This window comes from Hypomesus transpacificus, unplaced genomic scaffold (assembly GCF_021917145.1).
Source record: "Hypomesus transpacificus isolate Combined female unplaced genomic scaffold, fHypTra1 scaffold_143, whole genome shotgun sequence".
In the NCBI taxonomy this organism is placed as follows: domain Eukaryota; kingdom Metazoa; phylum Chordata; class Actinopteri; order Osmeriformes; family Osmeridae; genus Hypomesus; species Hypomesus transpacificus.
Window position 1 is genome coordinate 321,695 of NW_025813715.1, and position 72,089 is coordinate 393,783.

The 72,089-nt window shown below is 42.8% G+C and overlaps 1 pseudogene; it reads left to right on the forward strand.

Annotated features, from left to right (window-relative positions):
• The first annotated feature begins 27,418 nt into the window (after window positions 1-27,418).
• On the forward strand, window positions 27,419-58,962 carry LOC124488564 (annotated as a pseudogene).
• Window positions 58,963-72,089: the final 13,127 nt, after the last annotated feature.

A 72,089-nucleotide genomic window follows, 5' to 3' on the forward strand; every position in this document is an offset into this window, starting at 1 on the left:
TATGTGTAATGCTATGGTCTGTAGTTGAGATAATTGGAGTGTTCACCCTAATTGGGAATGTTGTCTAGTTAGATGGCTATACAAGCTGTCCAATTAGAAAGTGTCTGGGTAAATAAACAGTCCTGAGCATTGTTCCGCTGAACGCTAGCCGGCGCTATGGTATCGTTGTTCCCGTTAGAAGTGCGGCCTATATTCCAGTGCGGCCTGTACTCCAATATACAAACACAAAGCTCCCATTTTTGTGGGGTGCGGCTTATAGAAAATGCGGCTTATTTTCTGAAAAATACGGTACCCCGCCTTCCACAGAGCATGATAACTAGGGATGGGCAAACCGAGGTTTTCCGAAACACAAAGACAATTGAAACATTTGAGTCGGGGCCATTGAAACGCTTGAAACTTTTACTCAACAGTAACATCTGCTGGCAGATATGACTATGGCATACACAACAGTCTTATAGCTAATTAGGGTTCCTCCGTCAGGAGGACTCTATTGTATTTGTTGGTATTGTGGGGGATTTTTTGTGTGTGACCTCAAGAGAGGAGTCAGCTAGGACGGGGGAAGATGAGGACAGGAAGATTGTTTATCCCCATGTAAGGAATTAGGTGAAAGAGGAGGCTGGTTGGGTCCCATACTCAGTAATGGGGAGAAGAGTGAGCTGGGAGAGTCACTCTCCCCCTCCCGTTAGAATGTTCTTTTCAGAGAGGAAGTCAGGTCAGGATGACCTGATAGGGTAATGTTGCTCGTTAGAACCACGGGTTGTGCAAGAATGACCACGGGTTGTGTAAGAATAGCCAAGTGAGGGAGGACATCTGTTTATCTTGAACAAACTGTGTGTTGTCTGACAATTGCCAAACATATTTGTGTGACGTAGAAAGACTGTATAAAAATTCTTGTCTATTGAATGCATGTCGGACTTCCCTGGCTAGGGAGGCTCGGCGTATGAGAGACTTCTCTGGCTAGAGAAGCTCTGCGTATGATTCCAACCTACCTGGCAAATAAAAGACGAAAGCCTTTGCAATCAATCTCCTAACTCCAAGCCTGTTAATTCTTGCTACACTAAGAACCACTTTCGAGGCTCCAACAATTGATGACGCCGACGTGATTCGCTACATCTACATTTAAGAAGGTAGGCAATGAAAAAAACGGTAAAACCTAAATGAATGCCTAGATACGAATCTTGAACTAAGAGAAAGTGAAAAGGCTTTGGAGAAGGGGAGTGGTTGCAAATGTTTTAATTGCTAGGATGTATGTTTCCCTGAATGTAAGAAAAGATTGAATGTTAAATGTTTCTTGCTAAAAGCTTGTCTACTGTCGTACTATTAAGCTCAGGCAAGGGGGTCTCCGGCGGCCTCTATTCATAACCTGTTAGCTTAGGTACAAACTTGCTATGGACCTCTTTAAAACGAAATTTGAGTAAACTGAGGACATAACTTTGTAGGGCTTTTTGAATCTAGCAAAAGGTAAAATTCAAAAAGTCTGGACAAATCGTCAGTTAACCAACAAATGGTTAAAGCGTGTGTAATCACAGTAATATGGTTACGCTTCAAAACAAGGCTGTTGAAAAAGATCAGGTTAGCCAAAGGTGTTAACAATTCGGGGAGGGCATCTGCGTGACTAGCGTTTTCAACAGATCTCAAACTAATTATTATTGTAATATCCGTCCTGGCTAAAAAGTTGCACTATTAACAACAAGTGACAGCAAAGTATAGAGGCCTCTATTACTTCAGTCGAAAGTGAGTCAGGACTAGCTATCCGAAAAGATTCATCTTAAAACGTGCTGAAAAAACTTGGGTTAGACGGATATCCGTAGATAATGTATATAATGTATGAAAAGATGTATGTTTTTATGACATTCCGAGAGATGGCAGTCTTGGGAAGTTCTGAAAGTTCCTAAAACAGCTGTGGTCAAAAAGGCTGTTGAAGGAGCAAGAGGAACGAAAAAGACAAAAATCTCCGTTAAAATGCTAAAAAACATATGGAAGATGGAGTCAGGTAAAAACGAAGTGATAAATCTATTGACTGTTTTTGATATTGACATGTAGAACCCTCAAAAATCAGTGAGACGAGTCTGAAAAAATGAGAGATTACGGCTGTTGCGCAATCGTTTCAGACTCGCTTCAGGAAGGCGAGTTGTAAGGGAGGGGGTGAGCAGGGCTGTTAAAAAAAAAAGGGCGTCGCCCTGAGCAATGTGTGAATATCGTAAATCAGCAATAGAAGGAGAAATAAGAACTGGTGACATGAATAAAGATGAAAGGAAGCCAGTGAACTGACTTAAGTTATTTGGAGATAACTAACAAGTACTGGACCTGGTAGAATTGTGGACTATGAATGTGCGTGTGCGGCTGAGAATATGTGGGCACACTGATTTTCAGTCTGGTTAAGAAAAAACGGCCTAATTACCCGTATAAAATTAACAGACAAGCCTAAACTAAGAACATGGCTGATCACGCACAAGAAATGGTAAAGAACGATAACATTAAGGTAATGAAAAATACAACAGGCAAGATCAAGTGTGGTGAAAGTGTCTTACATGCTGTTCTCTGAACATTACAGACGCTGATCCGGGTAGTTGGACCCCGGTTGTGTGAAAAAACCCTCCTCAGGGAGGAGTAGCCAAAATAAAAACTGTTGCCATGTGTAAAAATAAAGAGGAGAAACAATGAGTGTGTCTCCATTACTGTCAGCTGTGTGTTTGCCTCGTTCAACAAACAACTCATTTACATTTACATTAACATTTACATAATGAAAAGATAGATACAGGAATGAATGTATGCAAATGGCATATGTATAAAAACTGGCCAGTAACACTCATATTCTTAAGTTTAGATCTGCCTGTTCCATCCCAAACGCATCATGAGTGTGCCAAAAAGACCGGTAGAGGGAGGAGCCAGAGCTATCCTGTCGCCTGACCAGACCGTGCCAGCTGCTACTCTGCGCGTGACCGCCCAGGAGGTGCTCAGCCTCAAATTCCCTCTTCTCCGAGAACGCCTCGTCGAGATGAACAGGAAATGGGCCAAGCGCACTGCCAAGATGACAACAGTCTGGCCAGAGCACGGGACTTTCGATCTTAGCCTCTGCGACGACATGAGGGTCCTGATCGCCAACCACAGCCATTCTGGTTCGGTCAAGAAAAAACTCAAAAAACGCAATGAGGAAGCTGAGGTTCTGAAGCTGTACGAAGAACAAGGACAGAACTATTGTGATACGGCTAAGGCTTGCTTGCTCGCAGCCAAAACCGATCATGAGACTCTAGAGAGGGCCTCCCCTCCCCCATACGCTAAAGAGAAGAGCGGCTCTGCCCCACCCAGAAAGACTGTGTATAGGGGTGAGGCAGAGAACCCAAGATATTCATCATCCATCATGGCCCAGAACCCTGTTGGACCCCTCCCAAGCCCTGTAATGAGTCAGGGAAGGCTAGTCCGTATCAAGGAGCCTCCTTTATACTATCAAGCACCCATCCTGGTCAGGGGAACTCAGATGTATTATGTGCCCTGGACAACAATGGACATGACTGGTTTAATTGCTCGGCTCCCCAATCCATATGAGGGAGCGAGTAGGTGGATTAAGGCGTTCGAGCAAGAGATACTAGGCCACAACATAGCTATCGGAGACATCAAAATGATCCTGGGGCGCACCCTGGGGGCTGGAGGCTTGAGTGACGTCATGCATTCTCAGCATCTGGCCGACATCCTAGAAACTCATGCGGGAGACGGAGACCTTTTCAATGCAATCCGCACAGAAGTCTGGGAAAGCCTGAGAACCCTCTTTCCGGATCGGGTGAGGCTGGACATGCTCACTGGGGAGACAATTGAGTCATCTGAGCCACCAATGGCGTTCATCCACAAAACCTTGGGAAAATGGAGAGCTGAACTGGGAAGAAATCCAGAAGACGAGGTCCTGCAACAAGCAATGTTTCGACAAGGGGTCGTCCGAGGCCTGACAGAGACTGTTCAGGGGCGGTTGGCAGATGTAGTGGGTCTCTATTCCATGCCTTTTGCCCAGTTTTGCGAACACATCACCCATGCCGTGTTAAAAGAAAGGAACAATGAAAACAAAAGGCTGCAGAGTGACCGAGAGGATGCGCGGAAGCTGAACAAACTCCAACTCAGGTCCGGCCTACAAGCAGTACTCGTCGCTCCCCCTGCTGCCTACAGTCAAAACAGACAGTGGGGGAGCGAGCCAGAAGGGCTGGCGCCGGGCCTAGTTTTCCAGTAGCCGTGGCCCTTCGAGAGATGACGTAAGAAGCAGGAGTCACCTCTCTACAGGCCAAACTGAAATGGACTGAGGGGGGGGAGAAAGCATTCACGGATATCAAACTGAGTCTACAACAGGCACCAGCTCTGGCCCTCCCGAACTACGAGAAACCCATCTTCCTGTATGTATCCAATCATAATTTACACACACCACATAATTGCGAATCTTGTTGAACAGGGTAAATTTCGGTTGACAGAGGCACGGGGTTAGGAGATTTAAAGAAGAGGTAAAAATATTATGAAATATGTGAAGGAATATGAAGAATTTGGGTTGTCACTGACTAACATATTTTTTCTATCCCTTAGGAATCGCATAGATATGAACTATGCGATGGGGGGAAGGGGGGATAGGAAAAATTTGGACTATGGTCTCAGAGACAGAGGCAATTTTAAATTGATAATTTAGTTGATAAACAAGTAAAGCACACCCTAAGTAGTAACATTTATAATTTTGATAGTCTAACCTTAGACTATGGTGAAGTTTTTGTTAAAGATGTTTTGTAGGAAGTTAGGGGAGGAGAAGGAGGAGAGAACGAGCCTCGGAGAAACCAATCAGTATCCAGCCTGGTGGTCGAGTCTCCAGTAAAGGCGACCGGGGGAAAAGTCAACACCCCCGTGTAGAGACACTGCCTGAACACAGGGTCACGAGCAACGATGACCACAACACAGTTTGAAGGGTCAACCATGTGGTCCATCTGGAAGCACCGTTATAAATCCCACATCAAACTTGGTCACACCTATAACAACTATTGACTCTGATTTCCCTGATACAGTACAGGACAGTGCTGTCCTAAAGGCAAAGCACACGAATGACGTTGGTTAACTCTCAGCCGTCCAACTGGGTCTGAGACTGAGGATTGAGAGCTTCCTGCTCGTGCCTCAGAAGTCAAGGTTGTGCTTAAGACCAAGGACCAAATCCAGGGCTCGAAGTTACCAAGCCACCCTGGACAACGGCGAACAGTCACTCAACCACTGCTCCCTGTTGAGGGATCAGAAAATGAAACTCAGCCGCCGAATAACAACAATCCCTTCCTGGTTGCGTTCCAACTGGGAAGAAGGGGGGTGAGTGAAACGGGGACACATGAGGTGGATGCAACAGCAGTATTGTCAGTTGAAATGTGAAACTAAAGTAGTTGTTGATAAATGCCTAGGTGGTTTAGGTTGATAGAACCAGGGTTTATTGATGACATTAACGATGTTTGTTGGCTCTGAGTTAACACCTCCCAGAGTCCACTGCCCGTGCATGGAGAACAACTGGCGAGTAGCAGAGGAAAATAGGGTTTGGTGATGTATGCCTACATCCACATTGTTTCTGATGGAGTTTCACAAAAGCTATGACTAAACTAAACATCCTAAGCTTGAAGCTGTTATGACTGTATATCCATCTCTCTGTCCCGGTTTCTATAAAACTCAGCTCCATTATGATGACAGAGTCAAAAAGACTCTCCCCTGAACACAGAAGTATCCTGTTCCTGGACTGTATCTAATTCCAGGAGAAGGTAAAACCAGATCCAGATCCAGGGTTCGAGCCAGGGAAGGTTCACCAAAGAGGGCCAGCACCAGAGACCATCGACCTCCAACAGCCCCACTCGTGCAGCCGCTAAAAGACGTGCAGCTGAGCGAGCAGGGGACGATCCTGGCAGACCCCATAGACCCCACACCCACACTGCAGAATCCCCTTCCCGAGCAAACTGCTCGGTGAGGGAGAGGTAAGTGGGCTGACACGAGATGTTTTAGGACAAGGGGGGAGCAAAGCAGAGTTCATTGCAATATGAATAGCACATGCCGTCACCCAGGTGATCCACTTCAAACTAAACCAAACCACAGAAAACCTCTAGGAGGCTCCTCGCAAGAGGCGGGCTTTCAAGTCTGATGTAACAATCGATGCCATAGGTCAGCCAAGGGGGGTGCCCAAATGATTTTAAAGCAAGAAATGAGGTGGCGTCAGGGTTTGAGTCCATCTTACCCTGGATAACGGTAAATAAGAACACTGAATGGATTAATTACCTGTACTATAACCAGCAGCGCTTCATTAACTATACAGACGAGGCTCTCACCGCCCTGGGCCAGCAGCTGTCGGCAACATCAGCAATGACCTGGCAGAATCGACAGGTATTGGACTGGCTGCTGGCGGAGCGTGGGGGGGTTTGCACTCTGATTGGTCAGGTATGTTGCACATTCATACCGAACAACACTGCCCCTGCAGGAAGATTTGCACAAGCTATGACTGACTTAAAGGCACTGAGACAGGAGGTGAAGGATAATGCTGGACACAAAACTGAATGGTTTGAAATGATGAGAGAGAGCTTGGGAGATTGGGGGTTTAGCTGGGTAAGAATAGGGATAGCAGTGCTGCTGACCTTATTGGCCATTGTATTGATTCTCTGCTGTTGCATACCCATCTTCCGGTCTCGTGTCAAAACCCACTATGCCTGCCCCATTGTAGCTAAGATGCAGGAGTCGGATGACTCACATGCTTTTTCTCTGTTTAAGAACAAGCCTTCTGCCCCAGACTTGTACCCTGTCCCGGCGGGGAGCAAGGGAGGTCAGGTGGCGGAGGGTCAAAGTGGCTGAATGATGTCCCGAACCAGGCCACACCGGGCGATGCCAAATCAATCGAGCCGCTTCGGGGCCGTGGAACATCGCTCAATGAGTATACCAAGCACATAATTTTTTTTGTTTTATGAGTTTAATTTTTGTTTTATTATGTATAATTGAGTGATGTATATGTGACTCAGTGATTTGTGCATTAATCAGTGTAGGTTTGTGGAGGACTGCCCTCCCAAACCCATTTCTGTTGAATCATCCATGGTTTCTCCCCCCTTAAAAGAACGAGGCCTATCAAGCCAGGGGGAGTTTTACTCCAGGATCTGATGATACAGAGGAACAAAGGCAATTCTGAACAGAAATTTGAGTACTGCATATGTTGTTGTAAACTTTATGTGTGGACTTGATGTTTGATCATATACCATCGTGTTTTTGTGAAACTATGTTTGAGGTTCAGGGGGTACTTACCTAGCCAAAGGAAGGTTATATACTCACACATATTGCAGGCTTACAACCATATGAGTAGACTGAGCCAAGGTTTCCTTCAGACTGGGGACTTTGTTTACACAACATGAATCTGGACAGCTTCATTACAGACAAACACTAGCTTACTATTCTACCATATACTCGCCTATTAGTCAAAAAAATTAAGGAAAATTGGTTCTGAGAGGTTTGTTTTTTTCAATGTTTAAATGTTTTACAGGCTACACAAAAAGATAGATTATTGGCGGAGTAGTGTGGGCAAAGAAGCCCACAAAGGGGGGTATGTGGGGGATTTTTTGTGTGTGACCTCAAGAGAGGAGTCAGCTAGGACGGGGGCAGATGAGGACAGGAAGATTGTTTATCCCCATGTAAGGAATTAGGTGAAAGAGGAGGCTGGTTGGGTCCCATACTCAGTAATGGGGAGAAGAGTGAGCTGGGAGAGTCACTCTCCCCCTCCCGTTAGAATGTTCTTTTCAGAGAGGAAGTCAGGTCAGGATGACCTGATAGGGTAATGTTGCTCGTTAGAACCACGGGTTGTGCAAGAATGACCAAGAATGTTGTGTAAGAATAGCCAAGTGAGGGAGGACATCTGTTTATCTTGAACAAACTGTGTGTTGTCTGACAATTGCCAAACATATTTGTGTGACGTAGAAAGACTGTATAAAAGTTATTGTCTATTGAATGCATGTCGGACTTCCCTGGCTAGGGAGGCTCGGCGTATGAGAGACTTCTCTGGCTAGAGAAGCTCTGCGTATGATTCCAACCTACCTGGCAAATAAAAGACGAAAGCCTTTGCAATCAATCTCCTGACTCCAAGCCTGTTAATTCTTGCTACACTAAGAACCACTTTCGAGGCTCCAACAGTATCATTATTAGGGGCCAAGCAGCAGCGAAGCTGCTGTGGCACCTATTGTTTTTGTTAGTTTTATTATTAGGGGCCATGTGGCACCTATTGTTTTTGTTAGTTTTATTAGGGTACCTCCGGTAGGAGGAAACCTATTGTTTTTGTTAGTATTCTTATTATTAGGATTCCTCCGTCAGGAGCATTGTTCCTATTCATTGACCTATTGTTATCGTTAGTTTTATTATTCTTGTATCATGGAAGTCAATGGCAGCCCCTAGACCCCTTCGATAACTTTTTGTGAAATTTGGCACACTCATTAAGGACAGCTCATTCTATACCTAAACCAAGTTTCAGGTCTCCCATTAGACCACTCTAGCGCCACCAACGGGTCAAAGTTGGACTTGTGTTTACACACGCAACTTTTGAACTGTATGAGGATGAAAAAATGAGGTACTATTGGATTCCCTGGATCGAGCCGAGTTCAACGCACCCCATGGCGTCAATTTCCGGTTATATAGATTTTCCGCTATTTCCGGTTTTATCAAAAACCTTTGAAAGCCTACTCCTCCTACAATTTTTTTCCAATCTTCCCCAGAATTGGCACACATCATTGTCAGAGCAAGCCTCACTCAGGCATTATAAAGATATTTGATATTCAAAACCGTTTGTCCGGTACAGCCAATCAAATTCGGCAACAAAGCAACCAAACAGGAAATTGGATCAAATCTTGGCAAATCTTTGAGATGTCAACAACAAACTTGGTAAAATGACTCGGAACCCTCTTCTGAGGATGTCCACATAATTTGGTGTCATGTGATCACTGGGCTTGGCCGCAGGAAGCAAAAATGTGTTTTGGCCAATGACTTTTGATTTATTTGCCTTTATTAAGTGATTCCTTTGTCTCATGATATATTGGGACATCCTGTGTGTGACTCATAATCATTTGTGATAATAGCCGAATTGATGCGGCCGCCATTTTGAATTCATTGAAAAAACGTTTTTTCTCTACTCCTCCTACACATGTTGTCCAATCTTCGCCAAATTTGGCAGAGATTATCTTCAGACCAAGCCTCACAAAAGCTACCACATGGTGTTTTGATTTTCGAAACTGTTTGCTCGCTAAAGGCAATCAAAATGTGCCGTTAAGCCAGCAAACAGGAAGTTGGGTCGTATGTGTTTACACACGCAACTTTTGAACCTTATGACTGATTTTCCAAAATGAGGTAACCTTGGATTCCCTGGATCAAGACGACTTCAGCACACCCTATCGCATCAATTGCCAGTTATATAGATTTTCCGCAATTTCCGGTTTTATCAAAAACCTTTGAAAGCTTACTCCACCTACAATTATTTTCCAATCTTCCCCAAAAATTGCAAACATCATCTTCAAAGCAACCCTCATTCAGGCATTACTTTTCTCTTTGAATGTCAAAACCGTTTGTCCGGTACAGCCAATCAAATTCTGCAACAAAGCAACCAAACAGGAATATGAATCAAATCTCAGCAAATCTCTGAGATATCAACACTAAACCTGGTATATCAGTGGAAGACACTACAACATGTTACCATGTGCAAAGGCAACTTCATATCTCCAAAAATGATTGATATACATTAAATTAAATGTATTGCTAGCGCTAAAATAATGCTTTACACATCAACCAGTCAAAAACGGATATTCAATCACAAGTTCATATGAAGACGCTTGAGAATGTTTAGTACACAAATATGTGAAAAAGTTCACTGTAACAAAAGGTTGATTTCTGGTGAATATTTGAAACATGCATGCTTGGCTAATTTCTAGGGAAATTTCCAATGAATGTCTCCCATGCTCCTCCCCGCGCGTGCTCCAAATCTCACACACTCAGCGTTCCCTTAACACACGCGCGGGCTTGGCAAGACGCACACGCAACATTTCAGGAGAGTGGGCTGACCAAGCCCCCACTCATTTCTTGAATGTCAGCATAGGCCCTTTAGGACCTTGGTTTCATTGCATTTCCGATTTTGTATGCAATGGTAAAACATTCTCAAAATCCTGAAACATTGATAGTAAAGGCCAAGCGTAACAACCACACTTTAACCAAAGCCTGTGTGGATCTTGTTGGTATTGCATTTCCGATTTTGTATGCAATGGTAAAAAGTTCAAAAAATCCTGAAACATTGATAGTATAGGCCAAGAGTAACTACCACACCACAAATGGCCCACCATTACCCATAGGTGGCGCTACAGGGCACGCCCTAAAGCACAAAGATATAAGGCTTTCTGGAATGGATAGGCTCACCAAGCCCCCTCCCTTCACTTCTTGGCTTGAAATGAAGGCCCTTGTGGATCTTGATGGTATTGCATTTCAGATTTGGTATCCCATTGGTAATTCTGCAGCATTGATTTTTCTATACAGTTACAATTTGTCAAGAATAAACATTTTTCAATGGTTCGCAATGTTTGGAGGAATCCGCCATTACTGCTTGCAGTTATATTTATTATTATTATTATATTTCTCCTAGTGCTGTCAAACGATTAAAATATTTAATCGTGATTAATCACATTAATGTCATAGTTAACTCGCGATTAATCAATGAATCGTACATTTTTATCTATTCTAAATGTCTCTTGATTTCTTTTTGTCCCATTCTTTTTTCAAATTTTAAAACTCTTATCAACATGGAAAAGTGGTTCGGATTGCTTCGTGCAAATATTTTTTTTATTGAAAACAACATTGCAATCGCCTGGCTTTGACAAGGGGGCGGAGAATTCGCATGAATCGCATCAGCTGTGTGCTTGGCCATCAAGTGGTATTTCAGACTGGACGTGCTGCGATGATAGCTCAGTTAACAACGACAAAACACACAGATCACTTTGGTCTTGTCAATGGAACCATTTGGCAACTTTTTTAAAGTAAACTTTCCATTCAGAATCTTATTGGCATCCATTTCGGCGTCTCGCGCTCGCCATCCACTCAAAACGTAACGTTAGCTTACTACCAGAGAATGTCTAATATCCGTAAACGGGCTTTGCTACTACTCTCTAGCCGGCTCGCAAGCCAAACAAGTATGTGTGGCGTGCCTGTTGTTTTATTTCCGGTCTAGCTAGATCCGGTGTGGTGTTGTAGTCTTTCTAACGTCGGTAATTGTTGCAACATCATGTGAAAAAAACTAAAAAGTTTGCTAGGCCAAAAAGAGCGTTAATTGCGCAATAAAAAAATTGACGCCGTTAATTTGGGTTTGCGTTAACACCGTTAATAACGCGTTAAACTGACAGCACTAATTTCTCCGCTAAATGGCCCAATAGCTCAAAAAGTCCTGGACCCGATTTTTTCCAATTTGGCCCAATGATACAACAGGTCAGTCATTACTCCCAGACGGCTAGTGGCCCATGTGCGCCCATAGGTGGCGCTATAAAACACGCCCAAAGTATATGTGATTTCCCCAGCGCCCCATTACTCCAAAATGCCTGAAAATTGGTATACATGCCTAATTTCTCATGGGGAACAAAAAAGCCTCAAGAACCCATAAGGTCCGCCAAATTTGGTACAACCTTCAAAACCCTTTTACTCATAAACCATAGGCCCAATCGACTTGAAATTAGTTACAGATGTGTAGAATACATGTCTTTACATAGGTTGACATGGAATAAGAAATGCAATACAAAATGGCTGAAAGAAGTGTATTTATGTAAATGTACAAATTGCCTCAATATTTTTTTTGTTAATAAATCAAATATTATTTTGACTGATTGTTTTTCAAACCTAATAGGGTTCAAGACGACACCAATCTCTAGTACCATAAACAATTTCACCTTGGTATGTCAATATATGATTGAATTCAATTGAATTGCTCCACAGTGCGGGCGCTCCAAATTCTCAGACTCATCCTGCCCCTTGAGACTAGGGTGACCACATGTCCCGCTTTGCGTTGTGTTGCACAGCATTTTCACCCCTTGTTCCGCACGTCGCATATTGAAAATGCTGTGCTATACAGCGCAAAGAGGAACAGGTAGTCAACCTACTGACACGCGCGAGGGCTGTAGATAATCAGCGTCAGCACCCTTGGGTTCCCAGCATGCAGTGCGACATGTCCAAAAACGCAAAGACTTGTGGAAAATAGTTTGGTTACAAAAGCCGTGCCAGGGAAATCAGTTGTTGTGTTCGTTCAGTTAGATGTTTGTAAAGTTATAGTTGTTTAGTCAATATAATCTTGTTGGTCACCCTGATTGTGCATGTTGTGTAGTTTAATCTGAATAGAGTCGGCTGCTGACCAGTCCCAGGCTATTTTCGCAAGGAGTTGAATATGAGCTCTGATCTAGCCCAGTTACCACATGACTGTTGTTAGTTGTACATTGACTGAAAGTCTGGAGAGAGATAAACTCAAGAAGAGTTTCAATATCCTATGGAAAGTTAATAATCAGCCCGTACTAATCATAAAATCTCAGCGGTTGGTGTGTAGCAGAAAGGCAAGAGACTCTGATTTGTAACCTTATGCACATGAGTTCAAATCCCCGTTCAGCCTATTGTTGATGGCCAAACATGAAGTTGTTTTGCTCTTTTGTTGTCCAAGTCTCGATCTTTTACAGTGTACATGTTTACAATATTTTGCGGAGGAACCCGCATTGCTGCTTGCAGCTATATTTCCACAATGTAATTGTAATGGTCCTTGTGGTTGAACAGAATTATTGCCGTCCTGCAAAGCAGATGGCATGGTATCAATACGAGAGCCCTGTTTGAGACGATAAACTCATTGTAAAGTTGTTACATATTCATATATATATTTATACATCTTGAAGTGGCAGACAAATGATCAAACAGGATTTTTTTAATGGTACACAAGCAACTAACTTTCTCTAATGTTCTCTAACCGTCTCTAACTTTCTCAATCTCTCTCAAACTCTCACAATTCTCTCAACCAAGGTCTTGCGCATTCAAAACTTTTGGTTTTGCCGCCTCGTTTTATACCCCAACACGTCAGAGGCTTTTGGCAAGTGCGACACATGTTCCGTACAAGATCATGTCTCAAAACGTTTTGGAACACTGTCACGTGACCGGAAGTGTTTTTAAAACCCATCTTGAAACGTTGTTCCGAGTGTTGAATGTGTCGAAACAGTATCGACACCGTAGTACCGACCGGTCCATCACAATTGATAACAACCCATTCATTTGAAACAGGTGTTCTGGAGCAGGGAAACATCTAAAACATGCAGGACAGCAACCCTTGAGGACCAGGATTGGAGAACCCTGGTCTTCTGTCTAATAGCTAATGTAATATTGCAAATTTCCATCCTATTTCCCCTAAAGCAATAAGGTTAGGCTACTTAAAGACACCCCTTTCACTCAAAGTATGTTTTAAATGGCATAAATGCTGCCAATTAATAATTGACGTAACTTATTGTAAATGGTCAGTAGCCTAGCTTATCAATTAAGGTAAGCCACTCTAAAGCACGTGTACACTGTCTGCTTAATTTGACCTTAACATATAGGCTAAGCATTCTGTAGCAAATAATAACAATAAACCCACTATTAGTTACATTATAATGCATAATAATGCCCCTAAAATACAAATGTGAGCAAGGGCGTTCAGCAATCGCTATCGAATCAACAGCCACGTGCAATTTAGCGAGCTGGTGAAGAATACAAACAACGAAAATCACCAGTTAACTTAATTTAAATTTGCAAGAACTTCAGACTAATAGTGAGCGAATAGTGTTTTACTGAATGTGCATCGTGACTGTCTCCTGACTAAGTACTATTGATTGTTCTTCTACAGGTACAGTCCTGCACTTTTTTGTAGTTCATGTTGTTTTAATGTGTAACTTGTATAACTGTATGCTCTTATGAGTCTTCCCTTTTGGCACTTGTTTAGTTTTTTCACAATGTATGCTTCATGTTTTGGCTGCTTGCAATGTTTGGGACTACCTCGTTGTTATGATCAGTGACTTATGCTCTTTTGTAAAGCTCTCTCTTGGAAGTCGCTTTGGATAAAAGCGTCTGCTAAATGCATAAATGTAAATGTAAGTAAGTGACTTTAACTTGTAGTATTGTGTTGTGTTTTTGCTAAATTTAGTGTCTGAGTAGAGCTGAGAGACAGCAGCTATCCAGGCCATTAAGTAGCTACCTAGAGATCGACTTTCAGGGTAATTATGGTACATAATTAGGGTCATTGTAGAAACCCAGTTCACACATGACGTTGCGGCAACGTTGCTAGTAAGTGCTCAGTTGGTAACCCGCGACGTTACCTTCTGGCGTAGAAGAACGCCGTAGCAACCTTATTAAGGGAATGTTGCCAGTTGGTCCCATGGACAACGTTGCCACAACGTCGTACCTTGGTCGGCTGGTTATGTTATTTTTAGATCCGTGGACAACGTTGCCGCGACGTCGTACATTGGTCAGCTGGTTACGTTATTTTTTGGTCCCATGGACAACGTTGCCGCGACGTTGTACCTTGGTCGGCTGGTTACATAACTTTTAGACCCGTGGACAACGTTGCCGCAACGTTGTACCTTGGTCGGCTGGTTACGTTATTTTTAGACCCGTGGCTGAGAGGTTGAAGATGTCACAGAAGACCCCTGCTGGCTGGTCAGCGCAGCCTCTGAGGGCCCTACCTGATATGCCGTCTGGGCCAGGTGTCTTGCGACGGTATATCTTTTTGGAGAAATGCCTCACCTCAGCTACAGTTAACATTTACAGTTAGTAATTTAGCAGACGCTCTTATCCAGAGCGACTTACGGTAAGTTTTTGCGTTTGTCAAATGGCAATTCAATGCGCAAAGTGTCATCCATAATAAGGCATGCATAGGCTAATTCATGTGTAACTCACCCCCAGCATTTTCTCATATGTAGAAACGTAGCTTTAATAAATAAAATACTTGCTTTATTTGGAATATAATGTAGTCTTTCATTCTTTACTGTAAACATTTACAAAAGCAATCAATTGGTGATGTGTAACATGATAAAGCAAACATTCTTTTTAGGCCCTATAGCACACCAAATATGTAGCCTATGACACAAAATGCAAATGTACACCTGGTATGGTAAGGCGCCTTTTGTTAGGCAAACAGTTCAACCAATTTGTCCTACAAAAAATGTGTAATAAGTGTTAAATGTATTTAGAATATTACAGTTCTTCCCAGGGTCGGACTGGGACTGAAAAACAGCCGGGACTTTGAAGCACAAACCGGCCCGCCCCTACCCCCCCCCGCCCCTCCACTTTCTCCCTCACTTTCTTTTTCCATACTTGTCTCTGTTTCTGCATCTGCTATTTGATGTTGCAAAAGAACAATAATCAGTTAACTATATTCAATAGTGACAATCAATTCAACAAACTAATTTCCATATAATAACCCTGTTGACAGACTGACTCTTGTGTACAGTTTTAGTGCTGCTCTAGTCATAGTCTCTCCACTGGACCCTGTCACCACAGCAGCCTCCATCTCTTTCTGTGTCAAAATCAAGACAATTGCATTTGAGCCACAGCACATTTATTATTTGAAGCCAAAAAACATGTGCATATTTAGATGAGTGCCTATTTCTCTCGGCCTTTTTTATTACTTCATTTAAAATGTATAGGCTAGCTTATATATTGGCTAACAGTATTATCAAATGTATAATGTTTAAAGAAAAATTGAAACGATATGGTTTGGAATGATATTTGAATTTTCTAATGTCGAAATTACAGCAGTTTACAGCTACTTGCACCTGGCGCCTCTGGTACAGCCGCATCTTCGGGCTGCAAACTCTCCGTCTTTTGATGACGTAAACATGTATTCTATACTTCTACATTGTGCTGCATTTATGTCCATACAGCATATGCTTGCTGTGCCCGTTGTTCTTCTCTTTTTCTTTTCCTTTCCATTTCTTTGCTAAAGAAACAACGATGTTAGCTAAAATATCTCCAACGAATTGGCTGTACCCGGAAAACGATTGATTTTTGACCAATCGTGATCTTTAAAATGGACGGACAAGTGCACCGTTAAAGTTTACACGGGGGAAATGCCCACCCCCACCCTTAGGATTTTGGATCGCTCCAGTTAAACAGTTGAATGGTATTGAGGCCGTCCCTAAAAGTCAGCATAAACTATTCAGATTTTTTTTCTTGAATAGTGCCGTGGCCGTAGCGGCCGTTTGTTTGACCGGCCGTTCGGGAAATCTCCCGAGTCTCCCAATGGCCAGTCCGACCCTGGTTCTTCCATTGCAACTGTTATCCCGAATTTCCCCATAGTGGGACGAATAAAGGTATATCTTATCTTCTATTTGAAGAATACATCAGAATCTGCCTGATATTCAACTTCAAAAAATAAAACTCGAAAGTGCTCACCTTAATGTAATTTTTAAGTAAGTTGAATTGAATATTTTAATTTCATCATTTATCAACTATATACAATTGTTTTTTCTAACTAGCTTCACAGTTTTTTATGTAAAAAGTTAGGCTTACTACAATGTTCAAATTAGGAAGGCACATATATGACAGTCGGGCCCTGGGGTTCCAGAAGAGATTTTGCAGAGGTATCATATTTTTGTTTTTTTGTATATTCTTTTATTGGAAATGTACAAACCATACATTGCAACGTTGATACTCTTGTAGTACATGAAAGCTACAGAACATTCACAAAATGAATGTTCTGTAGTGTCCACTTGAAGCCCATCTCAGTCTTTCCTATCACAATGACATATGGAGGTCAAAGCCAGATGACAGCAGGGGCAGAAAGAGCACCATCGTGGCAGCACTCCACTGTTGGATTTGCCTATCGACATGGTCACAGCTTTCCCAGTGGACTACATGCACCAGGCATGCTTGGGGGTCATGAAGGAGCTACTCTTCATTTGGAGCAGAGGAGAAAAGGGTTACAGAATGTCAGCATCACAAATTGATGAGGTCAGCAGTAGGCTTGCTAATCTCAAGCCATACATCCCCTCCATTTTTGCCAGAAAGCCAAGAGGTCTGCAGGAGCTGGAGAGGTGGAAAGCCACAGAGTTCAGGCAATTCATGCTATACACAGGCAACATTGTCCTGAAGGGGATTCTAAGAGATTATCTCTATGGACAGTTCATGGCTTTCAGTGTGGCAATGTGTACTCTCATTAGTCCAGTGCTAGTTAAGCGGTACTCACAGTATGCAGCTGACCTGCTGAAGTTCTTTGTTGAGAGAGGTAGGGAGCTGTATGGACACCATTTTCTGGTGTACAACACACATTCGATGCTGCACATTGTGGAGGAGGCTGTAGGGCTGTTTTGGCAGCCCCTTTGTCACTGGTCACCCAGACACTCGTCTGGGACAGTTGTTGATTTGCATGTATGCTAAAATGACAATCACACTTTAGTGACACACCTCTGGAGATGTGGTCTCAACATTTGAAGAGGAAGGTGGACAGAGGGAGACTCTGAAATTATCATTAAAAGTTGTGTTTCTTGTAAATATCGTTCTAAACAGCTTTTAATGTCATGTTTGATATGCTTTTGTTTCTTATTTTATGTATTACATGCTAGTACTAATTGTAATACTGTAACATGTACAGGGTTTACAGAGTTTGTGCCTGCAGCAGACCAACATGTGTTTAACATATTCCCTTGTCTTGCAAAGGAACCACTTGGTCTACTGCAGCCTTGATTAATGATTCAATTTGAATTTGTATGCGTTAGACAACTTTTCAGTCATGTGACCGGTGTCCCCATTTTAGTCAGGTTTGGGTGTATATAGGAAGAAGTTTTTACCAATCACCTCGAGTTTTGTTTACGATACAGCTCCGGTGCGTTAGGCGCCTAGTCTTCATTGTGAATACCTTTGTTAACCATTGCTCTGAAGGTATGTTTTGTATTTGATGATATTTCATTATCATTGTATTGATTATCTTACTATTTAGATAATATACTATTATTGTGCATTTTGACGTTACTTGTTCTCTTTGAAACGTATCTCTCAAGCTACGGCGGTGAAAACTTTGATCTAGTCTGGTTGATGCGGCTAACTGATTATAAACATAGACTTTTGGAGTAGGTTTTAACTTAAGGCCTCTGAGTCACTTACAGTGTATCTCCACGCTCAGACGGAATTTACCGGAGCCTCTGAGTGATTGATTACATATCCTACTAGGTCTACTATGGTTAAATCCATATTATAGTAGAGATAAACGACTGTTTAGTGAACACGCATACTTTAGGGTTGGCGCTCTGATCAAGCAGATGATTTTTACCTAAGTCAGAGTTTCATGTCATTAACTGTTTAGCGCTCGAGGTTACAGTTAATGCACTTGTGCACATGTCTTAAAATTGGAGTCAGATATTAACGAGTCAATTATCTCCCTGAGAATCCAACCGAAAGTGAATTGTGGTTTCCAAGCCAGGGACAAACACCAAGCGTCTCTGGCCTTTCGATTCACCGACTACAATTTGGTGGACCCTTGCGACGTGATCCTGTGAGCTGGCTCCGGAATCAACGGAACTGGGAATGAATTGGATTATTGTATTTTCTATGTTGTCTCTCCTGGGGTAAGTACGGGAGTCAGATGGCTGAGCGGTTCGATTCCCTGCCGTGCCACATGACGTTGTGTCCTTGGGCAAGGCACTTCACCCTACTTGCCTCAGGGGCAATGTCCCTGTACTTACTATAAGTCGCTCTGGATAAGAGCGTCTGCTAAATGACTAAATGTAAATGTAAGTACATTTCTACAATTCCTATCAGCAAAGGATTGAGAGATACTCAGGATACGTATAGAAATTTCTGTTTAGGATTGTTTCCCATTTTTTATTCCATCTCAAGGACAAAGAACATGGATTTTCAGGGACATGACAGTATGAGTGTAGGACAGGGACAAGAGACCTTCCTAAACTTAAGGTCACTCGCTGTGCACAAAACGCTAGTCCATTTAACCGAAAAAGGTCATAACATTTATGCTGCGGATAATGATACACTCATGAAGTGGTTTGCGGAAACGGGCTGTAAACTTGACAAAAAACCCACGTTCGAAAAATTAAAGATAAAATCTGCGCTGGGATACTTAATGCATCGTAATATGTGCCAAACCGTCGATAAGATTCAAACTACCTTGACAAATATTCTACAGCTAGAAACAGCACGCTCTGCCGAAATGCAGAAACTACAACTAAAAGTTGAAGGATTTGATTATGACAAACAAACATGGGCTAGGCATTCCACAAAGAGATAACTGAGCTGCAGAATCAACTCCAAAACGAGAAGGGCTATAAAACTAAGCTAGAAGAATGTTGCAACAATGTAGGTTTTCCGGTAGCCTCGTTGAAACTATCTATTTTGGATTCTATACGCCGTGAACAGGACAGTTCCGACAATGATACGTTTGCGTCAGCAAATATCACCCCAGTCAGGAGGGACAGGGGTGAACGTGTCGAGGAATGGGAAGATAATGATGATGTAATTGAAGTAAGCGACCATTCTAGTCTGGCCTCTAAGGTTCGCGATCGTAGCCCAAGAAGTAGGCCTAAACCGGCCAAGAAACAGACAACTAGCCATGCATCTAATGTTCACGATCGTAGCCCAATGCGTACTAGATCACTCGAGAAACAGACAACGTGTGATAATTCGGCTCAGGTATCTGTGATGAAAACCATAGTCAGGCCAAATGATACACGAACAACAGTCAGTTGTACATAAACTTGTGATGAATGTAATGCACACAAAAACGTTATAGGCAATCTACCTCGTAGGAACCTTTTGAACCATATTGGCACGCTCTACTAGCACAGACTAACACGTTAAATCTTGAATTGCGCGATGTATGGCAAATCGTTATGGTCACAATCCCAAGAGAGCTAACATTTTCACCAGAGTTAGCTGATGGCACAATCATGGATAAAAGAGCATTCGAGGAGGACAGCAACGTTTTAGAACGGTTAAAACAGGCTCTTATTAAGATTAGAGGGCCGACACACACCGCATGGGGCATGATACTTACTTAATACTTACTTACCTAAAACAGGAAAGAGAAGAACCGTTTGAAACATTTGCTAGGCGTTTATGGACCGTGTTTAATGAATCCTCAGGAATCAATAACCCAGACCACGACAATGCAGTATTACTTCAGCTTCTAAAAGAAAATGCAGGCACTCACGTCCAAAAAGAAATCGCAATCGGATCAGGCCCACCTCAAAATACATTTGACGCCATTGTTAGATGGGTAACAGACATGGAACGCTGCCAGATTAACATGCAGGGACAAGTTGCAGCCGCTAACTGGTTAACTGAAGGGACGCGTACGGGACAAAACGGAGAAGGGCAACACACAGGGAGGAATTACAAGCCTACTCGGTCTGAAGTTAATTTTCCTTCATGCAATTATTGTAAAAAACCAGGACATAAAACTGAAGATTGTCTTAAACTGCAAAACAAACCTAACTATAGACAAGAACCAAATTACACGCCTATTAAGCCGTCTGCGCCAAAAGAGGATAGAGTTGAGTCGGATGAAATGTTGTATATTAGGAAAACCATATCGCAACTGACCAAAAGGGTGCATGAGATCGGCAATGACAAAATGAATTTAAGTCCGCAATAGGGGTGCGTGGCCTCCATTTCAATAGGGAGCGTGATTAACAGTGGGAACCGTATCAAAGTTAGAGTCAAAATCAAATAAAATCTAATTTATTTGTATAGCCCTTTTTACACGCAAGCATGTCACAGAGGGCTTCACATGCGCCCATAGAACTGCCCCTCAACCAACCTAAACCCTCAAGGAAGACAAGGAAAAACTCCCAGAAAAACTCCCAACGGGAGAAAAAATGGAAGAAACCTTGGGAGGAGCAATTCAGAGAGGGATCCCCTCCTCCAGAGACGGTTGGTAGGAGAGAGGAGCAGAACACAAGTTAAACATAGTCATACAGTGTCAATGGGTTTTGAAACACCAAAACCCATTGTTCGCCTTTATAGACGTTGGATGGGACCGGGAAACTCGCTGTTGGCCGTCATGGAGACTGGATTCCGGGTGACGACCTGGTCCAATGTTGGCAGACCGACGACCAAGCAGGTCCTGACAGCTCAAACCCCCCACACCACAGGGAATGTGTGGGGGGGACAGAGAGAGGAGAGCAGGGATTAGAGAATGCCAGGAACAGCTAAGAGTTACAGTCATAATAGAATGAGATCCCCACCGGTCAAGTGTGGACTAGTGCAGCAATTTAACAGAGCTAAAAAGGGTATTTTATGCAGCCCCACACACCAAAACAGCGACAGCCCCCCTCGGTTGGAACATGAAATCTGTTCCAGGGGAAAGAACTCTAAAATAGGTTATACTTATACGAATAAGGATGAAAACAACCAGTCCCCCGTTGTCTCCGACTAGTAATAAAAACTATAATAGTAACAAGATACAGTAACCGGTTTACTTTATTTGTAACATCTAGATGGGCAATGTGAACATAAGCTATAATTACAATTTAAAAGTGACATGTGATACACACATAGGCAAGCACACACCCCAGGTTTACATAGAAAGTACACACATACTTCCTTTTAACAGCCATAGAATTGACTAAACAAGAACGTTTTTAATCTAGTTTTAAATGTCAAAACAGTATCAGCCTCCTTAATTGAGATGGGTAATTTGTTCCAGAGAAGAGGTGCTCTATATGAGAAAGCCCTACCTCCAGCTGTTTTTTTCTTAATTTTGGGTATTACCAGATAGCCGGCATCTTGAGATCTTAGAGTCCTAGCGGGGCAATAGGGTGCAAGGAGACCGGAGAGGTACAGTGGTGCCAATCCATGCAGAGATTTGTAAGTTAGTAGTAAAACTTTGAAATCAGCTCTGGCTTGGATAGGGAGCCAGTGTAAAGAGATAAGAGTAGATGTTATATGATCGAACTTTCTTTCTTTAGTCAATAGTCTAGCAGCAGCATTTTGCACCCGCTGTAATTTTTTTAGGTAGGTAATTGGGAGGCCAGAGAACAACACATTGCAGTAGTCCAATCGGGACGTAACAAAAGCATGTATTAGTTTTTCAGCATCATCCTTTGAGAGGAATTTTCGTATTTTGGCAATATTACCTAGATGGAAAAATGCGGTTCTGGTGATTTGCTTAATGGTACTCAAACGAAAGGTCTGGGTCCAATGTGATTCCTAGATTTTTTACCAGCTGGCTTTGAGATACATTGACGCTGTCTAAGTCTAATGTCAGATTGGATAAATTATTTCTGTGTTTTTTTGGGCCAAAAATTTGAACCTCGGTTTAATCCAAATTAAGAAGAAGGAAATTTTCTGTCATCCAAGTTTTCAACCCGGAAACACATTTTTCCATAGCATGTGGAAATTCTCCAGGCTTTATAGACATGTATAGCTGAGTATCATCTGCATGACAGTGACAATTTACCCCAAAACTTCTAATTATGTTTCCTAAAGGCAACATATAGAGTGAAAATAACAGAGGGCCTAGAACTGAACCCTGTGGTACTCCGTATTTTACAGTGGAGCTCCTGGATGAGCAACCATCATAGTGGACATATTGTGATCTATCAGATAGATACGATCTAAACCACTGAAGTGAAGTACCAGAAATCCCAACATAGTTCTCCATACGTTCCAGAAGAATCTCATGATCCACAGTGTCAAAAACTGCACTTAGGTCTAGAAGAACCAGGGCAGAGCTAAAGCCCGCGTCAGAGGCTAATAATAGATAATTGACTACCTTGGCTAATGCAGTTTCAGTGCTGTGGTGAAGACGAAATCCAGACTGGAGAGGTTCATAGATCTGATTTGAGGAGAGGTGCTCAGTAAGCTGTTTTGCCACAGCTTTTTCTAAAATTTTGGAGAGGAATGGCAAATTTGAAATTGGCCTGTAATTGCTAAGACAACCTGGATCCAGGTTTGGTTTTTTAAGAAGGGGCTTAATAATAGCTTGTGATAGAGCCAACCTCGGAGGCCGGTTATGTGATATGCTCGTAGATACTGGTGCCGCTTGCTCCTGCACAGACATTCCTATATCCCTAACAAGCGAGACAATGGAAATAGTTGGTATAGGCGATACAAAAGTGACTGCAATTCGCACAAAAACCGCACGTTTGGACTTAGGTTCAGTTGTGATCAACGAACCATTCTGGTATTTACCAACAATAGCGAGGGAACCGTTTTGGGTATGGACATTATGCAGAAACATGGTTTTGTCATAGATTGCCTAGAGAAACACATTGAAATCATGACAGACAAAACCACAAGGAGGGGCTCCTCCTTAAACACAGGCAGTGTTATTTCAATTTCCTTCCCAGAGAACCTATGGGCCAAGGACAAAAAACGACTGCGGTAAAATTAACATGGAGGTGTGTCTTGAGGGCACACCCCATCCTCCACAGAAGCAGTACCGAATCAAACCAGAGGCAGAAGCGGCTGTACAGCTAATAGTCACAGACCTTGAAAGTAGAGGCATAGTCAGGCGTTGTAGCTCTACTACTAATTCTCCCATTTATCCTGTGCCCAAGCCTAATGGGTCATGGCGCCTCACGATAGACTACCAAAGACTTAACAAAGTCCTACCTAAGGCCACGCCCACTGTTGCTAACCCCTCAACTGTGCTAGGTGAACTGACAGCAGATGCAGAGTGGTTTACCGTTTTGGATATTGCTAATGGTTTTTGGTCTCTCCCTATTCGGCACAAGGATCAGTTCCTAACAGCTTTCACGGTAAACAATCAGCAATATTGCTGGGAAAGACTTCCACAGGGGCTACACAACAGCCCCTCAATATTCCATCGTGCAGTTGCTGATGTTCTGGAGCCACTGACAGGAACAGGTGAAGTCCTTCAGTATGTGGAAGATATACTGGTAGGAACATGTGGGTCTTCAGAAGACCACCTTAAACTAGTCAACAACGTACTACAAGCTTTTTCAAATGCAGGTTTCAAAATGAACAGAGCGAAGGCTCAAGTTGCGCGTCGAGAGGTACAATACCTAGGTTACACTATCACCCAAAATCACAAAAACCTCACTGAAGACAGGCAAAAATGCATTGCAGAGCTCCCGCGCCCGCACACACTGAACTCGCTGCAAACGGTGCTTGGCACAGCAAACTACTTGCGTGAATTTATTCCTAACTTTGCTAGTGCAAACTCTCTCCTGTATAGCCTGTCCAAAGGAAAGTCTAAACCATCAGCTATCCTAGATTGGACTGCCCAGCATGAAGAGCCGTTCACTCACTTAAAACAAAAACTTTGTTCTGCCCCAGCCCTAGGCCTGCCTGACCACGCTAAAACTTTCCACATGCAAGTAGATGCACAAAGTGATACACTCAGCGGAAGTGTTAGCTCAAGACCATGGGGGTAAACTACGTCCTATAGCCTATTACAGCCGTAAAAAATCTCCTGTCGAACAAGGTTTTGATGCATGTACACAGCACGTGCTGGCGATACACTGGATGTTGACAACAACCGAGCCTATAGTCGGTTTCCAATCTGTTGTGGTGCACACAATACACACGCCAGTCCAAATGCTTCTGCAAGGCAGAATCCAAGGTGTTTCATCTCAAAGGTTAGCCCGATGGCTAACAGACATCCAAGCTAGGGACATTTCAATCACCAACACGAGAATCCTTCCACACCTGCTTGGTGATGTGGATGGCCATGCACACAGCTGTCAGCCTGGGCCAGAGGCCCGCAGCATTGTCTCAGACCACACTTTTCCAGGACAGACACAAGTGTACATTGATGGATCTAGACACACACACACACACACACACACACACACACACACAACCCACGTCCATCCTACCCCACCACCCACCCACTCACACAGGCTCACACACACAGAGCTTCACAGTCAGGCAAAACACAAGCACATACATACACGGACACGCACGCTGGCAGGAGCCTACTGGCTGGATGGCAAGTTCAATGCAGGCTTTGCAGTATGGTTTCCTCACCCATTATCCCCAGATGCAGACAAAAGGTTGGTACTCAAACTTTCTCCTACCACTTCAGCGCAGGAAGCAGAACTTGTCGCCTTGCTGGAAGCTGTAAGGTCACACCCCGAGCCATTGTGCATTTACACTGACAGTCGCTATGCATTTGGGGTAGTCCATGATTTCATGGTTCAGTGGCACCTGCGCAAGTTTCTCACCTCAGCAGGTAAACCTATCAAACATTTTGATATCATCACAGCAATCTGGCAAGCTATTGAACAGCGTGTTAATACTCAGTTGTCAAGGTACGTGCCCACATCACCAAAAATCCAGATGCACATGAAAAAAAACAACAACATTGTTGATCAACTTGCTAAGTCAGCAGCTCTGGAAGGCCAGCTCTGGCATCTAAACATACCCTCTCCCACAAATGTTAGTGCAATCAAAGCCACTCCGGTAGATCTGAAAGAGTATCAGAAAGAACTCTGGACAGCAGTTGACACCACATTTAAAGTGCAACGCTCTTATTACAGTGGTTGACGGTCTTGTACTGCGAGATGGGAAGTATGTTGTGCCAAGTGCTCTACACAAGCCTATTATCAAGTTGTATCACGAATATGCTCATGTGTCCTCAGAGAAAACTAGTGAGATCATCAGACGACTGTACTGGTGGCCTGGCATAGCTGCTGACACTGACAGCTGGTGTAAGACATGCATGGTCTGTGCCACTGTCAACCAGGGCCGGTCTGGGTGAACCAAGCCCCACAGACCAAGAGCTCCCAAAGGGCCCTGGGAGGCATTGCAGTTGGACTTCATTGGCCCATTACCCGTTGCGAGAGGGGGGTATCGTTATTGCCTTGTCATCATTGACACATTTTCTAAATGGATTGAAGCCATTCCCACTCGCAATAACACTGCCCACACTGTCGCACGGTTACTGACCAATCAAATAATTCCCTTGTACGAGTCTCCCATTCAGATCGAGTCTTACCAAGGTACACACTTCACTGGGAAAGTGATGCAGGATGTGTGCAAAATTCTCGGCATCCAACAAAGGTTTCATGGCCCCTACCACCCCCAGAGCTCTGGTATGGTGGAACGTGCCAATCGCTCAATCAAAGAACAAATAACCAAACAGGTGAAGCAGCACAACAGTCAGTGGATTGACGCTCTCCCCACAGTGCTGACTGTGCTAAGGGCCACTCCCTCCAGAGCCACAGGTATCAGTCCCTTTGAGCTCATGACAGGGAGAACCGTGAAGCTTCCCATTGACCCAGATGTCTCCCCAGCAGAACCTGGGCCCTCTTATACAGGCTACACAGCAAACTGTTTTGAAACAACTCCAAAATAGATTGACTGTGCTGTATGCACAGGCATCTCTGAGACAGTAGCAGAGTGACAAATGCAATGATGCTGCATTTGACCCAGGTTCCGAGACACTCTTCACTGAAGGTGACATGATAATGATCAGGGTCTTTGTGAAAGAGAATGCCTTTGCGCCACGCTGGCATGGCCCTTATGAAGTGAAAGCTGTATGTAACAGCTGTCTGGCTGTCAAAGCCAAGAACAAATAGAAAAAGGTACCACATGTCCCAATGCAAACAATTCAAGGGACAAACCTAAAATGTTGTTGTTCACAACTAACCTTGTAGATATGTTTTTTTCCTATTGTGTTTTTACAGACTGACAGCTGCTGTTCCCTGGACCCCAAATGCCAGGAAGGTGACAGGACCAACCTGCATTGAATTGGGGCAGCGAGTGGAACTCAGTCACTCTCTGAAGTGTGGGAGATGGGTATGGAGATCTTTCAAAGGGCCATTCACAGCTACATCACTTTCGATTTTACCCAGACAGATAGTCACATGGCCCCCTGGAGTAGAACCAGGACTAAATTGTACAACACGAATTTGCTGTAAGTCAGGCTCCACCCATCCTCCTACCCAGAGCTCTATAGGATACGTACCAATAAATGATATGGTGTTTAATCACACCACTTGGTTAAAACTAACCATTGAAAAAGATGCCACCAGAGGCACTTTAGACACTATATATTCAAAAAATAACAATGGCTCAGATCCTAAGAAGTGTTACAACACCCCAAATCTCAGCCAAGCCATGTATGTACAAGTGTACACACATAGAACCATATAATAGTACACATTTTGGATACACGTCCTTCTTGTTTGACCTTTCTTCCCCAGCAGAAGATTTCACAGAACCCAAACCCTTTGTTTGGACAAAACGACGAGAAGGTATGTACTGTGTTGGTTCGTGCGCCACAAGTCCTACACTTTGGACACATTTTAAAAATTGTACTTGGTCACCTACACAGTGTTTTAACTTATCTACATGTGGTTACCACAAGCCAACACAGTGCCCAAAAACCTATCCTGTCCCCAAATGGGGTCTTATTAAAGGGAACATCAACAAGACCCTTTTGCATGATGTTAATTTGATAATGGTGCATGTTTCTTATAACATTTCTAATGTTTTATCTGCCTATTTCTCACACTGCACCCAACACGACACTATATTTGCATGGCTTAAGTCACGTATTGACGATTTAGTATCTGACTACAAGGACAGACTAGCTGTCCAGTCCCCAGCTTCACAGACACGCTCTAAGCGTGACTTATTTGCTGATGTAACAGGTCTTTTTGGCACTGGTAATTCTTTAGCCAACACTTATCAGATAACTAGGCAATCACAATACAGCACATGGCTTGCGAATCAAATTGCCACAGGTTTCCAACATATCACAAGTGGCAATGATAACATAATTAAGGCAGTTAGCTCAGAAGCCAAGGCTCTTTTAACGCTTAGTCATATGATGTTTAATCAGACACACAATCTTGAGTCTGAATAAGCATGTAGAAGTTATGCCCAGGATTTGTATGCTGCGGCACGTCAGGAGATTCTTGATCTTAGACTTCGCAAAACTCCTCGTCATGCTTTAACTGACCTTGTTTCTTTGTTAGACCTGAACAGGTGGTTCAACTCCACCAACATGAAAAATATTCATTACGCTGAGTTATTGTCCACTATAATGATGTATGACAATAATGAATGTGACGGTTGTATTGGTTTTTATGTGACTTTTCCATTTATACACTCCAACCAAGTCTTTCCAAATTCCACTACCATACGCTCCCTGGGCGTCATTGTTAAAGACCAAATTATTAAGTGGGACCATATTACCGGCTATATGACTGTTAAGGGTAATGACGTTTTATTTACCACTCGTTCTTGCTGTCATGAGACTTCAAGTTATGTTATTTGTACATGTAACACATTACTGCCTGTGTCCTTTAATGACACAAAATTGATCATGGTTATTCTGATGCTATTCAAGTATCTCACACACAGTGGTGCGTGGTCAGTGAAATGACTTCCTTCTCATACAGAGGTCTAACCTGCCCAGCTAACCACACCTTCTGCCTGGAGGTGAGGGATGACTTTTCTATGGGTGAACTGAACATCCTGGGAAGGATGCCCATGGACAGTGACGTTTCTCCTTGGTGGGAGGACACCTTTTATGAGGAAAGCACCAGAACTCTTGCTGACACAATGCAGGTGGTCCAGGAACTGATCCAGGACACAGTCTACCATCTGGCTCAAGCACAGGTGGAGGTTAACCTGGCTAAAAAAACGGCAAGGATCCTGTCAAGTGCGTCAACCCTCTATGCTCAGCAAGCCTACACCTGGTGGGACTGGGTGTTCCGTGTGTGTTATCGCCAGCCTCCTCATTTTAGCTGTCACCCTGTTCCAGTGTTGCTATTTCAAGCATCTCATCAATTGTCTCCGAACAGCCATGGTCACTACTTTAATTCCCGTTCCCCTGAACCTTTCTGTGTTCCATGGGAACACACTTTTATATTAATTTTAGTTTAGCGACACCACTACCTCTGGGATGCTGGAGCTTGGCATGTTTAGTATATTGAACAGCCTTCTCGTGTTGTGGAATGAGTGCCTCCCCAGCATGAAGCCAGTTTGATCTGATGAGATGATCTGTGGGAGAACCCCCTGAAGGCGGATGGCTAAAATTTTAGCAATCATTTTGTAATCTACATTCAACAGAGATATAGGTCTAAAACTACTACAAAGTAACGGATCTTTATCTTTCTTTAAGAGAAGAGTAATTGTGGCATTGTTCAGGGTTGGGGGAAGCCAGCCGAGAGATTATACATATCACACAGGACTGTGGAGACCAGTGGGGCACATTTTTTATAAAATTCTACTGTAAATCCATCGGGGCCCGGCGACTTGCCACTCTGTAAAGTACTAATAGCACGCATGATCTCAACTGTTGAAATTGGATTGGCTAAATTCCCCACCAGCCCCTCGTCCACCCTAGGAAACTCAATGGTGTGTAGAGTACTGGCTGTACTGGTCTGTGGTCAGAGGCATATAAATCAGAATAACATTTGGTGAATGTTTCATTTATGGATTTGGGGTCAGTAAGAACAACGCTTGGTGTAGACCTAATACTGTGAATAAGCCTGGAGGCGGAAGCGGCTCTGGCTTCCTGGGCAAGGAGTTTTCCAGCCCTGTCCACTGATTCAAAAAATCGCTGTCTAGACCTGAGCAGTTGCAATTCTGCTTCATTTGTAGATAAGAGGTCAAACTCAGTCTGGAGTTGTAGACGCTTTCTATAAAGTAGCGGGTCTGGGTTATTAGAGTAGCTATCATCAATATCCAGTAGTTTCTGGGACAGTTCCTCTTGTTTGGACCTAGTCATCTTTCTGAGGTGCGTTGTGTAGGAAATGATGTGGCCTCTTAAGCATGCCTTGAAAGCTTCCCACAAGGTTCCCTTCGATACGTCTGGTGTGTCATTTATTTTAAAAAATAGTTGTATGTTGGATCTCAGGAAGTCCACAAATGGGTCATTAGATAATAGATGTGAATTAAATCGCCATGGTTTGAAGATGCGTCTGTAATTGGGAAACTGTATGTCCAGTGATGTAGGAGCATGGTCTGAGATTACGATAATGTGGTACTCAGATGAGTGTATATTAGAAACTAGTCTGTTGTCTTAGAGAAAAAAGTCTATTCGAGAATAAGAATGGTGGACATGCGAAAAGAAAGAAAAATATTTTTTGTTGGGGAATTTAAACCTCCATGGGTCCGACAAGCCCAGCTCCCTCGCAATGGAGGCTAGTAGTTTGGCAGAATTATTGATAGAGTGTGGTCTAGAGGAGGATCTGTCTAAAACGTCATCTTGTACGAAATTAAAATCCCCCCCAACAATGATGTGGTACGTTTCAATGTTGGGAATAGAATTGAAAAGCTTGGAAATAAATTGTTCATCATCCCAGTTCGGCGCATAGACACTGGCTAAGATAACTTGAGTGCTGCACAGCCTTCCCGTCACGATAACAAATCTACCAGCTGGGTCAGCTACAACTTTTTCTGATTCAAATGGAATGTTGCTTCGAACCAAAATGGCAGCGCCCCTGGCCCTTGCATTAAAACTGGAATGATATAAATGGCTGAACCTACCCCTTTTAATGCGCAAGACCTCGTCACTGCGCAAGTGCGTCTCTTGCAAGAAAACTACATCACCTCTCAAATCTTGAAGGTGAGACATGATCTTATTGATTTTGGTAGGCTGATTTGCTCCCTTAACGTTCCATGATATAAAACGAATGTTATTCATAGTTTTTTGACTTTCCATGCAGGCCTAAGTGATGGATAATCTTGTATAGCATAGTAAAAAATCTGGTTATATCTGAGAAGAATGAGAAAGGAGAGATGAAAAGAGAAAAGAAGAGAAATGAAAAGAGGAAGAAAAACAAAGAAAAGAGGGAAAAAATAGATAATAAAAGAGACAAAGGTGCAAAACCCCACCCCCCTCCCCAGCCCACACACACATTCACAGTGTCCCCCATTTCCCCACCCCACACCCACCGACCCCCCAAATACCCACGACCCATGCACGAAAGTGCCATGTTCACTTAGCAAAATTCTCCCGGGGTTCCTTTTCTTCTAATCTCCCACCTTGCCACACAGTAGTCTGAGTGGTAGAATTTTTTTTGTGGCCAATTTGCATAACTGTTCCAACCATAAGGATTCAACCGGTGTGATAACAACGTAGGCTAAAGCAATACAATGTAACAGTTCCACCCTGAAGGGCGAGAATGAAACAGTGAGCCCAACTTATTTTGGATGCCACTACAACTAACGTTGGCAACCTTTAACATCAACACACGGACAGCCATATTTGGTCCGTTAACAAAACGCAATTGCATACCTGCTCCATTCAACGACATGTGAGTAGGATAAGCTATTAACAACTCAACCGTCTTCAACTTGCATCAGTCGTCTTACGCTTCTGGTATGCGGCCAAGAGTTGCTGTGCCTCTTTCACTGACGTGAGACGCCGTCTGCTCCCGTCTTCAGCCTTGATAAACAGCCGCGCTGGATACAACAGTGAAGGCTGGAGCTTGAGAACGTAGAGCTAGCTCATGACCTTTTTATACTCCGAACGCTGGTCCAGCACTTCAGGGCAGTAATCCTCATATATGTAGATTGACTTGCCGTCATATTTAAGTTCACCTCTCAATTTACGGGCAGCGCGAATGACAACGTCTTTGGTCTGAAACTTGTGAAAGCAGATGACCACGGCTCTAGGCTTTTCCCCCTTTGCCGGTTTGGGTTTGAGCGTGCGATGGGCTCTATCGAGCTCTGGGGGCGAAGGAAGCACATCTTTCCCCAACACATCGACCAGAAAACTAGAGAAAAAAGACGTTAGCCATGAACCCTCGACTGCTTCAGGCACACCTATGAGACGTACGTTGCACCGTCTGCTTCTCCCCTCCAGGTCAGTTAGCTTGGCCTTCAGCTTTGCATTATTTTCAGCCATTGAGGTTACCTTTGCTTCCAAGAACTGCAGCTCGCTCAGCCCAGATTCCAAATCAGAGATTCGCTGTTCATGGTCGGTTACCGTGGATTGTATCCCATCTAACTTTGTTTCAATGGCCGCCAGCTTGTTTTCAAATCGTACAGCGAGTGAGTCGGGATTGGTTAGCAGGTCTGCTTTTAGCTCCGCTAGCATATTTGCTAACGCAGCATTGTCGATAGCAGCGTCAGTTGGGGCAGTTTGTTCTGGCTTTTTCGACGGCTTGCTTGGTCTGGACGACATGTTGTTGTGCAAAAACTTGTTCGGGTGCCGTTCGGTGTTCAACTGTCACTAAGTTGAGATCATTTATATTGACTTATGGTCAAAATTGAAACTGTGTGGCATGAGCCTGAAGAAACACGACTATTCCATTCTGCTCACCAACCGGAAGTGTTTCTAAACAAAATTAACTCTGCTTCAAACCCCCAAAAGCTTTTTTCTACCTTCTCCACCCTTCTTAACCCACCTCCCCCACCCCCTCCCTCCACCCTGACAGCAGACGACTTCTACTCCTTCTTTGAGAAAAAAGTCGCAGACATTAGCAGTCGGTTCCTTAAACCCACCTTTCCTACCCTCTCACCCTCCACGACTGACCCAACTAAATGTCTAAACTCTTTCTCTCCCCTGTCCGAGGCAGAGATCTCTGACCTCATCTTCTCTCATCGCCCCACCTCCTGTCCCCTTGATCCTAACCCCTCCCCTCTCTTTCAAACCATCTCCCCCTCCATCATAACATTTCTTCTCCATGTCCTAAACTCCTCTCTTACCTCCGGCACCTTTCCACCTTTAAGAAGGAATTTCTTCTGAATTGGATTTAGGAAAACATTTGGCATTCATGAAAGTTTTCTCATCAGGGATTTGTTTTGAACTCAGAAGACTTTCCGAACTCGAAATAGCAGTCGTAAATTTGCCAAAGTTGTCTCAAATGCGATTCCTTAAAAAAACACAAGGGGAATCGCATTTAAGAAAACTCTCCGTGCTAGAAGTGTTAATTAATTTGGTGATTGCGTTCACATCAATTCTACAGACTATGACAAGCCATTCTATCATTTAACCAATGAATTCTTGATATCCAAAATTCGAATTCTTGATATCAAGAATTGCATTTTGGATATCAATAATTCGAATTTTGGATATCAAGAATTGCATTTTGGATATCAAGAATTCAGATTTTGGATATCAAGAATTCAATTCTGGATATCAACCATTCGAATTCTTGATATCAACAATTCATTGGTTAAATGATAAAACGGCTTGCCATAACAGACATCCTCGGATTTAAATAATTACAATAGGATAATTTAAAATTGCTCAGTGTGCACACTGTTAGATCTAGTGGAGAACAATTCCACTGCTCATCTTACTGGTATGATGTTGCACCGGCTGCTTTTCGCTTGGACATAACTTGCGTTCCTAAATGTGTCTATTCTGAGTGCACAAGTCACTGCTATTGCGTGCCCTTATAAGGAGCTATCGGGGCGTGTATGTATGCAAATTCAGGAGCACGAGGAAGCGCTTTCAACTTAAGAAAACTCTTCCCGGGGAGCACAGCTCAGAAAACTTCTTCTGTGTAGGAACACATTTTCAAGCGTTCATGAATTTGGCGGGCGTCTTTTTCTTACGTTGTTTTTCCGAAGCCCGTAAGAAACATTTCAGAAGAAACTTCAGAAAATGTTCGAGAATGAGGCCCAATGATGGTGCACTTCTACACAGCCATCATTGAGTCCATACTCACCTCCCCCATTACCATCTGGTACACTGCTGCCACTGCCAAGTACAAGAGCAGTCTGCAAGGTATCATCTGCACTCCTGAGTAGGTGATTGGCTGTAATCTGCCTACCCTCGAGTACCTGCACACGTTGAGGACCCTGAGGTGAGCAAGGAAGAGTGTGGCCGACTCCTCCCACCTTGGACACACTCCGTTTCAGCCACTCCCCCCCAGCAGAAGGCTGCGGTCTATCAGGACCAATACCTCACGACACAAAAACTGTTTCTTCCCATCCGCTTGGCCTCATCAACAAGGCCCAGGGGGGTGTTCCATCAACGTCGCTAACGCAAGTCGCGCTAACACGAATAAGTCTCACTTGGGTAAACGTCAACTTAGACTTAAGCCTCAAGCCGTTCCACTAACGTTCCGTTCCACTAACGGGCAACGCTAATTCAAGCTAGACCTCAATAAGTTCAGACTCTGCAGCCCAGGTCAGGTGATCGTCGAAAAGAGGAGTTATGTCGCAAAAAGCAAAGCGTTAAGCAGCAGAGAGGTGTTGTTTCAGCAGCGTATATTGATTTTTTGAGTTTTTTGGGAGTTGTCCCCAAAAAGGGCAATGTTGCCGCAATTAACAGGGCAAGGGAGACAACTTGTCAAACCATTACGACCGTTAAAATGCGTAAATTGTGGACCTACCAAATCTACTTAACATATATATATGCATTTAGGCCTGCTAATAATTTGCGTAATTTCATGAGCTGTCTGAAACCGTTCTGACAGTAGGCTATGGCCGATATTCTCAATATGAGATTGAGAATAATAGCCCAAAAAAGAACGTGGCAGCAATTGAAAATTGTAGGATAAATTTCAAAACACTGAAGATGGCCATGGTTAATTGCACTTGATGTGGACCAATAATGTCTGCCTCCACAGGTCCAGAGGCGGCTTGGACAGTGACAGACTGTGGCTGTGCCAAGTGTTGTCACAGCCTCACTTTGGGAAAGCATGCCCTACTGGGACCATTGGGGGAAACTGTTAGGCACAGCATCCAATTGTCTTCTTTGGAAAGGGCAACATTTGGGACACTGTCATGTAGGGGCAGCATAAAGGGCACTTCATAACAGCACCCTTTTCCATTGGAAGTAAGGGCATGGGAACAGTCCAATTTAGGCCATTATAAGGGCACCTTATAGGGTACTGCATCACATTTTCTATACTATAAAGGAACTCATTAAGACATGTTTTTACATTTATAGATGGCACATTGTCATTTATTGCGTGGGGCATCCTGGGCACTCAAGAATATTTCACAATGGGAATGGCAGACAGTAGGGCACTTGGTCTAATTTTTGCCACTCGAGGGCATTTTAGAAACACTTTCAACCATGGGGGCACCAGGCAGTCACCCCCTGTGTCTTCCAATGGGCCTGGATACACCCATGGGGACAGTATATTGCACCTATAATATTGGGGAAGCCAAGGAGAGGTAATATAGAGGCTTGTCAACATATTTATATTTAATATATATTTAAACAATGAAAATACTTTTTACAATTGAATAGTAAGTCTCCTTGACTCTTAGTGTTTCAAGATTACCTAAAAAACTGATGACAATATTCAGGTACTGCTTTGGGGCAAAGTATACCCTTCATATTTCCTGGCATAGTTCAAGAACGTCCCACATGCAAAGACATAGACAGATGCAGACAGACTGAACAGTGTCAAGGCATGGCTACAGTGGGTTTGCTTCCTTGTGTGTGATTCCAGCAGACTACATAGTCTAGGCCTACCTACATAGACTGCAGTATAGATAGTGTACTATTTAAGAAAGACAATTAAATCTATGTAGATAAACTATGCTGGGCCTGCTGAACCTGTACTTCTTCCACAGATACTTGTCAGGGAAGCATTACTTCTGTCTCTGAAGACCCTTGGGGCTGGTGGGATAAACGCTCTTTGTATAATCTGAGCACCTTCATCCACCACAGACTTGTCAAAGAACGGACACGCCCTAATTGATTGCAATTTGTCTTGACGCTCTTCTTAGTTTCTAAGGCCTTATTTTATGTCAATTAACCAATGGCTTTTGAAAACAGATAGTGACATTTTAACTTGTTAGTTTAAATTAATATATTTTTGGGATGAAGTAGGCCTAAACACGTGAATCATTCATGTCTGCACTTCAAAAAGTCTGAATTTATGTTTCCGAACACGGACTAAAGTGCTTTGCGCGCAGAAATTTACTTGACGGAACTGTCTTTTGAGATTCTGTTTCTGTTTGAAATTATTTGCAACACATTTGAGTTTAGCTTGACTTTTAGCCTGACACGGATCAGGCTAGTTCCGAACCTTGGTTACGTAGCTAGAACTAGAATAATCCACCTTAATGGAACGGAACTCTCGCTAAAGTAAGTGAGACTTGGCAAAATAAGTCTCGCTTTTCCTTAATCGACGTTGATGGAAAACCCCCCAGGACCCCTAACTGACACTAACACACGAAATAGAGTACTAAGCGTTACATAAAAGCTTATTTGTCACTGCACACAGCCTTACTAAACTCTTTTACTTTATAATTTATATAAAATGTTATATTATACAGTATTTTTTGTATTTTGTTGTAGATTTTTAACAGTTCTTACGTTTTATAGGACAGCACACACAAAAAAATATTTGTTTATGTTTACTGTATTCACCTGCCCACCAAAGTAAATGTGTTGTTTGTGTAAACTACTTGGCGATTAAACTTGATTTTGATTCATCCTTTTAGGTGATATGGGGGGGGTGGTAAGAGATCCATTCTCAACGATATTGAGACAACAGTCTCTCACACATGTGCCCATACAACCAAGAAGACACACATACACTCACTATGGGGGTGTAAAAGCCCTGTTAACATTTCAGAGGTCAATATAAGCATCTTGCCACACGTGCGCAGCAGCGAGAGAAAAACAATAGAAAGGAAATGCAGAGAAAGACAGAGGTAGAGAGAACAAGAAAGCGGTAGAGGTAGAGAGAGATGTCTAACTTTAAAGTGACAGCAGTATCAGTCTTGGACTGAGGGGAACTGGAGTCTGCTTTGATCTGCCTCAGGCTCTGACACAGATTATTTCTCCTCCGTCGGACATATTCTACTTTGTCTAATCTTAACCCACTCGCTGCGAGGACTAAGCAATTCATATGAAGTTCATAAGTATCAGTAACACCAATTCTGTTTTTGCATCTATTGTGTTTCAGTGATGAGCAGCTCTCCAGGGAATTCATGAAATCAAATTAGGGTTAGCTAGGAAAATAGTATTACCAACCTTAACCCTAACCCTAAAACCAATATTCAGAATTAAACTATATTGTAATTGGTAATTGGCCCCCAATCATCAATCACAGAGTAGGGTCTTATCCTGATTACTATCCTGACATTACTGCAGCTTTAAGCCTGGTTAACTCTGTCAAACACATCTGCATAGGGTCCGCGGATGCCATACAGCAAGGCTACGTGCACCAGCTAAAAAATCTTGAAGTGTGTGGCTACGCATACGCAGACTGCAGAGCCACACAATAATTGGTTGGATGCCGGAGTGAGGAGTTACAGCAGGGTTTCCCGCACCACTGTGCTGTTAAGGCGGCCACCTTAGCAACACACGCCTGCCGCATTAACTACGTTGTCCCTTAACACCCCCCGCCCCCCCCCCCCCCGGTCCATCAGCAAATCTCACCTTACCACCTTGACTAACACATTTTCTGAAAAATTTAAAATGCATCTCTTCGTCCATGTTTGCATCTGCCAAACAAGCACACTTGTCTGCTCAAGACCAAGGGGCAACAGTTTACTAGCCAAATGCATAGAGGCAAGTAAAGGAGAAAGGCCATTAGAGAGGTGGCTTCTCAGTCAGACCCGCCCATAGACCTGCCCTTCGCACCTTCACAACTTCGCCCTCTCGTCCAAATATGGTCACTTCTGGCTCCAAAAACCCAAGATGTGCAGAAGCTTAAACCAGGCTTTAGTCCCCTCAGGCCACAGAAAGAAGGGACAACTCCCCCACAGAGGAGGGGTTTAGATTGTTCCCCTCCACGGTTGATAGCCTCCATGTGTTTCCGACAGCAACATGCAGCTGCAGCCAAGCAACCACACAGTGAAGGGGAGAGACAGATTTGTCTTTTTCTTCTGGCTTTCACTTTTTCTGTCTTCCTCTGCCTCCATATTTGGGTGTGTTATTGAAGATGGTAGATGCTTGTGGGTGAGTGTTTGTTTACCGGCCTCAGGCTAAGCCAGCCCAAGGGGACTGTACCCCCACCCCTGCCCCCACCCCCTCCGCCTTTCACAATCACACACACTCCCCTTTTCGAATTGTCGCACCTACACACAAACAAATACTTTTCTACAATGGTCTTTCCGATCTGTCAGTCTCATACCATGGTCTAATCAATTATTCAGGCCCCAGCCTAGGCATCTCTGGTGGGGAGAAGTAACCAGGCGAGCCTGAAGCTTTGAACAGAAGGGCAGGCCTCTCTGGAGCTCAGGGCCTGGCATTAATTATCTGCTACATTGCATCCGAGTCCCAGACCCCCTCTCCATTGGGGGTGTCATTACCCTTACTCTCGCAGTAGGGGTGGGGGGATGACATATCCACACATCATCAACACCCCCCCTTTCCCACACACACACACACACACACACTGTTACGCACTCCCCCTTTGAAGAAGGAGACCATAACATGCCGCCACACGTGAGCGCTCTAACAAGGTGAGTGAGGTGCGCGGGTGAACAAACAGGACAAACAAAGCAGTACCGTTCAAACCAGGGGCCTGTACTACGAATCAAGATTTGGCGTTAGCGAGGTAACTAGGGAGTCAGATGGCTGAGCGGTGAGGGAGTCGGGCTAGTAATCAGAAGGTTGCCGGATCGATTCCCCGCTGTGCCAAATGACGTTGTGTCCTTGGGCAAGGCACTTCACCCTACTTGCCTCGGGGGGAATGTCCCTGTACTTACTGTAAGTCGCTCTGGTTAAGAGCGTCTGCTAAATGACTAAATGGAATGGAAATGGAACTTCAGGTTTAACCCAGGGTTTTCTGTACTACGACGGTGGATCACTTGTTACCGGGGTAGATCGCCATGGTAACACATGCTGAATGGCTAACCTGGTCGGGAGCAGTTTAAGTTGGAGATCAGAGATCAACTGGTATAAAAACCCCGGCCATTAACTAATTCTTGACGATAATGTCGTCACCGTTCATAGAAGATCATGTGGTGCTTGGTGCGCGGATAGTGAGAGCGGTGCGCTCAGAAGAACCAGAACATTTAGAGACTGACAAAACCCTTTTGCATTCCCTTGTGAGTATCTTTCTGAAAGATATAGGTTATTGGCAGAAGGAATTACGTATATTGCCAGCTTCTTGAGCCGTATGTTGCCAATGCAACACATTGAAGCTGTGCACTCACAGTCCCACAGACTGTATGCATAGCGTTTCGTTATTTCGCTATGGGTACTTTATAGTGTGGTTGATGCAGAGAACCTGAGCAAGAACACGGTCTGCCGCGCAATTTGCAATGGATTTTCTTTAATGGCCGTTGCCACCATATTTTGATTAATGGAGTGATGAAAAAGAGATATCCAAAGTGCCCTTTGTAAAAACTTTGGACTCTAATATGTTGACAAAATGAAACAAGGTTTTTCACTCAATGGTCCGATTTCCGTTTTGGAAATGTATGCAAATTATATCATATTTTACAACTTAATCATTTGCTTATTTAAACATACATTCTGCTACAGGAAACTAGTAATGAAAACAATATGTGACCTACAACTGGGGAGGTTTCATGTTGATATATCCTATTCACTGGGGTGTCTCCCCTTAACCCATTCTGTTGTCCTTGGGTTGCTTTGAGCCATTTTCTAATCATGTCCATATCAGAAATTGAGTTTTTTTCCAACCAAAACCTTTCAAACCAAAAAGAACAATAGGTATCTGTACAAAGCTCTTCACAAGTGATACATAAATTATCATTTCACTTCTTTCATTGAATTTTGATGTTTCATTCACTTTTATAGCATTTTTCAAAAATAATAAATAGGACATTGAAAGAGATAAGTGATGAAACCCCCCAGAAAAGATTCGAAAGGCACAACAAGAAAGCCACAAAAAGGTATAAAAAGACCAAATCGTATTAAAAAGTTTAACAAATATAGCTGCAAGTAGCAATGAGGTGTCCAAGCCGGTTAAGCAGGTAAAATGAACGAAAAACACTTTAGACATCCTCAGAACAGGGTTCTGAGTAAATGCAGCTTTGAATCCATCAAAGATTTGCTGAGATACGACCCAACTTCCTGTTTGCTGACTTTGCCGCAGATTTTGATTGGCTGTACCGATCAAACCGTTTCGAAAATTTAAAATAATGTTGATAGTTTGTGTGAGGATTAGGGATGAGATAAGATTTTAACAATTCCGATTCCTTATCAATTTTTGCTTATCAATTTGATTCCTTATTGATTCTCTTATCGATTCTTTGTGGGGAAGAGGGGCGGGGGGGGGGGGGGGGAGAGCACAAACGGGTTTATTGTTGGAATACTGTTTCCGCATTCAAAGTACTGTTCTTTGAATCTTTATTCAACTTCTTCTATTTCTTCCGTGACACCCTTCAGCACCTTCAAATCTTCAGCTATTAAAACCGTTCAACTATCAAAAAAATTCAGCAGTTTCAGGCTATGACTGCTGTGACTTTTCAGCGTTCTACCTCTTATGTTTGAATTAATATAAATCAATATTCATAATGTTTTTTACATGGTTTTCCAATGGAGTTCTTTTTCAAATCTTAAACTTCTTCAACTTTCAAATCCATCCTTCTTTTAGCTACAGCCACCATTTAAACTTTAAAATGTTGACAAAACTCTAAACATTTTTTTTATTCAGCTTTTTGATATATATTCAACTTTGTTCAATATCACTGATTATGTTTGAGTTTTTCAAATAGTTTCTGAGATTTACATGGGTGTACATGTGGAGAGCACTCAAGCCGCTTCGCGGCTTGGCCACCAAATATCATATACAATTGCTGACAAAATCGCCAAAGCAAAGAAAGGGCTTTGCCATGCACAACAGAGATTGTCTAGGAATTATTTGGAGAGGACTAGTCAAGACAATTGGCAAAGATACCATTATCAAATAATATGAGCAAACTTTGCATTGCAACAATGTCAGAAGACGTGAATGGTCAGCTTTCTGCACTACTTCGTGGTAATGACTTCAATGCCCTTCAAATAGACACACGTCTACCAACGTGTAAAAAATGCACAACTCCTTGCATACGTTCATTATGGATGGAAAAACGAGATAAAATAGGATTTTTTGTTTTGTAAAGAGCTGCGTACTACGACGAAGGCAAACGTTACTTTTGACATTTTGGATAATTTCATGAGATCACATGAGATAAACTGGAGTAACTGCATTGGGGTCTGTACTGATGGAGCTACCGCGATGACTGGCAGGTAGTCTGGGGTAGTTCAGCGTATCAAAGCTGTTGCTCCCCGTGAGATCTCAACGCACTGCTTTCTTTAAAGAGAGGCGCTACATGGAGTTTTGGATGTGGCTGTAAAAGTCGTGAACTTTGTGAAAGCCAGAGCCACCAACTCCCGGTTATTCACTGCTCTCTGCGAAGAGGTAGGCACTGATTGCCATACACAGCTGATGCACCCTGATGTCAGATGGCTGTCCAGAGGGCAGGTGCTGATGCGTCTGTTCAGACAGAGGAGTTGCGCAACTTCCTTACGGACAAGAAACCAGACCTTGCAGTTTTTGGACAATGAAAAATGGCTTGCTCAAATCAGCTACCTTGCAGACATTTGGTGAAATGAACAAGCTTAATAGTGTAATGCAAGGTGCAAACATAAACACTGTGGTGCAGCATGAACATATAAAAGTGCACAGGCACAACAGATAAGACAAGACATTTCCTAATACTAAGTAAACAAAGATTCACGTACAGTGGTTTTAAATAATATATATATATAAATACTATATATATATAAATACTTTAAATACATAATACGTAATTCAAGTGATTAAAGTGCAGAGGGTAGGAGGCTGAACAGACTGTGTGCAGGGTGGCTGGTGTCATTCACAATCAAGGTAGCTTTCCGGGTGAGGCGGGTGGTGTATCAAATCAAATTTATCAAATCAAATTTATTTGTATAGCCCTTTTTACACGCAAGCATGTCACAGAGGGCTTCACATGCGCCCATAGAACTGCCCCTCAACCAACCTAAACCCTCAAGGAAGACAAGGAAAAACTCTCAACGGGAGAAAAAATGGAAGAAACCTTGGGAGGAGCAATTCAGAGAGGGATCCCCTCCTCCAGAGACGGTTGGTAGGAGAGAGGAGCAGAACACAAGCTAAACATAGTCATACAGTGTCAATGGGTTTTGAAACACCAAAACCCATTGTTCGCCTATATAGACGTTGGATGGGACCGGGAAACCCGCTGTTGGCCGTCATGGAGACTGGATTCCGGGTGACGACCTGGTCCAACGTTGGCAGACCGACGACCAAGCAGGTCCTGACAGCTCAAACCCCCCACACCACAGGGAATGTGTGGGGGGGGACAGAGAGAGGAGAGCAGGGATAAGAGAATGCCAGGAGCGCTAAGAGTTACAGTCATAATAGAATGAGATCCCCACCGGTCAAGTGTGGACTAGTGCAGCAATTTAACAGAGCTTAAAAAGGGTATTTGATGCAGCCCCACACACCAAAACAACGACAGCCCCCCTCGGTTGGAACATGAAATCTGTTCCAGAGGAAAGAACTCTAAAATAGGTTATACTTATACGAATGAGGATGAAAACAACCAGTCCCCCGTTGTCTCCGACTAGTAATAAAAACTATAATGGTAACAAGATACAGTAACCGGTTTACTTTATTTGTAACATCTAGATGGGCAATGTGAACATAAGCTATAATTACAATTTAAAAGTGACATGTGATACACACATAGGCAAGCACACACCCCAGGTTTACATAGAAAGTACACACATACTTCCTTTTAACAGTCATAGAATTGACTAAACAAGAACGTTTTTAATCTAGTTTTAAATGTCGAAACAGTATCAGCCTCCTTAATTGAGATGGGTAATTTGTTCCAGAGAAGAGGTGCTCTATATGAGAACGCCCTACCTCCAGCTGTTTTTTTCTTAACTTTGGGTATTACCAGATAGCCGGCATCTTGAGATCTTAGAGTCCTAGCGGGGCAATAGGGTGCAAGGAGACCGAAGAGGTACAGTGGTGCCAATCCATGCAAAGATTTGTAAGTTAGTAGTAAAACTTTGAAATCAGCTCTGGCTTGGATAGGGAGCCAGTGTAAAGAGATAAGAGTAGATGTTATATGATCAAACTTTCTTGTTTTAGTCAATAGTCTAGCAGCAGCATTTTGCACCCGCTGTAAAAAATTTTGGTTGGTAATTGGGAGGCCAGAGAACAACACATTGCAGTAGTCCAATCGGGACGTAAATAAAGCATGTATTAGTTTTTCAGCATCATCCTTTGAGAGGAATTTTCGTATTTTGGCAATATTACGTAGATGGAAAAATGTGGTTCTGGTGATTTGCTTAATGGTACTCAAACGAAAGGTCTGGGTCCAATGTGACTCCTAGATTTTTTACCAGCTGGCTTTGAGATACATTGACGCTGTCTAAGTCTAATGTCAGATTGGATACATTATTTCTGTGTTTTTTTGGGCCAAAAATTTGAACCTCGGTTTTATCCGAATTAAGAAGAAGGAAATTTTCTGTCATCCAAGTTTTCAACCCGGAAACACATTTTTCCATAGCATGTGGAGATTCTCCAGGCTTTATAGACATGTATAGCTGAGTATCATCTGCATAACATTGAAAATTTACCCCAAAACTTCTAATTATGTTTCCTAAAGGCAACATATAGAGTGAAAATAACAGAGGGCCTAGAACTGAACCCTGTGGTACTCCGTACTTTACAGTGGAGCTCCTGGATGAGCAACCATCATAGTGGACATATTGTGATCTATCAGATAGATACGATCTAAACCACTGAAGTGAAGTACCAGAAATCCCAACATAGTTCTCCATATGTTCCAGGAGAATCTCATGATCCACAGTGTCAAAAGCTGCACTTAGGTCTAGAAGAACCAGGACAGAGCTAAAGCCCGCGTCAGAGGCTAATAATAGATAATTGACTACTTTGGCTAATGCAGTTTCAGTGCTGTGGTGAAGACGAAATCCAGACTGGAGAGGTTCATAGATCTGATTTGAGGAGAGGTGCTCAGTAAGCTGTTTTGCCACAGCTTTTTCTAAAATTTTGGAGAGAAATGGCAAATTTGAAATTGGCCTGTAATTGCTAAGACAACCTGGATCCAGGTTTGGTTTTTTAAGAAGGGGCTTAATAATAGCTTGTTTGAAATCGTCAGGGACTTGTCCAGTTACAATAGATTCATTAATAATACTAAGCATGGGTGGTCCAATAATAGGGAGAAGCTCCCTAAAAAGTTTAGCAGGGAGGGGATCGAGAAGGCAGCTAGTGGGTTTCGAGGAATCTATCAGCTTGATGAACGCTTCCATAGAAATAGGGTTAAAGTGAGTGTGAGCCTCAACATGCAGCATTCTGGGTACAGAGGGAAAATCAGTGGTGATGGCCACTCCTCCAGGACTAGTCTGTAGTTTGTCCCTTAATGCATAGATTTTTTGGTCAAAGAAATCTAAGAAATCATTGGGAGAGAGATCTGAACTAACACAGAGTGTACTTTTCTTAGTGAGTTTTGCAACAGTATCAAATAAGAACTTAGTGTTGTGTTTGTTCTTACTAATCAACTTAGAGAAATATTCTGATCTGGACCTGATGAGGACTTGCTTGTACTCTATTTGGCTGTCCTTCCAGGCCAGGCGGATAACCTCCAATTTAGTGGTACGCCACTTATGCTCTAATTTTCTAGTGGACCTCTTGAGAGTGCGGGTTTCCTCTGAATACCATGGAGCCAGTTTCTTGTCTTTTCTTTTCCTTGGTTTGAGTGGGGCAACAGAATCTAGGGATTGCTGAAGAACCAAATCAGATCCCTTGTTTTGGTATTTAATTATTTATTTGGGACGTCAAGTGCTTCTAGTGCAGCGGGTAGAATACTAGCCAGTTCCAGAGCTGTGTTTGGGGTTAAGCAGCGGCTAATAGAAATATTCTGGGTGCCTCCAAGGCTCTGGCAGAGATCCATTTTAAAGGTTACCAGGCAGTGGTCTGATAATATAGGATTGTGGGGGTGGACAATGACATCACTAATCTTGATTCCCCCCGTGAGAACTAAATCTAATGTATGCGAGTGAAGATGGGTAGGTTTAGAAACCACCTGAGTGAGACCTGTGGAATCCATTAGAGCAGTAAAGGCCTTACTTAGAGGATCTTTTGGGTCATCCACATGAATGTTAAAATCACCCATAATTAAGATAGTGTCAGTATATGTCACAAGATCAGCACTAAAATCAGCAAATTCCTCTAGGAAGGGGGAATACGGGCCAGGGGGCCGGTATAGAGTAACTATACAAAATGAGGGAGTGGAGGGGCAACAGTAGTAGAATTAGTCCTTTTTAAAGTAGTTGGTGGCTTCATGCAAATTATCTCAAATGATTTAAAGGTATTTACAGATTTTAGGCTGAGGTTGAAGCTAGCTTTATATATCATAGCAACACCACCACCTTTCTTTGAAACACGAGGGATGTGTGAGTACGCAAAATCCGGAGGCGATGCTTCATTCAGGGGGAAATATTCGTCAGGTTTTAACCAGGTTTTGGTGAGTCCAACCAGGTCCAGGCTGCAATCAGACATCAGAACATTAATCAATAAGGCCTTTGTGGATAGATATGTTTAGGAGCCCAACATTCCAGTATGGGTTTTTGGCAGCTTTAGACGTAGATAATACTTCTGAAAGGGTGGCACTTGTAGCACTTATTACGGGTAGTAGATAAGTTAGTTACTCAGGACCAGAGTCTAGGTTCGGAGGAGCAGTTGGTAGCTAAATAATAATAACACCCCAGACCAAGACAAGAACGTTTAAATGCCGGCTTGTTTATATAAAAGAGTGGAAAGAGTTTAGAGGCAGATAGAATTAGTCAATGGTACCAAAAACACAGTTTACATACACAATTTACATAACATAGACACAGTCTTTGCATTTAAATGCAATCTATTCAAGTGTCAACCTTTTTGAAAGAACGAAAACAATTGAAATTGTATTTCTTTGTTTTAGTTTGACAACCTAGTTGATTTCAGGAATAACTTCCAACTTAAGTTAAATTAAAGTTCATCTTTAATTTCCTATTCAGTTTCTATTATCTCGAGTTAACTCTGCTTTAAGTTCTCATTTAAATCTTGGTTAGTCAAAATCTTATTTTAACTTAGTTAGGACAATTTTAGGATCTAACTAGTTATTTTCCTATTATCATGCTACACCAGTGAGCTAACGTCACTGTGTCCAATCCCGACCGGTTATTAAGAAACATTCTGAGAAAATGCCACTTCAAATATTGATAAAAATGATTGTATCAGGTTTTCAGCTGATTTACTGATTTCACGTTAAGCTTTAACTTCCTACCTTTTGAGCTAAATATTGTAAAAAAAAATAGAGTTAGCTTATCCTTTACTAGAGCCGGTAGAAAGACGCTGGCGCCGGTAAATTAGCCGTGCGCTACCCTTGTCCAAACCCGACCGCACTTATACTTGTAGTAAACACTCGCTGCTGCTGTTTTTACGGGGATATTAACTTGATCCAGGGTCACCAAACTGACCATAATGCTGTCAATATATCCGGGGACAATAAGATATCACGCTTCAACATCTTAAAACTATGCGATAAAATCTCAATTTGACTGTTTACCACCACCTGCTGGATGTTTTGTTGAACTCTTCTCATGTCAGAGTAGAGAACGTCGCCCGAGCGTCGCCTGAGTGGTCTTTCGGCTTTCTCTCATCAATGTAACTTTCCTAAATTATTTAGATATGTAAACGTCCATATATGTTTATGAAATTTGACACGTAGATTGTTTGGTATGCCTAAAATAATATTACTTACACTTTGTTAGCGATTGCAAAAGAAAATGGTGGCAAAAAGACCGGAAACTGGGTGTCCAAACCCCGTTCGGGTTTGGACAATAGTCGTTTACAGAGGTCGGGATTGGACACAGTGACGCTACTGAAGCTAAGCCTTTGCAATATCATACCCATTTGCCAGTTTAACGCAACATATGCTACATGGAAAATCACAAGGAAAATAACAAAAAGGAATGTAAAATGAGATAAAACATTCACAAATCATAAATATGTAAAGCTATAATCAGTCTCTTTTCAACAAATACAACCGTTGCTAGCGACCACGTTGGGCAGTCCAATGCTAAATTCTGGTTGATGTGACGCAGAAGGAAAGTTGTCGATTAGCAGTGAGTCCGCTGGAGTCCACGCTTACCGAAATCCTAAATCCAGAACTGTAACTCCACTCACATCAAGAACAATTCTGTAGGCTTGTCCTACTGCAACCGGGATGAATGAGTTCAACACGCTGGTGACTCACAAATGCAAGGTTATTGTTCGTCGTAGATCTTCTTCATGGGAGGCTCGCCATCTTTACCGTCTGCTTGCAGCAAGAAACGTAGCTAGCTTCAAGCATTCGAAAATTCACTCTTCAGTCAACTTACTAAATAGCAACAAATAAACCACAGTCTACCCGTGTAGACAGAATGTAACATAAACACTTTTACAAATCAAAATAAAAGAGTATAAAACGCTTTAGTTTTACTATTCTTGTTCAGCTCACTGGCTCAGTCTTGCTAACATCTTCCTTCGAGCTCTCATCTCTCGCACTCACATTCTTCCCGCCACAGGAAGAGCTACAGCCATTCTGATTGGCTGATATAACAATAGTATTTTAAAGTACCAGGATACCTTTTTAGCAACTAATAAGATGCTATTAACTTTTATATTTATTGTAATCTTATTTAACCTGGTTAAGTCATTAAGTTTATTCTTAATATTATGAAATTTATATATATATTGAATTGGTATTTATTCAATCTAACTATTTTAATCCGGGTTACACTATTTCAGGTTCAGGCAGAGGTGTAAAACTAGGCTCTACAAAAGATTTAGTGATAGCCATACTCAGACTCTGAAATAAAGCTTGGACAACAGTCACTAGGGGATTCCCTAACTCAGGATATGTCAGTCTTCTTGTCGGTCCTCTTTGTCTTGAAGATCTTCTCAATGAATCCATCGGTTCATCTCCATCAATACTCCCTTGGGAGTCTCTATTGGGAACTCCAGATCCATTTTCAGTTGTTATAGTTCCAGGTTCCATTCTTTCCACAGGTCCAACTGCTATTTGTTCAGGCAAACTCTCCTTTTCAGATGAATCACTTCTGGCTATGGGTTCCACTTCTGGTGAGTGTTCTCCCTCTTGTAAGGCTGAACTTCCAGGTGAGTCTTCACCAGATTCCTCCGGAACACTGTTGGAAACTGCTGCATTATCCATACAGGTAGGCTCAACAGATTAATTGGATGGTTCTCTGGGAGGCATGATCAAGTTGTATTCCTGAGTGGAACTTGTAGGTCCCGCGACTGGGTCATAAAAGGAATATGACATAAAGTCACCTTCTTCATCAGATTCTGGTTCTCGCTCGTCAGGATCAGGCTGTGGGTGTTGACGTGTACTTGGCCTTTGAGGTTTGCTTGAAACAGCTGCAGGTTCTTCTTCAGGAGCTGATAAGAACCCACACGGTAGCAGGAGGTCTCTGTGCAGTGTTCTGAGGGGACCGTCTTTGTTCTCTGGCTTGACCGTATAAACTGGAAGGTCTCCTTTCCGGTTAACAACGACATGCACAGTTCCTTCCCACTTGTCAGCCAGCTTGTGTTTTCCTCTTAAGCGTACGTTTCTGATTAATACACGATCACCTACACCTAAGGTGGATTCGGTGACACGTCTGTCAAACCTGATTTTGTTCCTTTCTGCTGTTTTGGCCGCATTTTTAGTAGCCAGTTGGTAACTCTCTTGAAGGTGTGTCTTCAGTGATTGGACATATTGGGAGTGAGATTTCTGATGGCTATGGTTCAATGGGACATTGAAGGCGAGGTCAATAGGCAACCGAGGCTGACGCCCAAACATCAGTTCATACGGCGTGAATCCGGTAGTCTCGTGTTTAGTGCAATTATACGCATGCACTAATGGCTTCACAAAGTCCCGCCAATGGGTTTTGTCTTTAGCTTTGAGTGTACCTAGAATATTCAGAAGTGTTCTATTAAATCTTTCCACCGGATTTCCCCTCGGATGATATGGTGTTGTTCTAATTTTGGTAATTCCTGCAAGATCACAGAGTTCTTTGATCGTCTTGGACTCAAAGTCTGGTCCTTGATCGCTGTGCAGTTTTTCAGGGAAACCATAATGAATTATGAAGTTTTCCCACAGGCTCGGACAGGCTACTGTCCGAGCCTTCTGATTAGGAGTAGGAATTGCCAATGCATACTTGGTAAAAAAATCAGTGATCACAAGAACATCTTTGCTATTGCTTTGGTCGGGTTCTATTATAAAAAGTCCATACAGACTAACTCAAGAGGTCTTGTTACTTGAATGTTAACTAAAGGCGCAGCTTTCTCAGGTGGTGTTTTTCGACAGACGCAGCGGTTGCAACCCTTTACCTTCCTCTCAATATCAGTAGCCATTCGTGGCCAAAAGAATCTGGATCGTGTAAGGTCAAGAGTACGATCAAAACCGAAATGACCCATGTCATCGTGAAGACTTCTCATGACCATATTCCTGAACTTCGCTGGTAAAACGATCTGGTATTGAGTTTCTTCACCAACCCGCCTTCTCCTGTAGAGAATATCATCCTTCATCTCCAGCTTGCTCATCTCTCGCAGAAAGATGGGAAGATCTGGCAGCTCTTTCCTAACAGCCGCAGGGGGGTTTTCCCCTGTTTCCATCAAATGGATGATTTCACAGATAGCTGGATCGTCTCTCTGATGTTGTTTCAACTCTTCCTCTGATATACTGGAGATGACTGGAAATCCATCACAGTGCCCAAAGCTGTCAGGAATAGCTTCAGCAGACATGGCAAGAGATACTACAAGAGGACTGGTGGGATCATTACTGTTGGCATCTGCAGGGGGGCAGACTAGATGTTTCTCACAGATGGCGCTAACAGTCTTACAGGAGATACGAGTGAATTTGTCAGACTCAGGTAGGTGTCGGTAGATGAACTGGCTTATCCGCTCCTCCTCTTTCTGTGAGACTAAGTCATTTACAGGTTCAGCATGTGGACGACGCGAGAGTCCGTCTGCATCGAGATTGCGTTTCCCTGCTCGGTACTGGAGCTGGAACCTGAAGGTGGAGAGGGCAGACAACCAGCGATAGCTTGTTGCATCCAACTTGGCTGTGGTAAGGAGGTAAGTCAATGGGTTGCTATCTGTGACTATTGACTATCTTAGAGTAGCTCTGGATAAATCGCCGGTAATACCCAGCGAACCCTAAAAATGAGCGTAGATCTTTAAGATTTCTTGGACTTGGCCAGGTCTTTAGGGCCACAATCTTCTCTGGGTCGGTTACAACACCATGCTGCGACACAATGTGTCCCAAGTACTTCACTGACGTGAAAAAAAAGTGAAAAAAAACTTGCATTTCTCCATAGACAGTTTTAAGCCGTACTCTTTCAGACGACTAAGGACGTGGAGAAGACGGATTTCGTGTTGTTCGAGAGTTTCTGAGAAGACTATGATATCGTCTAAGAAGACCAGGGCTTCTTTAAGGTTGACATTCCCCATGCATTTTTCCATCAACCTCTGAAATGTGCTGGGAGCATTGGTTACGCCCTGGGGCATCCTATTGAACTCCCAGAATCCCAATGGACAAACAAAGGCTGTTTTGGGCTTGTCTGCTTCCTCGACTTCAATCTGATAATAGCCTGACTTGAGGTCCAGGACAGAGAACCACTTTGAGCCTGTGAGCGCAGAGAAGGTTTCTTCCAGATTTGGGAGAGCGTAGGCATCCTTGATAGTCTGCAGGTTCAGTTTTCGGTAATCAATACAAAGTCGTACGTCTCCATTTTTCTTTCTAACCACCACTATTGGTGAGGAGAACGGTGACTCTGACTCCTGAATTACCCCTGCCTCACTTAGCTCCTGCAGGTGTCTCCGCACTGCATCGAGGTCTTGTGGACGTATGGGTCGAGGTCGATGCTTAAAAGGGGGTTTGGTCACTTAACTTGATTTGGTGTTTAACTTTATCTGTTTGACCAAAGTCTGAGTCGTGAAGAGCAAATACTTCTGGCATAGCACCTAATGTCAGGCCGGGGGTTTCAGGCACATATGCAGATAGCGGATCAGGTGTAAAAAATGATTTATTCAAAGGTTAACAAAGGGGTACTCCACGGGAGGAAGGTTCAGTCCAACAAAAAGTAACCCATAAACAAAGGTAAATTCCAAAAACCAAATAGGTATCCCCTTCTGGGTAGAGTCACAAAACTTAAGACATAAACGGAAGGCGTACTTACAACAAACAAACTTCATGACAGAGTGAAGAGGGAAGGACACCCAGTGCTTAAATAGGAAGTGTTGATCACCGCAGGTGTGGAGCCCAGTGTAGAAGAAGGTTGGTGCTAGGTGCTCTAGGGTGAGTGTCGCCCTCTAGAGGGCTGGCGCCCGTGCGCGGATGTGACACCTAACTTTTGCTCTATTCTCTCCCTCCATTCAGCCGAAAGAGGAGAGCCATCAAAGTTGGATTTCAGCTTCGCATCTTCAGGAGACTTTGATGGACTATCTTGGTGAGCTACCTTGGGTGACCCTTGGTTACTTGGCACCACTGTCTGCAAAGCATGTATTTCAGCGATGACACTCTTTGCAGGAATGATTATGTCATGCTTACTTTCATTGCGTAACACACTGGTACTTTCTTAGATGGAGTGTCAGGGAGACTAATTAAACAGCTGGTAACTAACATGCCTCCAGGTAAAGAAGACGACACAGGTGGTTCAATAACAATCCAACGGTCGGGGACTTTATCTTCACATGCACCAATCCTTCTGTCACACAGCTCCATCCAGCAGGTACGACTGTAGGGTCTTTCCCTGACAACCTCACCAACCCTAGGCTGCTATTTTCTTTTTGCTTAACTCTCTGCTGCATCACTTTCATAACAACTCTCCAACCATAGGGTAGAGCTTGCAGGTTTGTGTTTTTACTAGAGCAGTTCTCATAAACGATGTCCAAAGTATTTGTGCCTATCAAGAGTTTTGACTGCGCGCTAGACTGCATGTCTGGCACGACTAAAGCAAGTGTGGGCACAGTAATCTCAGAGCCAAAGCAGCTCTCGGGGAAGGTGATGTCTACTTCTATGAAGCCTGAATAGGGTACGGCTTGACCATTTGCAGCCTCTACTTCTAACAACTCATTCAAAGGGTGAATCTTTAAGTTTGAGAGGTTGCTCTCATGGAAAGACTGTGACACTGTCGTTACTTGAGATCCGGTGTCAAGAAGGCAGTTACATGTTTGTCCATTAATGATTTGATCTTGTGCGAAAACTTCCCTTTTCCATTGCGTTCAGTAACAGAGTTGGGACTGTTGTCACTGCTTTCAGCCCTCATTTGTCCCACAATGAGAGCTGAGTTCAGTTTAAACGTTGGGAAGAGGCTTTGTCATCTTGACCATCCCACAAGGATTGTTTTTCTTTTAGTTGTGTCTTCTTTGCAGCTACTAGTGATGGGTTTGGCTCGTTAGGACATACAGATGCAATATGGCCATCCTCTCCGCATTGAAAACAGTACCAAGGCTTTGGTCTGTTACTAGGATGTTCAGAGGCTTTGCTGTTTGTTGCATGCTTTGCATTGAATTTTGTCACGTTGGTCTTTGTCGTTGATGGTTTCTGTGTTCTTATACTGGTGAACTGGCTTTGAAGCTCAGTAACCTGTTTCTTTAAGTCAGCGACAACACCATCTGATGAAGATGCATGTGACTCTGCTTTCTGTGTCTTTAATTGAATCAGTTGACTCTGCAGCTGAGTGACTTGTTTCCTCAACTCCGTGATATCATTCCCCAATGATGGGTCAATTTCAAGAGAGCTTGCTGCCAAGAGATGTGCATTGGCTTTGTGCTTTGATGCACCAAGGTGCTTCTTCATTCGGTTGTCTTTTGCACTCTGTCTGTCTTCCTCTACACGAAGCTGCAACAGCAACTCAGGAAATGGAGGTGGGCTGTCTCTCTTGCGTTCAAGCTGAAGGTCAGCTATCAGCACATTATCCCAGCATCCCCGACAAAACTGCCGCAGGAGATGCTTGTCAGCTTCACTAGCATATACGCCACCTCTTCTTATCGCTTTAGTGAGAACTGTCTGTAGCCTGTGCAAGTACTGGGAGGGTCTCTCTTCAGAGTTTTGGAGTGTGTTGAGGAACACAGCGAAAAGCTCATCTCCATCTTCGACGGTTCCGAATGCCGAGTCCAATAGTTCAAGGTAAGCTGTAGGCAAAGCTTGTGGGCCTAAAGGTTTGACAACATTGGCGGCTGGTGGCACCAAGCTGTCAAGGATCTTCCTTGAGCGCTGAAGGTCAGACAGAGCTGGGTCTTTGAGAATGAGCTCAACGCTAGTTCGCCATGTGTCAAAGTCTACTTCATGACCGGAGCATGGGATTCTGCCAGAAAATGCTCTAAGTCTGAATGATGCATTCATCAGTGACCCTGGGGCGTCACTTCTCACCACGTGCTCTACGATCATTCGCTGCACTTCTGGAGGGTTAGCATAATTCACATTTGTCATAGGGACTTCTCTTTAATCTGGCTGAATACTTTGGCCTCAGCCGACCATTGGGGAGTTTTGCCATGCTCCTTTGTTTTTACAGAAGAGGCTACTTGTGGCTGCGTCACTGGTATTTGAGCTTGTTCATTCCCAATTTCAGTGTTGGGAGACTCGATCTCAGGCTCATCACTGGGCTCTGCACTCGAAGGTAATGATTTAATGCATTCAGATAATTGTTCTTGCAGGATCTCTTCAAAGGATCTACCACTTAGTTTGGCGATGTTTTGCAGTTCACTCAAAAAACTCTGGGTGGCGCTCACAGTTGCAGTGGGAACATATTCACTAGTCAAGGCTTTGATCAGGTATATGATTTCACTAGGACTTTCATAACTATATGGGAGTAAGGGTTCGATGGCTCTCACTGCAGCTCCACTCTCATACTCTACAATAGCATGTCTGTGATATGGGGATTCAGGGTCATCTACTCTAATTGTTCTCCCAATACGCCCATACCGGCTCAAGAAATCAGCGACATCCTGGTCTGATTCTGTGTCTGTAAGTCCACTAACAACGACTGAGTTAGGCACTTTTACATTTTCTCTGGCTACAACTTCCATATTTTGGCCGGACTTAATTCTATTTTAGGTCTGGGTGTTCAAATTAATTTATTGAACTAGTATTTGTCTTTATTTTAGTACTCAACTACTCCTGGCTGGCTCGCCATGTTATGTAGCACTTATTACGGGTAGTAGATAAGTTAGTTACTCAGGACCAGAGTCTAGGTTCGAAGGAGCAGTTGGTAGCTAAATAATAATAACACCCCAGACCAAGACAAGAACGTTTAAATGCCGGCTTGTTTATATAAAAGAGTGGAAAGAGTTTAGAGGCAGATAGAATTAGTCAATGGTACCAAAAACACAGTTTACATACACAATTTACATAACATAGACACAGTCTTTGCATTTAAATGCAATCTATTCAAGTGTCAACCTTTTTGAAAGAACGAAAACAATTGAAATTGTATCTGGAGTTCCCAATAGAGACAGTGCAGAAAGTGAATCTGAACTGTAGGGCTGTTTTGGCAGCCCCTTTGTCACTGGTCACCCAGACACTCGTCTGGGAAAGTCGTTGATTTACATGAATGCTAAAATGACAATCACACCTTAATGACACACCTCTGGAGAGGTGGTCTCAACAGTTGAAGAGGAAGATGGACAGAGGAAGACTCTGAAATTATCATTAAAAGTTGTGTTCTTGAAAATAAGGTTCTAAACAGCTTTTAACGTCATGTTTGATATGCTTTTGTTTCTTATTTTATGTATTACATGCTTGTAATAATTTTAATACTGTAACATGTACAGGGTTTACAGAGTTTGTGCCTACAGCAGACCAACATGTGTTTAACATATTCCCCTGTCTTGCAAGGGAACCACTTGGTCTACTGTAGCCTTGATTAATGATCCAATTTGAATTTGTATGCGTTTAGACTACTTTTCAGTCATGTGACCGGTGTCCCCACTTAAGTCAGGTTTGGGTGTATATAGGAAGAAGTGTTACCAATCACTTCGAGTTTGGTTTAGGATACAGCTCCGGTGCGTTAGGCGCCTAGTCTTCATTGTGACATACCTTTGTTAACCATTGCTCTGAAGGTATGTTTTGTATTTGATGATATTTCATTATCATTGTATTGATTATCTTACTATTTAGATAATAAACTATTACTGTGCATTTTGACGTTACTTGTTCTCTTTGAAACGTATCTATCAGGCTACGGCGGTGAAAACTTAGATCTAGTCTGGTTGATGCGGCTAACTGATTATAAACATAGACTTTTGAGTAGGTTTTAACTTAAGGCCTCTGAGTCACTTACAGTGGATCTCCACGCTCCGAAGGAATTTACCGGGGCCTCTGAGTGATCGATTACATATCCTACTAGGTCGACTATGGTTAAATCTATATTATAGTACAGATAAACGACTGTTTAGTGAACACGCATACTTTAGGGTCGGTGCTCTGATCAGGCAGACGATTTTTACCTACGTCAGAGTTTCATGTCATTAACTGTTTAGCGCTCGAGGTTACAGGTAACGCACTTGTGCACGTGTCTTAAAATTGGAGTCAGATATTAACGAGTCAATTATCTCCCTGAGAATCTAACCTAAGGTGAATTGTGGTTCCCAAGCCAGGGACGAACACCGAGCGTCTCTGGCCTTTCGATTCACCGACTACAATTTGGTGTACCCTTGCGACGTGATCCTGTGAGCTGGCTCCGGAATCAACGGAACTGGGAATGAATTGGATTATTGTATTTTCTATGTTGTCTCTCCTGGGGTAAGTACATTTCTACAATTCCTATCAGCAAAGGATTGAGGGATACTCAGGATACGTATAGAAATTTCTGTTTAGTATTGTTTTCCATTTTTATTCCATCTCAAGGATAAAGAACATGGATTTTCAGGGACATGACAGTATGAGTGTAGGACAGGGACAAGAGACCTTCCTAAACTTATGGTCACTCAGCGTGGACAAAACGCGAGTCCGTTTAACCGAAAAAGGTCATCAAATTTATTCTGCGGATAATGATACACTCATGAAGTGGTTTGCGGAAACGGGCTGTAAACTTGACAAAAAACCCACGTTCGAAAAACTAAAGATAAAATCTGCGCTGGAATACTTAATGCATCGTAATATGTGCCAAACCGTCGATAGGATTCAAACTACTTTGACAAATATTCTACAGCTAGAAACAGCACGCTCTGTCGAAATGCAGAAACTACAACTAAAAGTTGAAGGATTTGATTATGACAAACAAACGTGGGCTAGACAAAGTGTTGCATTCCACAAAGAGATAACCGAGCTGCAGAATCAGCTCCAAAACGAGAAGGGCTATAAAACTAAGCTAGAAGAATGTTGCAACAATGTAGGTCTCCCAGTAGCCTCGTTGAAACAATCTATTTTGGATTCTATAGCCGTGAACAGGACAGTTCCGACGATGAAATGCTAGCGTCAGCAATTATCACCCCAGTCAGGAGGGCCAGGGGTGAACGTGTCGAGGAATGGGAAGATAATGATGATGTAATTGAAGTAAACGACCATTCTAGTCTGGCCTCTAAGGTTCGCGATCGTAGCCCAAGAAGTAGGCCTACACCGGCCAAGAAACAGACAACTAGCCAAGCATCTAACGTTCACGATCGTAGCCCAATGCGTACTAGATCACTCGAGAAACAGACAACGTGTGATAATTCGGCTCAGGTATCTGTGATCAAAACCATAGTCGGGCCAAATAATACACGAACAACAGTCAGTCGTACACTTACTTGTGATGAATGTAATGCACACAAAAACGTTATAGGCGATCTACCTCGTAAGGAATCTTTTAAACCATATTGGCACGCTCTACTAGCACAGACTAACACGTTAAATCTTGAATTGCGCGATATATGGCAAATTGTTATGGTCACAATCCCGAGAGAGCTAAAATGCAAACTTTCGCCCGAATTAGCTGATGGTACAATCATGAATAAAAGAGCATTGGAGGAGGACAGCGACGTTTTAGAACGGTTAAAACAGGCTCTTATCAAGATTAGAGGGCCGACACACACCGCATGGGGCATGATACTTAACCTAAAACAGGAAAGAGAAGAACCGTTCGAAACATTTGCTAGGCGTTTATGGACCGTGTTTAATGAATACTCAGGAATCAATAACCCAGACCACGACAATGCAGTGTTACTTCAGCTTCTAAAAGAAAATGCAGGCACTCACGTCCAAAAGGCAATCGCAGTTGGATCAGGCCCACCTCAAAATACTTTTGACGCCATTGTTAGATGGGTAACAGACATGGAACGCTGCCAGATTAACATGCAGGGTCAGATTGCAGCCACTAACTGGGTAACTGAAGGGCAACAAACAGTGAGGAATTACAAGCCTACTCGGTCTGAAGTTAACTTTCCTTCATGCAATTATTGTAAAAAAACAGGCCATAAAACTGAAGATTGTCTTAAACTGCTAAACAAACCTAACTATAGACGAGAACCAAATTACACGCCTAGTAAGCCGTCTGCACCAAAAGAGAATAGAGTTGAGTCGGATGAAATACTCTATATTAGGAAAACCATATCGCAACTAACCAAAAGGATGCATGAGATCAGCAATGACAAAATGCATATAAGTCCGCAATAGGGGTGCGTGGCCTCCATTTCAATAGGGAGCGTGATTAACAGTGGGAACCGTATCAAAGTTAGAGCCAACCTCGGAGGCCGGTTATGTGATATGCTCGTAGATACTGGTGCCGCTTGCTCCTGCACAGACATTCCTATACCCCCAACTCGCGAGACAATGGAAAAAGTTGGTATAGGCGATACAAAAATGACTGCAACTCGCACAAAAAACGCACGTTTGGACTTGGGTTCAGTTGTGATCAACGAACCATTTTGGTATTTACCTAACAATAGCGAGGGAACCGTTTTGGGTATGGACATCATGCAGAAACATGGTTTTGTTATAGATTGCCCAGAGAGGCAAATTGAAGTCATGACAGGAAAAAACACAAGGAGAGGCTCCTCCTTAAACAAAGCCAGTGTTGTGTCAATTTCCATTCCAGACCCTGTTCAAATGCTAATGCTTAGGCACGAAAACCTATGGGCCAAAGGCAAAAACGACCACATCGTTGATCAACTTGGTAAACTAACAGCTTTGAAAAGCCAGCTCTGGCATCGAAACATACCTTTGCCCACACATGTCAGTGCAATCAAGACCGCTCCTGTGGATCTGAAAGAGTATCAGAAAGAACTCTGGACATCAGACAGGGAGTTGACACCACATTTACAGCAAAATGCTCTCGTTACAGTGGTTGAAGGTCTTGTACTGCGAGATGGGAAGTATGTATTTGACCCAGGGTCCGAGACACTCTTCACTGAAGGTGACATGAAAATTATAATTGTTAGACCTTAACAGGTGGTTCAACTCCAACAACATGAAAAATATTCATTACGCTGAGTTATTGTCCACTGTAACGATGTATGACAATAATGAATGTGAAGGTTGTATTGGTTTTAATGTGACTTTTCCATTTATACACCCCAACCAAGTTTTTCCAAATTCCACTACCATACGCTCCCTGGGCGTCATTGTTAAAGACCAAATTATTAAGTGGGACCATATTACCGGCTATATGACTGTTAAGGGTAATGTCGTTTTTGTTGTTGTTGTTTTTTTTTTTTTTACCACTCGTTCTTGCTGTCATGAGACTTCAAGTTATGTTATTTGTACATGTAACACATTACTGCTTGTGTCCTTTAATGACACAAAAAAAAATTGATCAATGTTTATGGTTATTCTGATGCTATTCACTAACCACACCTTCTGCCTGGAGGTGGAGGTTAACCTGGCTAAAAAAATGGCAAGGATCCTGTCAAGTGCGTCAACCCTTTCTGCTCAGCAAGCTACACCTGGTGGGACTGGGTGTTTCGTGGGTGTGTCATCGCCAGCCTCCTCATTTTAGCTGTCACCCTGTTCCAGTGTTGCTATTTCAAGCATCTCATCAATTCTCTCCGAACAGCCATGATCACCACTTTAATTCATGTTCCCCTGAACCTTCCTGTGTTCCATGGGAACAAAACGGGGAAACTGTAGGGCTGTTTTGGCAGCCCCTTTGTCACTGGTCACCCAGACACTCGTCTGGGACAGTCGTTGATTTACATGAATGCTAAAATGACAATCACACCTTAATGACACACCTCTGGAGAGGTGGTCTCAACAGTTGAAGAGGAAGATGGACAGAGGAAGACTCTGAAATTATCATTAAAAGTTGTGTTCTTGAAAATAAGGTTCTAAACAGCTTTTAACGTCATGTTTGATATGCTTTTGTTTCTTATTTTATGTATTACATGCTTGTAATAATTTTAATACTGTAACATGTACAGGGTTTACAGAGTTTGTGCCTACAGCAGACCAACATGTGTTTAACATATTCCCCTGTCTTGCAAGGGAACCACTTGGTCTACTGTAGCCTTGATTAATGATCCAATTTGAATTTGTATGCGTTTAGACTACTTTTCAGTCATGTGACCGGTGTCCCCACTTAAGTCAGGTTTGGGTGTATATAGGAAGAAGTGTTACCAATCACTTCGAGTTTGGTTTAGGATACAGCTCCGGTGCGTTAGGCGCCTAGTCTTCATTGTGACATACCTTTGTTAACCATTGCTCTGAAGGTATGTTTTGTATTTGATGATATTTCATTATCATTGTATTGATTATCTTACTATTTAGATAATAAACTATTACTGTGCATTTTGACGTTACTTGTTCTCTTTGAAACGTATCTATCAGGCTACGGCGGTGAAAACTTAGATCTAGTCTGGTTGATGCGGCTAACTGATTATAAACATAGACTTTTGAGTAGGTTTTAACTTAAGGCCTCTGAGTCACTTACAGTGGATCTCCACGCTCCGAAGGAATTTACCGGGGCCTCTGAGTGATCGATTACATATCCTACTAGGTCGACTATGGTTAAATCTATATTATAGTAGAGATAAACGACTGTTTAGTGAACACGCATACTTTAGGGTCGGCGCTCTGATCAGGCAGACGATTTTTACCTACGTCAGAGTTTCATGTCATTAACTGTTTAGCGCTCGAGGTTACAGGTAACGCACTTGTGCACGTGTCTTAAAATTGGAGTCAGATATTAACGAGTCAATTATCTCCCTGAGAATCTAACCTAAGGTGAATTGTGGTTCCCAAGCCAGGGACGAACACCGAGCGTCTCTGGCCTTTCGATTCACCGACTACAGAACCAATGGCAAACGAAACAGAAATCAACGAAGGGAGTATTGATGGAGATGAACCGATGGATTCATTGAGAAGATCTTCAAGACAAAGAGAACCGACAAGAAGACTGACATATCCTGAGTTAGGGAATCCCCTAGTGACTGTTGTCCAAGCTTTATTTCAGAGTCTGAGTATGGCTATCACTAAATCTTTTGTAGAGCCTAGTTTTACACCTCTGCCTGAACCTGAAATAGTGTAACCCGGATTAAAATAGTTAGATTGAATAAATACCAATTCAATATATATATAAATTTCATAATATTAAGAATAAACTTAATGACTTAACCAGGTTAAATAAGATTACAATAAATATAAAAGTTAATAGCATCTTATTAGTTGCTAAAAAGGTATCCTGGTACTTTAAAATACTATTGTTATATCAGCCAATCAGAATGGCTGTAGCTCTTCCTGTGGCGGGAAGAATGTGAGTGCGAGAGATGAGAGCTCGAAGGAAGATGTTAGCAAGACTGAGCCAGTGAGCTGAACAAGAATAGTAAAACTAAAGCGTTTTATACTCTTTTATTTTGATTTGTAAAAGTGTTTATGTTACATTCTGTCTACACGGGTAGACTGTGGTTTATTTGTTGCTATTTAGTAAGTTGACTGAAGAGTGAATTTTCGAATGCTTGAAGCTAGCTACGTTTCTTGCTGCAAGCAGACGGTAAAGATGGCGAGCCTCCCATGAAGAAGATCTACGACGAACAATAACCTTGCATTTGTGAGTCACCAGCGTGTTGAACTCATTCATCCCGGTTGCAGTAGGACAAGCCTACAGAATTGTTCTTGATGTGAGTGGAGTTACAGTTCTGTATTTAGGATTTCGGTAAGCGTGGACTCCAGCGGACTCACTGCTAATCGACAACTTTCCTTCTGCGTCACATCAACCAGAATTTAGCATTGGACTGCCCAACGTGGTCGCTAGCAACGGTTGTATTTGTTGAAAAGAGACTGATTATATTATATATATATAGCTTTTCATATTTATGATTTGTGAATGTTTTATCTCATTTTACATTCCTTTTTGTTATTTTCCTTGTGATTTTCCATGTAGCATATGTTGCGTTAAACTGGCAAATGGGTATGATATTGCAAAGGCTTAGCTTCAGTAGCGTCACTGTGTCCAATCCCGACCTCTGTAAACTACTATTGTCCAAACCCGAACGGGGTTTGGACACCCAGTTTCCGGTCTTTTTGCCACCATTTTCTTTTGCAATCGCTAACAAAGTGTAAGTAATATTATTTTAGGCATACCAAACAATCTACGTGTCAAATTTCATAAACATATATGGACGTTTACATATCTAAATAATTTAGGAAAGTTACATTGATGAGAGAAAGCCGAAAGACCACTCAGGCGACGCTCGGGCGACGTTCTCTACTCTGACATGAGAAGAGTTCAACAAAACATCCAGCAGGTGGTGGTAAACAGTCAAATTGAGATTTTATCGCATAGTTTTAAGATGTTGAAGCGTGATATCTTATTGTCCCCGGATATATTGACAGCATTATGGTCAGTTTGGTGACCCTGGATCAAGTTAATATCCCCGTAAAAACAGCAGCAGCGAGTGTTTACTACAAGTATAAGTGCGGTCGGGTTTGGACAAGGGTAGCGCACGGCTAATTTACCGGCGCCAGCGTCTTTCTACCGGCTCTAGTAAAGGATAAGCTAACTCTATTTTTTTTTACAATATTTAGCTCAAAAGGTAGGAAGTTAAAGCTTAACGTGAAATCAGTAAATCAGCTGAAAACGTGATACAATCATTTTTATCAATATTTGAAGTGGCATTTTCTCAGAATGTTTCTTAATAACCGGTCGGGATTGGACACAGTGACGTTAGCTCACTGGTGTAGCATGATAATAGGAAAATAACTAGTTAGATCCTAAAATTGTCCTAACTAAGTAAAAATAAGATTTTGACTAACCAAGATTTAAATGAGAACTTAAAGCAGAGTTAACTCGAGATAATAGAAACTGAATAGGAAATTAAAGATAAACTTTAATTTAACTTAAGTTGGAAGTTATTCCTGAAACCAACTAGGTTGTCAAACTAAAACAAAGAAATACAATTTCAATTGTTTTCGTTCTTTCAAAAAGGTTGACACTTGAATAGATCGCATTTAAATGCAAAGACTGTGTCTATGTTATGTAAATTGTGTATGTAAACTGTGTTTTTGGTACCATTGACTAATTCTATCTGCCTCTAAACTCTTTCCACTCTTTTATATTTACAAGCCGGCATTTAAACGTTCTTGTCTTGGTCTGGGGTGTTATTATTATTTAGCTACCAACTGCTCCTCCGAACCTAGACTCTGGTCCTGAGTAACTAACTTATCTACTAACCGTAATAAGTGCTACACACTGTTATCAGAAAACTTAGTAGGAAGAGCAACGGGTGAGCAAGGCTGAATACATATTAAATTGGTATAATTTCTAATAATTGAGGGCCGGAATTTGGAAAAAGGGCGGGGGACCGACACCGTCTCAATGGGAAAAACGACATCAGCAACCACCTTGGCTACACTACAAGCTGAGCTATCGGGGGCCCCAACAGCTAACAACATGCCTATCAACATACCTATCAGACTCTCTAAGACAGTGTTTCCCAAAGACTGGGTCGCGACCCTCGGGTGGGTCGCAAGAGATTTTTTGGGGGTCGCCTTGCCACATCTCTGCCAGTGGCGAATTCTTAAACTAATTAATGGTCAAATATTTACTATTGTGTTAACATTTTAAATGCGTTAGAACACGTTCATATCGAAAACGAGTTCATTCTGAATCAGCTAGCACTACATATATTAGCAGGTCGACTGACTGATTTCCTTCTCATACATTCCCGTAGCGCCACAGTGCATTCCTTGTTGAAGCTCAGCTTCTATGGACTCCAATGGGGCTGCTTTGAACAGTTTTTTTCAGTGCTTCGAAACTATACGGTCATTGGATTAATGCTGAGATTATGTCCCGCCCATGGACGCTCAGGTGGGGGTGAATGGAGGAGTGGGCTGGCCTGGACGCAGGGCTTCCGCGTGATGATTAGAGGGTCTGTCGAAAGACATCTCCTTTTGATTTACAGTAATTTTGTACCAAAAAAATTCACCGAAGCTATTCAAGCTTAGTCCCATCGCGGATTCTATAAGTGTCGTCGAAAGAGCTGCTGCAACCTATTTCTTGGTATTTGCTTGGCGAAGTTGCTAGCAAGTTTTCATCAAACATTTCATACAATTATACACCACATGCCTTGTTTCAGTTAAAACCTAATTCCCACATTTTCTTCTAGTTTAATATTGTTTGGTCGATCGTTCCTTCATTCATTCCTTCATTCATTCATGCTACATACATACAGTAGGCTAGGCTAGTGTAGTAAGGGTAAACTAGCCAGTGAACTAGAAAAATAATGTAAAATATATATGATTTAGGCCGAAAATGAACTTCCCCTATTTGAAAGACCAGCAGCCGTCTGCGTTTAATCAAACTCATCTCGTTGCGCTTGTTGAGAACTTTGATCGCTATTTTCCAACAGAGAGGTATGCCATTCTGAATGCTAAAAGGTGGATGCAAAATCCTTTCGAATTTGAGTCCTCAGGCTTTGCTTGAGTTGACGCTTAGTCCTGCAGAAGAAACCGAGTTGTTGCAGCTCAGCTGCGATCGCACTGACGCTATGGATCTGTGACCTTATCATCATTCTGGATAAGCATTTCGTCAGAATATCCTGTCCTCAGTAGGGCCAGTATTCTATGCTTATTCCTTTCACTACCACGCACATGTGCGAATTGGGATTTTCTGTGCTCACAAAAATGAAGACAAGCACAGATACAGACTGAATGCTGCACCTGATATGCTTGTTGTGCTCCCCTCCTGCACCACGGACTGAAACGCACTACAAAAACGCAGACAGGCCCACCTATGCCATTAACAATGTTGAAATGGTACAACATGTTTTGTATAATTTGTAATCTTTTTGTAATTATTTCATATTTTGTTCCAATATTGCTGGTTCAATTGAATGTTGAAAATAAGAAGAAATGGGCTATATGTTTTTATTATAGCCTACATTTAATGTCCAATTAGGCACTTATTGGATACCTTCTTTAAACATTGCTGGTTCAATTGTTCAGAGAGAAATGATCACTCAGTCTGAGATAGCTTATTAACAATGGCAGTAGGCCTACAAGTTCTGAAATAACAATAAAATAACAGTAAAATATCCTCATTATTGTTCAATAATGGTCAAATCCACCTTTATTTTGTGATTTACGAATAATCTCTATTGGCTTGGGTCGCGAAGGTTTGTGACTTTTAAAATATGGGTCCCCAGAAAAAAAGTTTGGGAAACACTGCTCTAAGAGACTGTGGCCCGGCTTGTTCTAGTGAATGTCAGGTCTGCTTTAGAATAGCTTCAATATTCCTAGACAAAAGAAAAGCACCTCTCCAGCTAGGATGGAGCCCGTCACTTTTCAACAAGCCAGGTTTGGCCCAGAAACGAGACCAATTATCTACAAATCCTAAACCCTGTTCTGAGCAAAAGCGAGCCAACCAGCGGTTGAGAGAGACAAGCCTGCTGTAGATCTAGTCAGTCCCCCTAGCAGGTAGTGGGCCAGAGACTATTACTCGATGCCGACTCATCTTTTGAGCAAGATCACATGCCCGAGCTATATTAACCTTTGTGACCTCTGACTGCCTCAGCCTAGCATCATTGGTGCCGACATGAATGACAATATTCTCATACCTATCGTCAGTGCGTGCGCCATGTGCCCTAGCTTGGGCATTTGCCTTAGCCCTAGTGCTAGCCAGCACCCTAAGATTAGCTTCTATGTCGGTAGCTCTGGCCCCAGGTACACAGTAAACTGTCGCTGGTTGCTCCAATCTAACGTTACGAGTGATGGAGTCACCGATCACTAACGTCTGAGGAGTCCCACTCCCACCATGCTGCAAAGGTGAAACCGGTGGGGCTAAACTTGAGTCCTCCCTCACGCTAGGACTCCCTGTCTGTGATGTTGCGCCATTCGCATCTAAAGTTACTAGCTAATGTTCTTCCTCAAGAGACTGAACGCGACTCTCTAACAGAGTCAACTTTTCGAACAGAATGACACATGTAGGACAATGCGAGTGGGTGTGAGACATTATAGTTAACTTACGTTAATAGTTTAAGCCAGCCAAAATAATTCGTCAGAGCATTGAATTGGCTAGTTCAACAGGAACAATAGCGTCAAGCTCCAAAGAAAAAAGCCGTGCCGAGTAAACCGAGTAAGCCGAGTAAAAATGAGACAGTAGATGTATAGATTAAATCGGTATCAACAAAATAAATGAATAAATTAAGTAATATATAAATATAGCGATTAACAAGAAAAATAAATAAAAAGGTTTGGGAAAGTTTGGAGCAGCTCAGATGCAGCGCGGTATGTCGTTAGACAGGTGTATATGTCTTGCAAGGAAGGCAGTGGGGTACCAATGATCTTACCAGCTGTGTTCACTATGCGTTGCAGTGCTTTCTTGCTGTGTTCAGTGCAGCTACTGCCCCACACAGTGATGTAGCTGGACAGGATGCTTTCAATGGTGCCCCGGTAGAATGTGTTCAGGATGGGTATGGGAGCTTGTGGAGGAAGTAGAGGCGCCGCTGGGCTTTCTTCGTCAGTGATGCAGAGTTGGTTGCCCAGGAGAGGTCCTCACTGATGTGCACCCCCAGGAATTTGGTGCTGCTCACTCGCTCCAACGCAGCACCATCGAAGGTCAGTGGTGGGTGTTCAATGTGGCTTTTCCTGAAGTCAACCACAATCTCCTTTATTTTGATGACATTAAGCAAGAGGTTGTTGTCTCTGCACCACGTGGTCAAAAGGTTGACCTCCCTCCTGTAGTGGGTCTCATTGTTCTTGGTGATAAGACCCACCAGAGTTGTGTCGTCCGCAAACTTCTCCAAGTGATTGGTGCTGTAGGTTGGTGTGCAGTCGTGAGTCAGCAGGGTGAAGAGCAGGGGACTGAGCACACAGCCTTGTGGGGCCCCTGTGCTGAGTGTGATGCTGCTCGAGGTGTTGTTGCCGACTCGTACTGCTTATGGCCTTTCACCGAGGAAGTCCAATTGCAAAGGGAGGTGTTGAGCCCCAGCTGGTCCAGTTTACAGATGAGTTGTTGTGGGATTATGGTGTTAAAAGCTGAACTAAAGTCTATGAAAAGTATTCTCACATGTGAGTCTGCTTTTTCCAGGTGGGTGAGGGCTGGGTGGAGAGCAGAGCAGATTGCGTCCTCTGTGGAACGATTGGCCCGGTATGCGAACTGAAAGGGGTCCAGGGTGGGGGAGAGGATGGACTTGATGTGAGACATGACTAGCCGTTCAAAGCACTTCATAATTATGGGGGTCAGTGCCACAGGGCGATAATCATTGAAGCAGGATGGAGCCGGTTTCTTTGGCACAGGTATGATGATGGAGGTCTTGAAATGTGATGGAACAGCAGCTTGACTCAGAGAAGTGTTGAAGATATCCGTGAAGATATCCTTAAGTTCCTCTGTGCAGTCCCTCAGTACACGGCGTGGAATGTTGTCTGGGCCTGTTACTTTGCGGGGGTTGATAGTGGAGAGTGCCCTCTTCACACTTTCGGCAGACAGGCACAGAGCCTGGTCGTGGGGGGGGGGAGGAGTTTTCTGGGCTTGTGTTATTTGTTGCTTCAAACCGTGCATAGAAGCTGTTTAGGTCATTGACCAGAGAGATGTTGTCGTTGCAGGTCTGTGATGCAGGCTTGTAATCCATTATGGTCTGGATGCCCTGCCACAGGCTACGCGTGTCTCTGCTGTCCTTGAAGTGGCTGGTTATCTTTTTTGTGTAGTCCTTTTTGCTTTTCTGATGCCACGGGACAGGCTGGCTCTAGCTGTTTTCAGGCCAATTCTATCCCCGGCTTTGAATGCTTTGTCTCTGGCCCTCAGCAGCCGATGGACAGCTCCTGTCAGCCATGGCTTCTTGTTAGCCCGAGTGATGATGGTCTTTGTGTGGGTCACATCATCTGTGCATTTGCGGATGTAGGAGAAAAGTGTCTGTAAGTTCCTCATTGTCTATGTGGTTGTTGTGTGTAGCTGCTTGCTTGAACATGCCTCAGTCTGTTGTCGCAAGACAGTCCTGAAGAGCAAACCTTGATCCATCCGGCCACAAAGCCTCCATTTACAATTTTGAAAGACTTTAACTAGCTAACTAGTATTTACAACATTGAGTGACTTCAATATTTATTTTAAGTTATTAGAAAAATTGTACTTTTCTGAATGTACTGTGTCAGTGTCACGTAACCGCTCATATCCTATCCCATTCGCTATTCACTTCGCTTTGACATGGCTCGATAGCTGCCTAGTCTTGTTATTAAACATACTGTCAAATTATAATTACTGTTTGAAAAGAAAAAAAACCTTTGATGCGGTAATCTCACATCCATTTGCTATTCAATTCGCTCCACAGGCTGCGGCCGTAGCCTAGTATTAGTATATGGACAATACTTTGTTCGTATAAATCTTGATATTGATTTTGGGACAGTGACATGGCTGGTTAGCTAACAAATCTTCATCTCAAACATACTGAAAAATGTATGTCAACCGTACAAAATGTTATTGCCTTTGAATCTTGCTAGCATAACGATAGCTTTTGGGCTAATAGATCAGCCAAAGGAAAGCCGGTGTTGGTTCTATGAGCTGAGCGGACTAGAATTGTCAGAGTTGGCTAAAGTAAAAAAATGTTAGATTTCTATTGCAAAACCGCGCGGTTATTCCTCTCTTCAAAGGGGGTGACACTCTTGACCCAACCTGCTACAGACCTATATCTATCCTACCCTGTTTTTCCAAAGTCTTCGAAAGCCTTGTTAACAAGCAGGTTATCGACCATTTGAAATCCCACCGTACCTTCACCTCTATGCAATCTGGTTTTAGAGCTGGTCATGGGTGCACTTCGGCCACGCTCAAGGTCTTAAACGATATCATAAATGCCATCGATAAGAGACACTACTGTGTAGCCGTATTCATCAACCTGGCCAAAGCTTTCGACTCTGTCAATCACAACATTCTTATTGGTAGACTCAACAGCCTGGGGTTCTCAAACAATTGCCTTGCCTGGTTTACCAACTACTTTTCTGATCGAGTCCAGTGTGTCAAATCGGAGGGCCTGTTGTCCGGACCGCTGGCAGTCTCTATGGGGGTGCCACAGGGTTCAATTCTCGGGCTGACTCTTTTCTCGGTTTACATCAATGTTGTTGCTCTTGCCGCTGGTGATTTTTTGATTCACCTCTATGCAGATGATACCATTCTTTATACTTCTGGCCCCTCTCTAGACACTGTGCTAACTAACCTCCAGACGAGCTTCAACGCCATACAACTCTCCTTCCGTGGCCTCCAACTGCTCTTAAACACAAGTAAAACCAAATGCATGCTTTTCAATCAGTCACTGTCTGCAGCCGCCTGTCCGTCCAGCATCAACACTCTGGACGGCTCTGACTTAGAATACGTGGACAACTATAAATATCTAGGTGTCTGGTTGGATTGTAAACTCTCCTTCCAGACTCACATTATGCACCTGCAATCAAAAATTAAATTTAGAATCTGCTTTTTTTTTTACAAACAAACACATACAAATAAAGAAACCAAAACAATACTATAGTAACAAAAATAAAAAATAAAGCAGGGAGAGATCATTTTCCATAAAGTAAAGAAAGACAGTCAGGCCATTCATCTGTGACATAGTTGCACCACTTTTGCCAGTGCTTAAGAAATGTTTCCATTCTTTGGTTAACATGAGCTGTAATCTGCTCCATTCTGTAGATTTCTGTTACAATGTCTCTCCATGATGTAATTGTAGGACACTCTGGTAATAACCATTTCCTGGTAATAGTCTTTTTACTGGCTAGAATCGGCTTTCTATATCGCAACAAGGCATCCTTTACTCATGCTGCCAAACATACCCTTGTTAAATTGACCATTTTACCAATCCTCGACTTTGGCTATGTCATATATAAATTAGCCGCCAGTAATCTACTCAATAAATTGGATGTAGTCTATCACAGTGCCATCCGTTTTGTAACCAATGCCCCATACACTACCCATCACTGCGACCTGTACGCTCTCATTGGCTGGCCATCGCTTCACACCCGACGCCAAACCCACTGGCTACAGGTTATTTACAAATCCCTGCTAGGTAAAACCCCGTCTTATCTTAGCTCATTGGTCACCATAGTAGCACGCGCTCCAGCAGGTACATCTCACTGGTTACCCCCAAAACCAATTCCTCATTTGGTCGACTTTCTTTCCAGTTCTCTGCTGCCAATGACTGGAACGTATTACAAAGGTCTCTGAAGTTGGAGACTTTCATCTCCCTCTCCAGCTTTAAGCACCAGCTGTCAGAGCAGCTCACAGATCACTGCACCTGTACATAAACAGCCCATCTATCTACCTCACACCAATAGTGTATTGATTTATTTATTTAATCTTGCTCCTTTGCACTAAACTGTTTTATTTGTAATTACTGTGCTTATTATGTTTGTTTATTCTATGTGAAACTCTGTATGTGTCTTATTGCTATGCTGTATCTTGGCCAGGTTGCAGTTGTAAATGAGAACTTGCCTACCTGGCTAGATAAAGGAGAAATAAAATAAACACCTGAAAACATAAATGTATGTTTGTAACAAAAAATTGTTGGCAAGTGACCATGGTAAAGCAGGATAATGCCCTTCGAGGTGTCTAATATCACCTGATGATGGACTCAGCTGCGCGTCGGACGATTCACGCCTCCGCATCGTCCATTATCAGGTGATATTGGACACCTCGTCGGGCATTATGTTCTATGTTCTAAAACCATTTAATCTTTTTTTTTTTTTTTACATTAATTTGAACATTTAATTGAACAGTAGGGGGATCAAATCTAACTTTTTACCTAGTCAAATCCTACTGCTTGTGTATTTTGAGTGCTCTGGTCTTGACCCGGTATCGCCCTTCCTTGGTCTTGGTCTGGTCTCGATATACTCTGGTCTTGGTCAGGACTTGGTCTCGGATTAGGTGGTCTTGACTACAACACTGCCATACACATGGAAATTGATTTGACTTTGGCGGAGTGGATGTATCTAGGGGAAGCGCTCCCTGCCTCTAAGCAATAGTGAGCAAAATGAAAAAGGGAGCAAATACAAAAACAATCCCCCTGATGGACGGTAACACACATGTAATGCCCAGTAAGTCCAGGTTCCCCTCATTAAAGAGGCACTGAAGTGATGTAGTGCATGAAGTGCAACCCCAATTCCAAAAAGGTTGGGACGTTGTGTGAAAAAAACTGAACACAATGATTTACAAATCTCTTAAACCCATTATGTTATTCACAATAGAACATATAAAACATGTAAAATGTTTAACAGATGAAATGTAAAACGTTAAGGAAAAAATAAGGTGATTTTGAATTTGATGGCAGCAACACGTCTCAAAAAAGTTGAGACAAGGCTATGTTCACCACGGTGTAGCATCCCCTCTTCTTTCAACAACAGTCTGTATCTGCCTGGGAACTGAGGAAACCAGTTGCTGGAGTTATGGGAGAGGAATGTTGTGTCTGATACAGGGTTATTGCTGCATAAACGGTCCTGGGTCTGGGTCAGATGTGCAAGCTGAACATTCTATAGGCACTAATGCACCCCCATACCATCAGAAACGCAGGCTTTTGAACTGAGCGCTGATAAGCCGTTTGGTCGTATATATAATATATATTACTTTATTTATTCATTTTATTTTGTCCTTACAACATCACTGGCAGGGAGTCCTAGCGTGAGAGAGGATTCAAGATTAGCCCCACCGGTTTCGGCAAATTTCGGCTGCCATCTTTTCAGAAGAATTATCTACGTCTAAAGCTGCCAAAAACCCACACTGGAATGTTGGCTCCTAAACATCAGATCTCTATCCACAAAGGCCGTTTGATTAATGATCTGATGTCTGAATGCAGCCTGGACTTGATTGGACTCACCGAAACCTGGTTAAAACCTGACGAATATTCCCCCCTGAATGAAGCATTGCCTCCGGATTTTGCGTACTCACAAATCCCTCATGTATCAAAGAAAGACGGTGGTGTTGCTATGATATATGAAGCTAGCTTCAACCTCAGCCTACAATCTGTATACACTTTTAAATAATTTGAAATAATTTGCATGAAACCACCAACTACTTTAAAAAGGAACAATGCTACTACTCCTGCCCCCCCGACCCTCATTTTGTATAGTTACTATATACTGGCCCCCCGACCCGTATTCCCTCTTCCTAGAAGAATTTGCAGATTTTAGTGCTGATCTTGTGACATATACTGACACTATCTTAAATATAGCTGCAAGCAGCGATGCGGGTTCCTTCGCAAAATATTATAAAAATTTACATTGTACAAGGTCAAGAGTTGGACAACAAGAGAGCCAAACTACTTCATGTTGGGCCAACTACAATAGGCTGAATGGGGATTTGAACTCATGAGCATAAGGTTACAAGGTAGCCTCTCTATCTTCTCTGCTACACACCAACTGTTGAGAATGTATGAGTAGAAAGGGCACAGTATTAGCTTTGGTCTTTTTTGGGACAAAGGTTGAAAAGCGGTTGACATTTCAAAGTGGAACTGCATGAAATTGCACATGGTATTTCATAATGATGTCATCCTGTTTAACTAAACAGATATTCAAATTTAAGACAGGCTAAAAGACTGTGGCTGGATTCATACCTGCAACCTTATACTTTGCAGGTCACTGTCCCAGTCCATTGAGCTATTCTCAGTGTTGAATATTGTCATGTTCAGTTACTGTATAAAAAAGTAAGCTGTTTCTTCTGTGGTAAGAGTTGTTAGATTCAGCCAAAGTTTAAACTACTCAAATTCAATCATATTTTTACATACCAAGGTGAAATTGTTGATGGTACTTCAGAGTGATGTCATCTTGAACCCAATAAGGTTTGAAAACCATCA